This window comes from Pinus tabuliformis, chromosome 6 (genome assembly GCF_031772625.1).
Source record: "Pinus tabuliformis cultivar Carrire ecotype Pingquan chromosome 6, CPIR1, whole genome shotgun sequence".
Classification (NCBI taxonomy): Eukaryota; Viridiplantae; Streptophyta; class Pinopsida; order Pinales; family Pinaceae; genus Pinus; species Pinus tabuliformis.
The window spans coordinates 455,658,624-455,730,712 of NC_142292.1; the positions used below are offsets into that span (position 1 = coordinate 455,658,624).

At 36.8% G+C, this 72,089-nt stretch overlaps 2 protein-coding genes across 2 annotated transcripts; both read left to right on the forward strand.

The window, feature by feature from the left end:
* The first annotated feature begins 19,959 nt into the window (after positions 1-19,959).
* Positions 19,960-25,432, forward strand: LOC149259268 (uncharacterized). Its single transcript, XM_089453753.1, has 4 exons — positions 19,960-20,465; positions 20,595-21,190; positions 21,367-22,944; positions 23,277-25,432. Exons 1-4 carry the CDS (start codon positions 19,960-19,962, stop codon positions 25,430-25,432), a joined length of 4,836 nt encoding a protein of 1,611 aa, XP_089309879.1.
* Positions 25,433-26,857: 1,425 nt separating this feature from the next.
* LOC149259269 (pentatricopeptide repeat-containing protein At1g11290, chloroplastic-like) lies at positions 26,858-47,431 on the forward strand. Its single transcript, XM_089417957.1, has 3 exons — positions 26,858-28,622; positions 32,647-32,655; positions 44,444-47,431. Exons 1-3 carry the CDS (start codon positions 26,961-26,963, stop codon positions 46,607-46,609), a joined length of 3,837 nt encoding a protein of 1,278 aa, XP_089274083.1. The 5' UTR covers positions 26,858-26,960; the 3' UTR covers positions 46,610-47,431.
* The last annotated feature ends 24,658 nt before the right edge of the window (positions 47,432-72,089 follow it).

The window sequence follows — 72,089 nt, forward strand, 5'->3', positions numbered from 1 at the left end:
TGGGATCTCTGTCACTTACAATAATCTTTGGGTTTCCATGTAGCTTTTGAATTGTTTCCATAAATGCAGTAGAAACTGTACTGGCTTTAAATGGATGTGATAATGCACAAAAGTGTGCATACTTGGTAAGTCTGTCAACTACCACCATGATGACACTCTTTCCCTCAGACTTGGGTAAACCTGTGATAAAATCCATTGAAACCTCCTCCCAACGTTGGCTTGGAATGGATAAAGGTTGTAATAGACCTGGTGTCTTAATTGTTTCAACTTTATTTTTTGGCAAACCAAACATTCCGCCACAAACTTTTGAATATCTGATTTAAGGCCATCCCAAAAAAATTCCTTCTTAACCCTGTGGTAAGTTTTTAAAAATCCTGAGTGCCCTCCTAAGGGAGAAGTGTGCAATTCCATAAGAATCTTTTGTTTTAGCTGGGAATTCTTACAGAGGTATAAGCGATCTTTGTACCATAACGAATCATTTTGCCAGCTAAATGTATCAGACGTACTGGAATCTTGTTGTAACTTTCGAATAAGTGCCCACACTTCTTCGTCATTCTTCCATTCCTCCCTTGCTTCGTTTATCCAATCTGGTTGGATAATAGAAATGGCACACAACAATGCTTCCACATCCTCATCCTTTCTTGAGAGTGCATCTGCCACCACATTTTGCTTCCCTTTTTTGTAGATGATTTCAAAGTCATAACCCAACATCTTTGTGACCCACTTTTGTTGCTCTTCAGAGGATAATCTTTGTTCTAAAAAGTATTTAAGGCTATCATGATCCGTTTTTACCTTGAAGTGTCTTCCCATTAGGTAGGGTCGCCATTTCTTAAGTGCATGGAGTATTGCCAACATTTCCTTCTCATAAATAGCTTTGCTTAAAAACTTTCCCTTGATTGGACGACTTTCAAAAGCAATGGGTCTTTCATCTTGCATTAGAACAACACCAATTCCATTTCCTGAAGCATCACATTCCACAATAAAGGTTTTTGTGAAGTCTGGTGTAGCTAAGACCGGTGCTTGGCACATTGCCTCTTTAAGATGTTCAAAGGCCTTTGTTGCTTCCGGAGTCCATGAAAATGCATCTTTCTTCAATAATGTTGTTAGAGGTGCTGCTATTCTCCCATAATTCTTAACAAACTTGCGATAATACCCTGTCAACCCGAGAAATCCTCGCAGATGCTTTATGGATGTGGGGATTTTCCATTCCTTAATGGCTTTAATTTTGCTAGGGTCTACCTTAACTCCTTCATGAGATACAATATGACCCAAATATTCCACCTCCTGGACTCCAAAGAAACATTTGGATCTTTTTGCATATAATTGTTTCTCCTTCAATAGTTGTAGCACCCTGTCAACATGTTCAACATGATCCTTCCAAGACTTGCTGTAGATTAGTATATCATCAAAAAATACTAACACAAATTTTCTAAGGAATGGTTTGAAAATTGAATTCATCAAACCTTGAAATGTTGAAGGTGCATTGGTAAGGCCAAAAGGCATGACCAAAAATTCATAATGACCCTCATGAGTTCTAAATGTTGTTTTCGGAATGTCTTCAATCTTCATTCTGATTTGATGATATCCTGAACGAAGATCCAACTTGGTGAAGTAAATTGATCCATGCAATTCATCCAGTAATTCATCAATGACAGGAATGGGGAACTTATCTTTAATAGTGAGCTTGTTGAGCTCCCTATAATCCGGACACATGCGCCATGATCCATCCTTCTTGTGCACCAATACTACTGGAGCAGAGAAAGAACTTTGACTCGGTTGAATTATACCAGCCTCTAGCATTTCTGCAACCATACGTTCAATTTCACTCTTTTGGACATAGGGATATCTGTACGGCCTGATGTTTGGAGGAACACTTCCTGGAATCAGATGAATAGCATGATCATGATCACGCATAGGTGGGAGACCTTTGGGAGTCTCAAATACCTTGGAATGATTGTCCAGGACTTTTTGGAGATCTGGAGAAATAGATGATTTCGATGTGGAAACATCTAGCGAACATAATTGTGCAATTACACCTCTTTGCTCCTTTTTTAGAAGCTTTGTCATACCATTAGAGCTGATTATCTTTCCTGGTTTCCCTGCAATACCCCTTAATTCAACTTCCTTTCCTTCCGTAGAAAATTTCATGAAAAGTTCTTGAAAATTAAAGGCTATTGTACCCAGGGGTTGTAGCCATTGGACTCCTAGTACAATATCAGCACCTCCCATTGGAATAAAAAGCATTGGGCTATTCAATACATATTCTCCCATGGATAGCTTGATATTATGGCACTTTCCAAAGCAATTTATTGTTCCTCCATTTGCAATCATCACTTGACACTCTGGTGCTAGATATAGGAAGCAATTCAATTCTTTTGCAACCTTACAATGAATAAAATTGTGGGTGCTTCCTGAATCAATCAAAACTATTACCTTTTTCTTCTTGATTTGTCCTTCTATCTTGATGGTTTGAGGAGTGGTAATTCCCGCCAATGCATTACAAGATATGGTCGGATTTATTTGTTCTTCATCTAGGCTTTGTTCTTGGAGTATATCCACTTCTTTTGACCTTTCTTGCTCCTTTTCTTCTTCCTTTTCACAATCTATGTAGAATAATTTCTTCTCAGCACACTTATGACCTTTAGTGTATTTGCTATCACAACTGTAACAAAGCCCTTTTGCTCCTTTTTCTTCCAATTGTTGTGGTGTCAACCTTATAGGTTGTGGAAGACTAGGGGCAACAAAACTTCCATCTTTATAGCTGTGAGAGGTATGCTTCCTGGTTGCCATAATTTTGCTTTCCATTTTTCTTGCTAACCTGAATGCCTTCTCTAATGAATCAGGTTCCCAAAGGCGAACATCATGTTGGATACCGACCCCCAGAGAGAAAGTTATGACGATTTTCCCAAGGTCACCTGTTTGGAATTTAATTCAGGAGTCTGCAAAAAGACCAACTTCCTCAGATCATATCTCCGCAAATATAGCGCGAAAAGCTTTGAAATTCGGACCCAAGGTTCAGCGCGATTTCTTCTCAAATGGGTTTTTTTTGCGACTTCTGAAACATCACAGAAAAAAGTTATAGCGAAAATTCCACGATGACCTATTTGGAGCAGCGAAACCCTAGAATCCAAAGCTCTGATACCAAATGTTATGAAACCAACTCAAGAAAAGATAGAAAAGATAGATCAACGCCTTAGAATTCAGCCTCTTCGACTGGGCAACCTCCTTTACATTACATAAATGAACAATTCTTGGATGATTCAAATGACAAAACCTCCTTTCTATATATAGGAGTCTAAGGAGTCACAATATAATCCACCCGACCTAACAATAATAATATAAAGCCACAAAAATAACAATAGAGGGATTCTATGGGGCACAGTAATAACAATATGGGGGTAATAGGGGCACAGTAATAACAATATGGGGGTAATAGGGGCACAACAATATTAATAAGGGGTATAACTACAATAGTAATGGGGTAATCACTAGTATTATAGGGACCCAACATCAACTTTGGTGATTCAATTCCTTATTCTCATGATCAGTGAAGAGATCTCAGTAAGGTGTCAATGTGTTGAAGTTTGACTTTGTGACATATCATTAAAGCATCGTCATTGATTCAATTGTCTAAAAGGATGTAGAAAATGTTGGTTTACATTGAATAATTACTTCGTAAGTCGTTTCCCTCCAGGAAGATCTCCCTTAGCTTCCACTCTGCACTATTGTTCACCGTCAGATCCATTGTTTGACGATTGAACAATTGTCTGTCGTTAGATTACAATATGTTTTCTTGAAATGGGTTAGGAGTTCTAGTCCCAAGTCCTGACAGACTAGGAGTTGGAAGAATGTAAGGAATGTTGTGGTTAGGGAACTGAAGTTCCCATGTGACCCAAAATGTTGGTCTATGTACCATTTTGATGTTGGCCTTGTTCTGTGACACTATTGGATGAACACCAAAGGTGAAATTCCATGACATGGTTCCCTGGGTCTTCTCCTTGTTTCCCTTTGAATTTGGAACATCTAAGGGGAGCTTGGTGGGTATGGGTGGTCAATTATGGCCATGTGAAATAGGGTCATTAGTTAGCTTTCTTAAATCGAGAATATTTAAGGAAGCTAAAAACGGGACTTGAAATTTTTCTGCCATCACAAAACGATTTCGAACAACTATATGTAAAGGGATTCCCTTATTAGGATGGCTACCCTGGTGAGAACCACGTGGACTCCCAGGAGGGGATTTTTGTGGGTTCCCTTAAGGGGTAGCTTGTGGAGTACTGTGAGGGGTAGTGAATGGGGTGCTTTGATGAGGAGGGGTCCCAATAAAAGTTTCACTGATAAAGGAAGATCCTATAATGGTGGTTGTGTGGTTTCTTCTACGCCTAAATGATGAGAGACCTGGCACACCTCTTGGTAATGGAGGGAGGTTTTGAAAACGTCTAGAATGACGAGGAGTCATGGGGTCCCCTATGGTGTCGAGTAGAGTGTGTGTTACTTGGTGTGATGAGGGAAGGAGATAAGTATCAGAGCAAGTAAATCACATACATAAAACAAAGTGAAAATAAAATGATTACTTTCTCGTTAACTTATGTTATGTGATCAATCAAACAAAAAATGGTTTTTGTTTGTTTATGCATATGATAAAAGATCCTATAAAGACCTATTCGTCCTTGCCACTCTAAATGTAACAGGGTCTTATGAATATATCTTCTGATGGGTATTGGGGAAACGTCTTGATAGGACAGGCGATGTTTTCCGACAATCGAAGACTCAACGAACGTAACAGATGAGGCTTTAATGTTGCCAACGCCTCCACCTATAGGGATGGGTTCCCTAGTTTTAGCCACTAAGAACCTTCATCCCATGGGAGAAGTCAAGCATTTATCTTCTTGGTAATTAGTTACCAATACCGAGCACTAGACGGGTTTGGTAGTCTTTTCCATGGGATGATGAAGGATTTTAAGCACCCTAAAAGTCAACTTCTATGTTGCAAATATGTAACGTGACCATGGAGGATTATGGGATGCCTACCGCCAATGGTGCTAACCTGAACTATTAATTATTTTATGGCCCCTGTGGGGAATTTAGTTGGTTCAAATTATGGTTGCTTTTAAGATTCTTGCTTTTCTTAGGGTGTGAGATGTAAGCTAAAACAAGTTAAGTACAAAAAGCTTCGGAAAGTGGATGCCTTCTTATACAAAGTTTATAGAAGCTTAGTGTGTGATGTGTAATGTGTGTGCAAGTGGCATAGTGAACATAAAAAGTGTGATAATATGTGGATATGTGGTGATCCGTTACAATATCCTCTAATTACACTATGTTTGGATTGTTCCTTGCATGAAAAAGAAATAATGTGTGGATAATGGGCCACTTACTCTTTTTCCTATTACACTATGTGTGCCTAAAGGGAGATGGAAACCCAAGTGTTTAAATAAAATTTTCATATGCAAATCCATGTTCGCCTAAAAGACACAAGGGAAGCATAGATTACTTACTTTTTGTAGTGACACTTGCTCCTAGTCCCAAAAACTAATGAAATAAAAAATGCTTTGGTTAGTAATAAGATGTGTGGATAAGGGGCCACATACTTATTACTAATTAAACTATGTGTAATTTTGAAATAAAAACAAATATAATCTAACTAGTCTACTGATAGTGGTTAGTAAAGAAACGAGACAGTCTAAACTAACTGGAAAAAAATTGCATATGTGAAGGAAATTCACTAAAGGTTGCCAATCACTCAAGATAAGAAAATTACAATGGTTTTTTGTGCTCTCTGTAAATTGTGTGGGTTTTCCTGTGCACAGACGCGCATGTGCATTTGTCTTAACAAAAGACACACAGACAAAAAAAAATGTTTGAACAATCAATATTTCCAACCGAAAAAAGGTCCAGAAGGTCTTGCAAAAACTCTAGAGAGATGTTGAACACAACAAATAGTGATAATGCAGAGAAGAGGTCTTGCAAAATAATCGTTAGAGTAAAAGAATCCATTGGAGTCGCCAGATATTTTTGTTTTTTTGTAGCAATGAGGTACCAAATACACCTTCTTAGCAGTTGGTTACTCCTTGCAAAAAAATAACAAATCAAATTGGTTGTTGTTAGTGGACAAACAAGAGAAACAAAGCATTTCAAATGGTAAGAAACAATGCATGCATAACATAAACTAAAAACTAAAAACAAAACACATAAATAATGCTTGATGAAGCAAACAAGTCAATAATATAATGGAAAAGGGCTCCCTTTATTGACTGTTGAAAGTAGAAGATGAATATAATAGATGAATACTAAACACTTGGAGAGAATTCTTTGAGCAATGGTGTCCAAAAAATCCTCAACAAGGAGGTTTCTTTCTTCACCCTCTTTGCAAGCTTATCCTCTCTCACAAAGAAGTATCAAGGCTCTCTCAACGGTGGAATCCTCTCCACACTAGAATGATAGATTGATAAGAAAAAACTTTGCCAACATAATAGTGCTCTACTTCTTCTCAACAATGAAATGCAAGGTTGTTTGAGCACAATTTTTCCATCATAACCTTTCCTTCTTTTTGGTCCTCCAATGGCTTGTTTATATAGAATTTTGAATCCCTCTTCCTTATCTTGATCCATTAATGAGAAAATGACCCATGAGTAGGACAAGAGGATCCCTTTGAGGTTACATATCTCTAGGGCGACTCAAATTCGATTGTCCTTGATTGAAACATGTCAGGGAATCTGATCTTCTGAGTGTGTGAAGTGGCCCCGAGAGTCGTATTTTTCTTCGACCGTGTGGTTATCAAAGAAACCTACGTGCAGTTGTCAAATTTGTCCTTTAGATAGATTTTGCAACTCAATTTTATACATGAGACCTTTGGAGAATTTAAATTTTTTAATTTTCATGATGTTTTTAGCTGGAAAACCTTCACCTGTACGCTCAATTAAATGACTTTGGGTGCCATTTGGAGCATACAAATGTGTGTATGATTTTACAATGTTAACAATGTGGTTGTCACTGATGCCAACCTAAGAGGCACCAAACAATGTCCCACCTTTTTTGACCAAAATGACATGGAAAATAATGGTTTCTCTAGTCAATACCACCTTTATTGGATTCTCCTTGTCAAGTCGATTATGAAAATTTTCCCCATATCACTTGTTTGAGACTAAATTTTCTAGCATGTAGAAACCCCAAATTTATTGGACTATATTTTCAAAAATATAGCAAATCAAGAAATGAAATTTATACAATAAGTTCAACAAGATTTAGAATCCACATGGTAAAATGTTTATCTTCTGAAGCCTCGTAGAAAAAGAAGAAAAAAAAATAAAAAAATTATACCGAAAATACCATGATGGCCTGTTGAAGTAGCAAAGCCCTAAGATCGAAAGCTCTAATACCAATGTTATGTAATTAGATCACAAAAAAAAAATATAGATCAACGACTTGAGAATAAGCCTCTTCAAGGGGACAACCTCCTTTTACATCATATAAATGAGCAATTCTTGGATGATTCAAATGACAAGACCTCATTGGTACATATAAGAATCTAAAGGGTCAAAATATAACTAGGGCCTACATAACAATAATAATGTAAGGGCACAACAATGAAAATACTGGGTTTCTATGGGGCATAACAATAATAATATAGGGGCTACACTAGTATTATAGGGGCCTAACACTCCACTACAAAAGTATTTGGTCTTCATTTTAGAGGTCTATTACATGCACACTATTGATTGAGGAAACACAATATTGATTTGAGTAACACAACCTAAGCCTCCTTTTCACCCTATCAATTATTGAAGATTGTCATAACTTGTATTCATCTCATGAAGCAGTTTCAGCCTGGTAAGACATATAATACTAACACAAACATGAGGTACGTTTGACTAGTTCAAGTGATATCCTTAATGCATATCTAAGGGATACATTATAATGTTGTGTGGATAGAATATATGTCTAAGAACTATGTGTTATTCCTTCTTGTTTATGGTGCGTAAATCTACGACCCTTTTAAATGTTTGAAGTTCTAGTAGCTAGTCCAATTTTATAGAAGTCTAATCTAGTGGGAGATTCAAGCAATTATTCTCAGTAAACATATCTCCCTAAGGTATTAACGTGTTGAAGTTCAACTTTGGTGATTCAATTCCTTATTCTCATGATCAGTGCACAGATCGCAGTAAGGTGTTAATCTGTTGAAGTTTGACTTTGTGACATATCATTAAAGCATCATCATTGATTCAATTTTCTAAAAGGCTATAACAGAGGTTGGTTGGCATTAACCAATTACGTCGTAAGGCGTTTCCCTCTAGGAAGAACCCCCTTAGCTGCCACTCTGCACTATTGTTCATTGTCAGATCCATTGTTTCACAATTGAATGATTTCTTGCCATCAGATTAAAACAATTAGGAACTCCCCCTCCCATCTTAGTAGTCTAAACTAATATCTGCAATATGGGTATTTCATTTCTAATTAATTTTTTTCAATCAGGATTTTGAATGGAATGTTAGACACACAAATAATGGACAACAAATTAGGATAAGCATTGAATGCATTACTATTCACAAGGATACTCATTTATAAAATTCTAGTGACCCTTGGTTTCATATTCCAAGTGGTCTCTTGGACTTCCTTTAACTGTTCAACTTCCACACCAACTGTTAGAGGATTAGGTGTCCAACATTCTCCCCCTAATCCGAAGGGGTATATACGATTCCAAGAAGAGATATCTAACACAAAAATACAACAATGCATGACAACAATAACTTAAATGTGCTCTCTGAGATGATGGCATAAGGTGGTGGTTTAAGTATGACCACCAACATTGGAACGCTTATTGCGGTTCTCGAAAATGTTCCAAATATAGCAAGAGGTTGAAAACTTCTGCTAGAGGAGGTGTCCCTAAGTCTTTGGAGAGGGAGACCTTCAATATGGAAAAGGTAGGTCTACAACTTGTGGTGGTTTAAGGATGACCACCAACTCTAGAATGCTAAATATAATTCCTGCAACTCTTCCAAAACTGGCAAGAAGATGAAGCTTTCTCCTAGAGGAAGTGTTCCCAATTCTTTGAAAATGGAGAAGCTCAAACTGAAAAGGTAGCTCTCAACCCCACATAGATGGTTTAAGGTTGACCACTAACCAAAGACATGCTTAGGGGCATCTCTATCTCTGGCTACAACTCTAAATCTGGTATGGAAAGTTGTGGCTCAAGCATGCTTGATGTGGCTTTGAAGCTTGTATATGACCATCACTTCCCCCTTATCAGATACAAGGTGTGAAGATGGTGGAAAATCAATTGCAAGACTATTCAATAGTCTAGAAAAAGTTCTGACATATGACTGAAATATCTTCTTGGTTGTTGAAGCCCATTTCCAAGAAGCAATCCATCCAAGGTGAATATTTGTTCTTGCAAGAGGCCTATTTTGGCATTTCATATGGCCAACTCAGTCACAATGTTAGCATTTAACAATTTGTTGTGGTTGTTGTGGAAGAGGACCAAAATATGGAACAACTGAAGGTGAACTGTCATGAAGAAACCCAACACTTTGAAATTGAATGGGATTGGAACAGTCCAGAATATGAAAGGACACATCCTTTTCATATCCAAGACCTATTATGTGCTTGTTGTTAACAACATCTTCCCAAGGTATGATGATTGGCTTGGGAAGTGCAAGATGAATTTTTACTTTTGCATGCAAATCTGCTATTGCACTATGCACTGAATGTGAATCAACCTCAACCTTACTAATTTCATCACTTGCTCGTTGTTGATGGGTGTTTATTTTAACCTTGAATAGAAGATTGTTTTGAGCATAAAATAATTTAGAATGACAAATTCGTTGAAGCTCATCTCGCTAGAATTGAGATTCTAGTTGCAAAAAATAAATCTTTTCCTGTACATTATGCACGCATATTTGAATGTCACAAAGCGTGTCTTTATGGAATTTTACCATCCCATCAACAATGGAATGCATCAAGGTATTCAGTAACTCTAATACATTATTGATTCAAGCCATTTATCAATCTCAAGAATTAAAATTTATCAATCTCAAGAATTAAAAGCTTCAACTAGAATTGCACTATTATTTACATAGAAGCATTGTGCAATTCCACAATTTATAAATCCCACCAAAGAACAATGCAAAATCCCAACAACTTCTGCAAATTTTCTTGGATTTAATCTCACATCCTTAGCAATGTGAGCAAGATATACATCCCAAAGGTTTGTCACATCAAAATTTTTCCGAAAACTGTATGAGTTGCTGCTTATATTCTTCAGCGCACAATCCTCATGTTTGAAAAATTGTTGATGCATGAAAGTGGAAGTTATTCGCTTCACACTTTCCACCTCAACATCAAAACCAATTCGTTTTGGTGAAAAATTGGCGCGGTAATGGGTTTGGATTTTGATTTTAAATGCACAGGTTGGCGGAGAGTTAATGCAGTCGCAGTCGACGCAACGTGTAGCCGGAGAGGAGGTGATGGAGAGGGCACTGACGAACGAGGGGCGACGAGAGGTTCCGGGTGACATCACGCCAATCAGAGGCATGCCAGAATAATACACTTTTCGAGTGATTGATTTTTCTAAAAAGTCCCATTATAGACTAATCCTTATCTTTTACCCATAAATTTCCAAATCAAACCAGTGCAGTTGACTTCATGCTTCTAATAAATATAGAGATTTAATATTACAATAAGATAAACTAAAAATCACAAAACCATAACTCATTCTAATTTTTCTTTCCATACGCAATTCACTGACATTTGTAATGGAATTCACTAAGGAATTAGTGAAGAAATGAAGTAAAACCATGTGTAGTAAGAAGGTAATGGTACAGTGGTAAGAGTTTGGACAACATGATGTCAAATGCAAGATATGCACAATTCAAATCTGCTATCGGAATTTAAATGTTTTTCATTGGAGTAGTTTAGAAAGAAAGAAAGAAAGAAATTATTTTAAAGTTTACAAGGTTAAAGATAGTTTATGGGACAGATTGTTTTTTTTGATGAAGCTTCACAATAAATGCTCCTTCTTCTGGACAAACCCCTCGATAAATAAATTATCTCAAAAACTAGCTACCAGCGTATCTGCATATGTAACTTTTCGGAGAAAAAACAATCACCGAAAAAGTACATTATTCTGGCATGCCTCTGACTCACAGGACGTCACTGAAACCTCTCGTCGCCCCTCGTTGGCTGGTGCCCTCTCCGTCACCTCCTCTCCGACTGCACGTTAGATTGATTGTGGCTGCATTAACTCTCCGCCAACCTGTGCATTTCAAATTGCAATCCAAAAATATTACCGCTCCAATTTTTCACCAAAACGAATTTGTTTTGGTTTTGATGCTGAGGTAGAAAGCATGAAAATAGTAGTTTCCACTTTCATGCATCAATAATCTGTCAAACTTGAGGATTGTGAGCTGAAGAATATAGGACAATCTTACGGGGTGGCGGAATAGAATTGATTCCATCAGAAAAACTCGAAAGGATTATACTATTAGTCATATTGACAGAGCAGAAAACAAAGAAGCTGATTCTCTGTCAAAGAAAAGGACTTTCTTTACAAAAACAAAAACTGAAAGATGAGGATAACGGTGGGATGAATTGCACCAAATTCAAGATTTTATACTGCTGGGTACTTAATCCTCTTTGATCCCTCTTCAACTCTGGTATGTATCAAGTATCCCGTTTTTCTTTTCTCTTCCAGTTGCTCTTGAATTTTCTGAGCTTGCATACTTTCGTTGATACTTTCTCTGTCTCCATATTTTCCTGCATATTTTGATGAGGTTTTGAGTTTATGGCAGTGATATCTTATCTCACTCCGTTGGCGTGGTTGCCTATTCTGGCTGCACATATATGTTATCACTATCCACCAGATGATGTACTGTTATCTCTTTTTGATATAAATAGTAATCTAACTTTTTTAGTACTGAACAATTTTTTTTTTTGCTATGGCAAACCTATGGGATGTATATCTTGCTCTTGATTACCCAAGAAAATTCACAGAACTTGTTGGGATTTTGCATTTTCCTCCTCGTTCTAGTCAGATTTTGCATTTTCCTCCTCGTTCTAGTCACGATTTATTGAGATTGTGAGCTGAGAATAGTTTCCACTTTCATGTGTCTTTCTCCTTGCAATAAACATATTCAGTATTGAACCCTGACTGATGAAGAGCTACAGAATCCATAGAATGGAAATCATCTTCTTTATTTGATCTCTTGCTCTTGGCTTGCATGTCTGAAAGCCTGTCTGGCCAAGCTTCTACTTCTAAAGCCCGTGTTTGTGAATTTTTAGGCTGCAAGGAATGGGGATCATCCATATAAAAATCCTCTAACTCAAATAAACATTTACCAAATACAGTGACAACATGCACATATACTTCTTCCATGGATCGAGATCGTGAATGCCTCCTCGATCTCCCTGTGGTACCTTCCATTCAAAAACTCGATTGAAAAAAATAATTAGAAATGAAATGCCCATATTGCAGATACTGGTTCAGACAACATTATATTAAAAGGGCAATTTTTTCCTTTTATTTTTTCTCTTCTTGTATTCTAAATTGAACAAGAGATACTCTAGCCTACCAACAGTTATAAAAAATTCCTAATTCAACAAGTTAAACTTGAATTCTCTCTTTAATACCTCCAAAATCAAGAAATTTCCGAGACATTGCTACACAATACAGATTTGAAAGACTCAGATCAAGTGCTTTAGTTGAAAAAAATAATGAGAAATTTTTATCTGTCTATTAAGTTGTCATTCATTCACTCATTGTGGTTTCAGTTGGCTTCGGAGAAGGAAATCTATTTTTTGGGTGCATATGGATCCTTGTTTCTGTTAACAAATAAGGAAAACATCCTTCTATTGTGGGGTTTCCACTGTTTCTTCAACTAGAGGTTGAGGTTTGCTTGGACCAGACTCCTCGGGCTTTTCAATTCTTCAATTTTTGCTGGAGGTTCCTCGTGCAGTTCATCTACTATTATTGGAATTTCTTCTTCTTTTTGACGAGGTGGCTCTTTCTCTTGCATATTTGTCACGCCCCCAACTGCGGTAGTCTTTCAACTGCTTATGGCGAGGTGCGGCACCACCGAATACTTTCTTTTCACCAATAATTATGTTCATGGACTACACCTAACCATTAGTCTACTTAGTTTGTTTTTCGCAACCAAGTATTATTATTGTTCCTTTATATTAATGAACACCCATACACATTCATTATCCACAGCAATTATACATGAAGAACATAATTACACAGTATAAAGGGAGGGACAACTCTCTGAACAATGAGTCTGCCCAAATTGAATGCGCCCTCACACGGACCGCCAACCACACTCTTCAACCGAACTTCGTGTCATGTGGTTCACCGTTGCATGGCGGGCGAGCGACCTCACCCGAGTCACCCGTCAACCGTTCACCCTTCCACGACGGGCGACCTCACCCAAGACACCCGTTCACCTCTGCATGACGCGTGGGCGACCTCACTCAAGTCACCCGTTCAAATGTTGCGGGCTCAAGTTAAAAATGTGTATTTGCATTCAAATTATGAAGAAAGACCAATGGTAATAGAAGAAGCTCAACAATCAACTTCATTTAAGTGTTCAAAATGATCAACAACTAGCTACTAAAGTTCCTATTTTAGTACAAGAAGAAACGTCTAAACATCATTATAAATCTGCATTTAATTGAAATCAAAGTGTTAATTAATCTGTATAATTGTTTCTCTAATTTATATTGATTCATAAATTTTTAATACATAAATTAAAGTTACACTATTCCAAAAACAATTCAATTCTAATAAATGTTTAAAAATAAATAATTATTTTACTAAACATCTATTTTTTTTAATCATGAAATTTTTCTCGCAAAACCATAAATGTGATTTTTTTTTTTTTTAAACTTTATACTTTTACCAGACAAAAAGCTCTTGAATTGATTCATCATAACTTTTCATGAATATTATTAATATTAATTACATCAAGCATTTATTCCTTGAAATCTTTCTACTCATAATTCCGCAAAGAACAATAAATTTTCTGAAATGTTTTTTTCTTTTTTTACTTTCTACTCATAAAAACATTCTTTTTTACTTTAAAAGTAATTCTTTAACGTTATACTTAAGACAAAAAGTTCTCGAGTTGATTTATTATAACTTCTCATGAGTATGGTTAATATTAATTACATCAAGCTAATGGGCAGTGAATCTATATTTAAAAGTTGCCTTATAAAAGTAGTTTCTTTACTAACGTTATTTTGTGTAAAGTCAACCCAACATGCTCCATATTACATTTCTTAACCATTATTTAAATGGGTATATTTGTGAGTATGTTAAAATGTGACTGGGTTTAATTTCTGGAAGACGAATATTTATCAACATAATATTACTGGACATAGCTCGCAGATTTTTTAATGAATATGGCTGAAGCTAGCAGAATTTTTACGGCATAGCCATTACAAATATCGCCGTAGCCAAGGGGCTTTAATGAACGACTCCACCGCTGGGAGTGCGAAAGCCATCCGCCCCAGCCGTCATATCATGCACATCATGTGCTTCAAAATCCAAGTTATAGTTATTAAATTTCTTTGGGGTTTTTTAAAATGAAATGCAATAAATTCTAAACACCCAAATGATGAGGTATCTATCAGGTAAAGATATCTACTTTCAGAAATATTAATCTAGCCCCTATGACTCAAGAGCTAGCTTATAGCCCTTATGTGATACTCGAGATGCCTATGAGGCAAGAGCTAGCTTAGAGCCCTTATGTGATACACGAGATGTATCCTCTCCACTGTGCCTTATTATTTGGCTATTTTGAAAAGGTGGAACAACTTGATAAGCAACATAATTAAAATTGTTGAATCAAAAATAATATAATAAACATTAACATTAAACTTTAATAGAATTGTGAAAAATTACTAAAATATTTATCCAATTTTAAAGGCATGTTTCATTTTCACTCTATGTCATAAACTTATTATTAGAATCATAGCAATATAAAATAGTATGAAGTTATAAATAGTTGTTATATTATTAATATAGTAGTTGTTTGATATAAAGTCAAGTTTAATAATTTATTGATTGTGTTTTATAATTCTAAAGCATTGATTCTATTTTACTTTGCTTTTCTAATATTAAAGAGATTTAATTGATTAATTTTAAATATAACATCATACAATGATCCACTATTAAATATATTAATGTCAATAACATTACAATTTAAGATGATTTGGTTGTAAAATGTGTTTATATGAATGAATGGATAACCCTCTTCCACCCACGATTATTGTTTTTTCTTACTATTTTCTAAAGGATGGAAATATGATTCAAGAGGCTGCCATTGATGTCCTAAATCAGAATACTAACAATGACGCTGCCAAATTGGTTGGCCTCTACCTCACCTCTACTTTCTTTAGTTTCCAAGGCGGGTTCTTTGAACAAACCTGTGAGATAGAGACAGATTCTCCTCTTTCACCTATAGTTGCTAACTTATTCATGGAAGATTTTAAGAGGAATACTAACAATGACACTGCCAAATTGGTTGGTCTCTACCTCACCTCTATAAGAGCTGTGGCATCAGAGATTTTGTCATATCAACTACAATGATTTGTTGTTACTTCAGAAAAAGGAAATGGTAAGAGATCTTCCTATGTTAAAACAAGTGCATAATGATTGTGATGCCTGTACATTAGGAAATATGCATAGAGAAGAATTCCATGTTCGAATAGAGAAGAAATAGAGAGATATACTTGAATTAGTGCACATAGATCTTTGTGGACCCATGCAAACAAAGTCATTAGGAGGTGCATTATATTTTTTAATGTTTATTGATGACTGCACAAAGTTTTCTTGGGTATATTTCTTGAGTAAGAAGAGTCACACATTTGAATACTTTAAGCAGTTCAGAAATATGATTGAAAAGCAAACAAGGAAGTAGATAAAAATTCTCCACTCCGATCAAGGGGGAGAATACAGGAAGGATGAGCTTATCAAGTATTGTAAAGACCATGGAATATTACAGCAATTCATAGTACCCCATACTCCTAAGCAAAATGGAGTAACAGAAAGAAAGAGCAGAACATTGGTGGAATGCGCCAGAAGCGTGTTGAGAGGTAAGAATTTGTCGAATGGTTTTTGGGCTGAAGCATTGAATACTGTGGTTTATTTGAAAAATAGGAGTCCTACAAAGAGTCTTGAGTTTAAAACTCCTTATGAAGCACTATATGGATTTAAGCCTATAGTAAAACATTTAAGAGTATTTGGGTCTAAAGCATTTGCCCATATTCCAAAGGAAGACAGAAGAAAACTAGATTCAAAAGCCATCATATGTACCTTTATAGGGTGTTGTTCAGAATATAAAGCTTATAGATTATTTAATCCCTCTACTCACAAGATTTTTGTTAGTAGAGATGTCATATTCCATGAGCAGGATCATGAAGAATCTGATAAGCACAATGAGGAATGGGATATTCCGTACTTGGTGGAAGAAGAAAGTGAAGAAATAGGAAACAATCAGGATCAACAGCAGACACAGGCAGAAGATGAACAACAGCAACAACAACAGCAGATACAACAGTAGTGGGAAGAAAAAGAGAATGATGATCAAACAAGGTTTGAAGCTACCCCACCACTTAGGAGATCAGGTAGGAAAGCTCAATTACCTGCAAGATATAGGAAAAATGCTTTTATAACTAGTATGATGAATATTGTTGAACCTTCTAGTTATAAGGAAGAAAATGAATGTAGTGAATGGAAAACAGCGATGGAACAGGAATATGAATCTATAATCAGAAACAACACTTGGGAACTGGTTGAACTTCCTAGAGGGAAACAAACCATAGGTTGTATAAACCAAAGTTTAATGCAGATGGAACTATAGATAAATTAAAAGCTAGATTGGTAGCAAAGGAGTATTCACAAAAAAAATGCATTGACTATGAAGAAACCTTTGCCCACGTAGCTAAACTTAATACCATCAGAATGTTGATTGCTTTTGCTACTAAGAAATATTGGATGATTCACCAACCAGATGTAAAGTCTGCATTTTTAAATGGAGAATTGAAAGAGGAGGTTTATTTAGAGCATCCTGAAGGGTTTTTCCAGAAAGGGAAAGAACATTTAGTCTGTAGATTAAAGAAAGCACTTTATGGACTAAAGCAAGCACCCAGGTCTTGGTATGAAAATATTGATTCATTTCATCTACAATTTGGCTACAACAGAAGCAAAAACGACCCTAATATTTATACCATGCAAGATGAACAAGGGCACATAGTGTTGATTTCTTTGTATGTAGATGATTTGATTATTACAGGTGATGCTACATATCTAATCAAAGAAATCAAGCAATAGATGTCACAGGTGTTCGAAATGAAACACCTTGGTGAATTAAGATACTGTTTGGGTCTTGAGATCTGGAGAGATTCAGGAAAAACATTTTTGTCTTAGGGAAAGTATGTCAAAGGACTACTAGAAAGATTTAGGATGGATCAGTGTAAGCCTACAACAGTACCATTACAACAGAACATCAAACTGCAGAGTGAGGATGGCTCTAAAGAGGTAGATGCGACACTTTACAGACAGCTGGTTGGGAGCCTAATCTACTTGACCACTACTAGACCAGATTTGGCTTATGCAGTCAATGTGCTAAGTCAATACATGTCCAAGCCACTTGAAAGTCATTGGAATGCAGCGAAAAGTGTTTTGAGGTATCTACAAGGTATTGTAGATTATGGTATTATTTATACTGATTCCTCTGATGTTAGATTGACAAGATTTATAGATTCAGACTGGGCTAGAAATGTAGACGATCGTAGATCCATAACAGGCTATGCATTCAACATTGGATCCGGGGTGATTACATGGAGCAACAAGAAACAGAACATAGTTTCCTTGTCTTCAGTGGAAGCAAAGTATCAAGCTATGTGTGTAGCAACATGTGAGGCAGTTTGGTTGCGAAGACTTCTCCAGGATGTTGGGGAAGAACAGAAAGATGCAACAACGATCAAATGCGACAATCAGAGTTCAATCAAACTTTCCAATAATCCGGTGTTTCAAAAGAACACTAAACACATTGATACACAGTTCCATTTTGTCAAGGAGAAAGTGTAATCAAAAGAAATCCATTTGGTATATTGTAATACATGTGATAATGTTGCAGACATTTTCACTAAGCCTCTTGGCAAAATCAAGTTTGAAATGTTTAGGGAGATGTTAGGCATATTTGTGAACCCCTTCTTCATTAAGGGGGAGTGTTAGAGATAATGGAGAATATCTTAGAATAGTGAGTTGTTTCACGAGACCTCAGGATAGGAATTAGTTTCTATTTTTTTGGTTATGGTTCTAACTTCCCTAAATCTGCGATTACTATATATTGTGTGATGTACATGAACAATGTAGAGCGTTCTCCAAAGCCAGACTGTCCTGGTTCAGACTCTCTTTCATAGAACTGACCAGTGAGTTTTATTTTAATTAATACACAACATTGCATTTTTATCATCTTCTTGATTTCCCCCTTGTTATTTCTTTATTTTAATTAATTAATTACCGAGTAAAATTTACCTATATTCTTTAATTATTTTATTTTATTCAATTTTAATTTCATCCTCATTTTTATTTTATTATTCTAAATTCTAAATTTTATTATTCTAAATTCTTAATTTCTTTATATAAAATATAAAATATATTTATTTATTATTAATAATAATATTAATCTTATGATTACTCCTACAATTTGATCCTTATGATTTATTGACTTTATAATTATGATACAACTTGAGTGGGCCTAATGGTTAAGAGCATGTGTTTCCTCCTAAGAGGTCACAGGTTCAAAACCAGAGGGGGGTAGAGTATGTATGCCTTCGTAGACTTAGCAGTCAAATCGCTGCGCGGAGGTGGGTCCCTTGTCCCACAAACAAGGGGGTCTCATACACCAATTTGGTGTCTGGCTTGGCTGTGACCTTAAAAATAGATATTATTAGTACAGCTTGAGTGGGCCTAATGGTTAAGAGCATGTGTTTCCTCCTAAGAGGTCACAGGTTCAAAACCAGAGGGGGGTAGAGTATGTAATGGTTAAGAGCATGTGTTTCCTCCTAAGAGGTCACAGGTTCAAAACCAGAGGGGGGTAGAGTATGTATGCCTTCGTAGACTTAGAGGGGGGTAGAGTATGTATGCCTTCGTAGACTTAGCAGTCAAATCGCTGCGCGGAGGTGGGTCCCTTGTCCCACAAACAAGGGGGTCTCATACACCAATTTGGTGTCTGGCTTGGCTGTGACCTTAAAAATGGATATTATTATTATTATTATTATATTTTAATTTTAATTTAGTTAATTTTTATATATAATTGATAATGACTAATTTACAATACCTAGTTTATAACTAAATATTATTTTAATTAATTCAATAGCTAATTCTTAACGGTTATGATTTTTGCTATTTTTTTTGGATGGATGGATTTTTCACCTTTGTCTTGAGGAGGATGAATCACATTAATTGATTTGAAACATGGACCAAATTCCAATGATGTAATTAATCTGAAAAACATTCTCATTTACAATATAGATTAAAAAAATCTAAAATCTACTATTAATATTATTATTCATAATTTTTTAAAATAATAATAATAATTATTAAATAATTAACAATAATAATTATTAAATAATTAACAATAATAATTATTTAAATAATTTTTTTCATATTTTTTTACTTATTAATATTTAAATTTATTAATAATATTTGTAATTATTATTATTTATTAAAAATATTTAATAAAATTTAAATTTTTTCGCTGCGGCTCTGACCTAGCCGGCGCTGCGCAAAGCTGCTGGCCGTCCGCCCCTGGCTGCTGCAGAGGGCCTGCTCCCTCCTGCTCCGCAGATCTGCGCCTTAGAGGCTGCTGCGAACCTGCGTTCTGATTGAGGTCCTTATCATCGGGGAATATAGACTCCAATGGGGGCGCTTCCCCCCCGGCGGAGGTCCTAGCTTTCAAAGCAATGATCGAAGCCTGCTTGAAGAGAGCCCCATCGGTGGCCCAGCAAAAGTTCATCAAGAGGATGGAGAAGATTCCCACAGTCGCCCTCTCAGAGGAAGAGACGTGTAAAGCAGCACTAAACCTGGCAGAGAGAGGTCTTATTGGACAGTTCACAGGCCTTTGGCCTTCACCAAAGTCAGTAGAAGATTGGGCTCAGAGAAACTGGAGCTCCCTGATCAAGGAGGGTGTGAAAAGCTACTTCGTCGGGAAAGGATACTTCGTCTTTGTGTTCGATAATCCGGAAGACAGAAGCCTAATATTCAGAAATGGGCCATATTTTATGGGACCGCAGGGCCTGTATCTGAATAAATGGTCCCCAGACTTCGACCCTACCCAGGATGTCCCCTCAGCAGTTCCGGTATGGGTGAGACTTCCCCACTTGCCTCTCCACTGCTGGAACCAAAAATCCCTTGAAAATATCGGCAATGCATTGGGTAAATACATCGACAGAGCTGTAAGAAAATATCAGTATTCATGCGCTCGAATATGTGTTGAAGTCGATCTGGAGGAGGGGTTACCGGAAGCAATCAAACTTACAGTAGCAGGCTGGGAGCACATTCAAGAACTGGACTATGAACAGCTTCCGTTCAAATGTAGACACTGCCATGAACATGGACACTTCGCGAAGCACTGTAAGAAGAAGGTAGAAGAGCAAACAGACAGACAAAAAGAGGAACAATGGACCCTAGTTCAGAAAACAACAAATCCAAAAAAGGGCCCTAGCAAAGGAAGGATATCAGGGATGACAAGCAGCTCAAAACCCATCCAGGAAGAGGAAACAGGGATGCCAAGCAGCCCCAAAATCATCCAAGAAGAGGAAGCAAACGTACAAGGGACATCAAGCGCACAGATCAACCCAACAAATCTGGAGCATGAAGACCTAGTGCATGTAGAAAGCCCCCCTCCAAGCAAAGAAAGTGAGAAAGAAAAGCAGGTCGAAGCTACTCAGGGAAGTTCGCCCAACCCTTCATATGCAGATATAACAAGGAGAAAAGCAATGGAAAGTTCAGAAACATCAGAAGATGAAGCCTATGAGCGTCCTACCAAAAGAGCTGGCAGGAAATCTCGGAAAGAAAAGAGAGAAGAAGAGGCCGAGAGGCTTAAAACCCAAGGGAGCCAAGCAACCATAGAAATGTCCATTGGGCGGAACAACAGGCCGAGACCTTCCAAGGGAGGTCCCACCCCCTCAACAGGTAAATAATGAAATTTGTCTCTTGGAACTGTAGAGGGTTGGGGAGCCCTGCAAAACTAGAAGCAGTAAAGGATCTCCTTAAAGCAGAACCCACAGACATCCTCATGCTCCAAGAGACCAAAATTGAAGGGCATTCCCTTCTAGACACAAGTAGACTAAAATGGAACAAAAATACAGGCAAGGCAGTAAGCGCAAGGGGAACCTCCGGAGGACTGGCCACTCTTTGGTCAGATAGCACATTTCAGCTCAATAAACACTATGAAACTCAGCACTGGATCTACACAGATTTGACGCATAAAGTAAGTAAGTTGAATGTCTCTCTCTTCAATTTATATGTTCCGGTAAATTATGCAGAAAAAAGAGAATGCTGGTATTCTTTAACAACTTACCTAGAACAGCAGTCCCCAAACAATATTATCATTGCGGGAGACTTAAATATAGTGCTGAAGCCAAAGGAGAAGAGGGGAGGCTCCAGTTCAAGAGATCCCATGCTGGCCACGGTGGAGGAGATCGTTCAGAGCTGGGATCTCTTAGACTTCCCTCCAGTACATGGGCTCTACACATGGACGAATAACCGGGTCGGGTCAGAACAAATCTCTGCCCGGCTAGACAGATTTATGATCCAAAGCGGACTCTTGATGAACAAAAAGATCGCCAGCACCAAAATTTTGCCCAAATTGACCTCGGACCATAAGCCAATACAGCTGCTTTTAGAGGACGAGGAAGATTTGGGACCCATTCCCTTCCGTTTCAGCCCCCTGTGGATTGAGAAGCCGAGTTTTTTTGAAACAGTGAAAGATGCATGGGACAAGCCCATTATAGGCTCCCCCAGCTACATATGGGAGCAGAAGATGAAGGCAACAAAAAAGGCGTTGAAGGAGTGGATTAAAAAGCCTGCACCCAATCCAACCAACCAAAGGAAAGAAGCAACTCAGAGGCTGCATACAATGCAAATGGAAATGGAGAATAAAGATATAACAGCTGAGATTCTGGATGAGGAAGTCACAACTCAACGCTCTACATTTCAAGCCTTCCGAGTTGAAGAAGAGTATTGGAGATTAAAGTCTAGGAGCTTATGGCTAAAGGCAGGGGACCGGAACACTTCTTATTTCCACAAACAATACAGAGCTAGACTATCCCGGAACCATATAGCGGAAATTAAAACTATGGAGGGACAGGACTGCAAAGGGTTTGACCAGGTGAAAGCTGCAGCTGAGGCACATTTTAGGAATTTATATAATAATGGAACTCAAGCTGAAGAAGGGGAAATCAATGACTTTCTTTCTAATATTCCCCAGCTTGTCAATGATGAAGAAAATACAGTCCTATGCAGACCTATCACAATCGAGGAGGTCATTCAAGTGATCTGGTCAATGGAAGCCGATAAGGCCCCTGGACCCGATGGATTCTCTATCCATTTTTATCAATCTTGCTGGGAAGTTATCAAATCTGACCTCCTCAAAATGATCAAAGGATTTATGAATAAAGCTAAAATAGGAGGAGGTATCAAATCCACCTTCCTAGCTTTAATCCCAAAGGAATCCAATCCTGAAACCTTTGCAAGATTCAGGCCAATATCGTTGTGTAACGCTTCTTACAAAATCATAGCCAAGCTCCTAGCAAATCGACTCAAGCCTTTGCTCAAAAAGCTGATCTCCAGTAGCCAAGGCGGATTTGTGGAAGGCAGATATATTATGGACAACGTCATTCAGGTCCAGGAAACTATTCACTCAAGCAAACAACGGGGCGAGAAAGGTATGTTGATCAAACTCGATATGGCAAATGCATTCGATAGAGTAAATCGTTTGTTTCTATGCAAAGTCCTGCTCTCTTTTGGTTTCTCTCAACACTTTGTCCAGCTTATCAAAGCATGCATAGAAACCCCGTGGATTGCCCCTCTTGTCAACGGACGTCCCACCAACTTCTTCCAAGCTCAAAGGGGCATCAGGCAGGGTTGCCCTCTCTCCCCCTTCTTGTATATTCTCATGGCAGACTCTCTAAGCAGGAAGTTAGCAGTTGAAAAATCCGTTGGTTCCCTCCCGGGACTCAAACCTTCCGAGGCATCATCAATCATGCTCTTTTCGCAGATGATTCTCTGCTCCTCGGAGGTGTTTCTACCAGAATAGCGAAAGCATTTGACAATGTACTGAAAAGTTATTGCAGGGTTACTGGAGCTCTCATCAATGAGAGCAAAAGTGAAATATACAGTTGGAACGCGGAACAGCAAGAGATCTCCAACATCTCGAGGATACTCGGGTTCAAAGGCCAGGCCAAGTGGGACAGCTTCAGATATCTTGGCCTTCCCATTTCCTCTGGAGCAAACAAGAGATGTTTTTGGACTCATATAATCAGCAAAATTAAATCCAAAATCACAAACTGGGGCGGTTATTGGTTAACAAAAGGAGGCAAATCCATACTTATTAAAACGCAGCTGTCAGCTCTTCCCATATATCAATCAGCATTTCTCCTCGCCCCCAAATTTGTCACGGACCAGATAGCATCCCTGATCAGGAACTTCCTATGGCAAGGCGGGAAAGGAAATGAAAGAAAGTTGCATTTAGTTAAATGGGAAACGGTCAAGAGGCCAATAGATGAGGGTGGTCTTCAAATAAGGGACCCCTCCTTTATCAATAAATCGCTGGGCGGCAAACTGCTTTGGAAAATTGTAAGTGAACCCTCACATCCTATCAGCATAATATTACAGTCTAAATACTCAGATAAAGAAGCGATAAGGAAAATGCAAATACAGTCCACAGCGGCCAGCTCGCAGGTATGGAGGCTATGTTGCAAGAGTAGCGAATTCTTCAAAAATCACATGTACAGAATACCCGGAAATGGTAAGTCCACACAACTATGGAAGGATCGAATTATGGGGAAAGATCCGCTGGTGGAAAGAGAGGATATTGCAGAGCTAAGAAATTGGCTGGAAAGAGCAGGAGTTAACAGAGTATACGATCTGGCAAGTTGGGATGAACGTGGAGAATGGCTAAAATGGGACTTCCACGGAGTCCCTGAGCGTCTAAAGGATCAACAGATCCAACTTGAGAACCTGTTAGAAGACGCCATCCCAGTTAGCAGATTTAAAAAGGATCGATGGGGTTGGGGAAAGTCTGGAAATTACACCTCAGCAGAGGGATATAAGTCTCTTCAAGGAAAAAGGATCAGCCATCATACTCCAGCCTTTTGGAAGCAGATTTGGGAGCCATTAGCGCTACCAAAAATAAATTTTTTCTTCTGGACCTTGGTACACAACAAGTTATTGACAGGGGACAATCTGATAAAAAGAAAGTATGAAGGACCCTATAGATGCGCTCTCTGTAGATGTCAATCAGAAACTGCCCAGCATTTGTTTCTTGAATGCGCCTTTGCCAAGAAGGTGTGGGGACTCCTCCTCGACGTGTTCCAGATCATTCTCCCACAGCATACCTCAGTCTCTGAGCTATTCGCGAATTGGTGTGCTAGCTACCCCAAAGGCATCCTCCCAAAGTCATTTTGGCGCAGAATATGGATAGCGTTGCCAAAGTTTGTTTGCTGGCAACTGTGGTTAGCCAGAAATCAGCAGATCTTTAAAGAAACACAGCATTCCCCGCACCAGATCGCAGCAAAAGCTAAGGCCCTTCTGTTGGAAGCGGCTCAGCAGCAATACAATAAAGAAGACCCCCTTCTCAGGCCAGAAGAAAAAAGGTGGCTTGCTATAGAACCGCTGCCCCGAAATTATAGAAACACACCACTGAAAGCAAATCTGGAATGGAGAAAAAGAGAGACTGATGACATCTTTCAAAGATGGTGGAGGGCGCAAAATGTAACTACCATCTTCTTCGATGGAGCGTCCAAAGGGAATCCTGGAGTAGCAGGTGCTGGCGGGGTTATCTACTTTGTGGAAGGGCTCCCCTCTGTTTCCTTTGCTTGGGGTCTTGGAGAGAAAACAAACAACCAAGCGGAGATTCTGGGGCTGCTAAAGGCATGTCACATTGCAAGAGAGAAAAGTGCCAAAGATATTCAAGTCTTCGGAGACTCAGAAATTTTAATCAAAAAACTAATCAGAGAGGAATACTTTAACAATGTAGGGCTCAACAAAATATTGGACAGGCTGAAGGCGGTTCTAAAGAGTTTTGACTCATGCAAATTTTATCATATACTCAGAAACTCCAACAAGGAAGCAGATTGTATGGCGAACTTGGGCAGCACTCTCAACAAAGGAATTTTAAATGTAAATGGGGAAATTCTATATCATCATTTGTGATCAGCTCCTTTCTAAAGGAAGCAAAAGTAGGATTTCAATCATGTAAGCAGGGCTGCCAAGGCAAAGTCCCCATCTATTTCTAACATATCAATAAAATAATCAACCGTTTCAGTTAAAAAAAAAAAAAAAAAAAAAATATTTAATAATATTTATATTTATATTTATTAAAGATGGGTTAGTATTAATATTTTTTATAATAATTATTTTAATAGTATTAATATTTATTATTAAGATAATTATTATTTATATTATTAAATAATAATAATAATAATATTGTTTTTAATAATTAATAACATTTATATTAATTTTTAATATGATATACTTTTGTTGCATATATTAATCATATTAAATATTAATTTTTAATATGATATATTTATATTGCATATATCAATCATATTTATTAATATGACTGCGTTTAAATATGACTGCGTTACTATAGAAGTTGTGCATATGATAAAAAAAATGAAATAGAGGAAAATATTTATATCAACAAAATAAGCAATAAAATAAACAATAGTGAAATTAGACATTGTATTTATGAAATGAAACCAAGGTAAAATAAGTAATTGTGAAGTTAGACATTGTATTTACCAAATGAAAACAATGGTTACATAGTAGCTATTACCTGCTGCTTAGCTTAAATATAGCTTAATTAAACTAAAAGATAATAAAGACAGATTTAATCACAAAAATAAAACAACTAATAAAAACAAAATATTGTATGGTTGAATGTAATCATCATAAATTAAGAAATATGATTCACTAATATTGTTTATATTAACATATATACACTTTAATATATATGTTTATTTTGTATATATGTGTGTTTTATTTTTTAAATGTGGAAACTATAATTCATGAAAATGGAAATAATAGAAAAAAAAAAAAAAAAAAAAAAAAAAAAAACAAAAAAGTAGTAACTAATAAAAATGGAAGTTATTAATCAATCCATAATTAAACTTCAACCAATCACCTTACATATAAATAAATTTAAATAATAATAAAAAAACAAAAAAATGAATTTAAATAATAATAACAAAAAATGAATTTAAATAATAATAAAAAAACAAAAAAAAATCTAATGTTAAATTAAAGATAAACAACAATTTTTAAAACTCTAATGTTAAATTAAGGATAAACAACCATTTATTTTTGGGTAAAAACAAACCATATCTAGTTCCAGGTCTAATAAATGTTAGGAACAATGATGTTTTCAGTTTTTTTATTTGATTTATATATCAACCATACTAATTTGATTGTGTAACTCATTGTTTAAGTTTAAACCATTTAAATTTTAATATAATAAAACTTTTTATATTCAAATTTATAATAAATTAAGCAAAATCTTTCTATAGAAACTTGATCGTATAATCGAAACAGATATATATAACGAGTGAAAAAAATTAGCTAAGCGAATATATTAGAATAGCCCGAACTGGTGGTCAAAGAATTTGCCCATGAAAGGAGGGCGAGGAACCAAAATCGCTGTTCGCCTGATTCTTTCTGAGACAGTAAACAGCAATGGAAAATGGGACACGCTTTAAGCAATCAATCGAAAAAGAAAAGGTCGGTATTGTTTGTTGTGTTCCAGCCTCAGCGTGGATTGTCTACTTCCACTAGTTCTCGTGTGCAGGTCAAAGCCAACAACTCTTCTGTGCAGGATGTGAGAACACTCTGTAAACAAAACCGTTTGAAGGAGGCATTCAACATTTTGCAAATTACAAAGAGCCGTGTAGACTCTCTGACATATGTTTATCTCTTGCAATGTTACATTCACAGGAAAACTTTACCTGAGGGCAAGCAAATTCATGCCCTCATGATCGAAAGGGGAATCCATTTTACTAAAGACAGACTGGTACAGAATAAGCTGATTGATATGTACATTAAGTGTGGAAGTCTGGCGGACGCTCGCAGGGTTTTCGATCAAATGCCCGAACGAGATGTGTGCTCGTGGACTGTCATGATTGCTGCTTGTGCAAGGCATGGGCTTCCTGAGGAGGCATTGACGCTGTTTCATCAACTGGGGCAAACAGGTTTGCAACTCAATCACTTCACCTTTTCGAGTGTACTATCGGCATGTGCAAACTTGGCATCTCTGAAACATGGTATTGATATCCATGAAGAAATTATAAGAAATGGGTTTGAATTTCATGTCTCCGTGGCGACTGCCCTTGTAGACATGTATGCAAAACAAGGCTGCTTAGAGAAGGCACGTGAAGTGTTTCACAAAATGCCTCATCGAAATGTTGTCTCCTGGACTGCCATGATTGCAGGTTACTCAAGGCATGGTTGTGCTGAGGAAGCATTGGAACTGTTTCACCGAATGCAGTTAACGGGCATCCAACCTAATCACTTCACTTTTGTAAGTGTTCTTCCCGCATGTGCCAACTTGGCATCTCTGGAACAGGGTGTGGCAATCCATCAAGAAATAATAAGACGTGGATTTCAATCTAATGTCTTTGTGACGACTGCCCTTGTAGACATGTATGCTCGATGTGGTAGAATAGAAAAAGCCCATGAATTATTTGACAAAATGCATCAGCGTACTGTAGTCTCATGGAATGCAATGATTGCAGGATATGGACAGAATGGACTTATTGAAGAGGCTCGGAAGCTGTTTGAAAAAATGCCTGAAAGAAATGTGTTTTCCTGGACAGCATTAATATCGGGATATGCACAGAGTGGGCTTGTTGATAAGGCTCTGGAGCTCTTTGAAGAAATGCCTCAGAGAACCGTGGTCTCATGGAATGCGATGATTGCAGGACTCGCACAGAATGGGCATGGGGACCGGGCACTGGAACTTTTTCAACAAATGAAATCTGAAGGTGTGAATCCAGACTCAAAAACCTATGGAAGTATACTCCCAGTATGTGCCAAATTGGCGGCTCTGGAACAAGGTGTAGAGATACATGAAAGTATAATCAAAAGTGGATTAGAGTCAAATATTGTACTACTGAATGCTCTGATAGATATGTATGCCAAATGTGGGAGGATAGAGAAGGCACATGAGCTATTTAACAACATGCATCAACGAAATGTTGTATCTTGGACGGCCATGATTGGGGGATATGCTATGCATGGTTATGGTGAGAAGGCACTAAAACTCTTTGAACAAATGCAACAAAATGACATCGTCCCAAACAATGTCACTTTAGTTTCTGTTTTATATTCTTGCAGCCATGCAGCCCTAGTGGATGAAGGCTATAAACACTTTAATTGTATGAATGAATACTATCATATTGAACCTGCAATGGAGCATTACGGCTGCATGGTGGACCTTCTTGGACGTGCCGGGCGTTTGAAAGAAGCAGAAGCATTTATCAGCAAAATGCCAATAGAACCTGATGCAGCCTTGTGGAGTTGTTTGCTTGGTGCATGCCGAGTACATAATAACATAGCATTGGGAGAACGGGTAGCAGAGCGTCTTTTTGAGATGGACTCTCAAAATGCTGATCCGTATGTACTTCTCTCAAATATTTATGCTGCAGCTCACAGGTGGGATGGCATTGAAAAGGTGAGGAAAATGATGAAAGACAGAGGCATAAGAAAGACACCTGGGTGTAGTTGGATTGAGATCAATAAACAGGTGCATGCTTTCTCTATAGGAAACAATTTGCACCCACAAATGCAGGAAATCTATAGAGAGTTGGAGAGGTTATCTTGGGAGATGAAGGCAGCAGGGTATGTTCCTGATGTGAGTTATGTTCTTAATGATGTAATTGAAGAGGAGAAGGAACAAATTCTTTGCCACCATAGTGAGAGGCTGGCAATTGCATTTGGGCTATTAAACACATCCCCTGGGACAACTATTCGAGTTGTTAAAAATCTTCGAGTGTGTGGTGACTGCCACTCTGCAACAAAGTTTGTCTCTAAGATTGTTGCACGAGAAATTGTGCTCAGAGATGCCAACCGTTATCATCATTTCAAGGATGGAGAGTGTTCTTGTAGGGATTATTGGTGATGCTAAGATGTTACAAACAAACACTATGGTGAGATCGTTTCGGAGGCTGAGGAGATGAACCCATCTAGAAATTCTTAATGGTCCTACATTTTCCAAAGAGAAAATTGGATCTATCTTCTTAGGAAAATGCCCTTGCTCTTCAAGAACCCAGGGCTTCCTATTAGCACATCTTCTAGGCCGTGCTTGTGTTCTATTTTGGTATTGAAAAATCATTTGTCTGTATTCTCGAGTGCATCCCATCATGGACAACTCCCTTCAACGCAGAGCCTGCCTGTTCTTCACAACCCAAAGAAGAAACGCTGGACCTTAAAATTTCTTGATCAATCTAGAAAGTAAGTTGATACAAGTTTCTTGGATTTTTTTCAACTTTCATTCCAACACTTCTGATTCGTTTTGAGAAAAGAAATTGCTGGAAAGCTTTTCCAAACCATCAAGAGGGAAGGAATTCCATTTACGTTACTACCTCCTTCCATTTTGTAATTGGGATCTCAAGAGCTCAAAAGCAAGAAAATCCTGAACTTACATTAACTGCGGTGACCATGTCTCACTTCTAATAAACCTTGTTCTTGCGGTTTCCTTTTCATACAGACATCACATTTTCCCAAAAAAAAAAAAAAAAAGTCAGTTTGGATACCCTTCTCCATCTTTACCCCTTCCCATGGCTTGCAAGGACCCTGCTGTAACGCTAGTAGACATGCACCTACAACAGAAACGGCGGGGGTTGGTTTTGAAATTTTTGTTTATAGTGCTTGGTTGTCCCCTTGGCCCTACCTTATCCTCTGTGAATTATAGGGTTTGAGCAGATTTTGAAAGACTAAAGAGGCATAAATAGTTTTGATTTTCCATAAAAATGAAGTTGATTACATTTTGATGTGCTGTTAATAAATTTGATCTTTTTAAGGGAATGCTAGTTAGAAAATTACAGTTGAAATATCTATCATAACTTATATTTTATTTTCCTATTGATGTAGTTTCCATTGAACATTAACAATACCTGTGATGTTCATATACAAGTGTGACTGTCTACTCATTAAAAGAACGAGTGAGTATATAAGATCGAGAATGATGTCATTTAAAAAATAAATTCCCATAAAGGTAAAAATACTAAAAGTAAAAGGCAGGACGAGCCATTAATCCAAACATTTTTTCCTTTTCCTTTTGGTTTTTATACAAATAAAGCCCAATCTTGTTACCCAAAATTCAAAAAAATAACAAGATGGTATTATCCTTATCAGACTACATACAAACCAAAGGCCACTGATGTTAATAATGGTTACCAAACAGCAGAGGATCCATAAAACAAAAACGTCAAAATGGCCACTGTAACGGAAAAAGAGAACGAGGAGAGCCAAAGTAGAAGCGACACTGCAGACGATCAAGTAATCTCTAAAGCCTTATGAGTTTACAATATGAGGAAGGTTGCCACATCCAAAAAGTACTGGTAATGTCTGAGAAACTACCATTAGTTGAGGCTACATTGGAGCAAATAGGAAGGGGGCTTCCAAAGCCGGCTCTGTTAACTGTCCTCTACTGTTAGTAACTGAGATGGATTTGCTAAACGCTCAAGAGGTGATATCTCTGAATTTAAATTTTAATTGCTAAATATTAGAATCAATGTTGAGAAACCACATTTATAAATCCTAGAATCAATGCTAAAATTAAGGTTCATTTTAATTCCTCTATATGATTCTTCATAATGAATACCCGCTACAAGATGGAGGACGATATTTTATTATGCCGTTACAGTGGCCATTTTGACGTTTTTGTTTTATGGATCCTCTGCTGTTTGGTAACCATTATTAACATCAGTGGCCTTTGGTTTGTATGTAGTCTGATGTTTAGAAGAAACATCTAAACATCATTATAAATCTGCATTTAATTGAAATCAAAGTGTTAATTAATCTGTATAATTTTTTCTCTAATTTATATTGATTCATAAATTTTTAATACATAAGTTAAAGTTACACTATTCCAAAAACAATTCAATTCTAATAAATATTTAAAAATAAATAATTACTTTACTAAACATCTATTTTTTTAATCATGAATGAAATTTTTCTATCCATAATTCTAGCAAACCATAATTCTCTTGAAACAAAAAATAGTGATTTTTTTTTAACTTTATAGTTTTACAAGACAAAATGCTCTTGAATTGATTCATCATAACTTTTCATGAATATTATTGATATTAATTACATCCAACATTTATTCCTTGAAATTTTTCTACTCATAATTCCGCAAAGAACCATAAATCTTTTGAAATGTTTTTTTTTTTTAACTTTCTACCCATAAAAACATTTTTTTTTACTTTAAAAGTAATTCTTTAACGTTACACTTGGACAAGACAAAAAGTTCTCGAGTTGATTTATTATAACTTCTCATTAGTATGGTTAATATTAATTACATCAAGCTAATGGGCAGTGAATCTATATTTAAAAGTTGCCTTATAAAAGTAGTTTCTTTACTAACGTTATTTTGTGTAAAGTCAACCCAACATGCTCCATATTAACTTTCTTAACAATTATTTAAATGGGTATATTTGTGAGTATGTTAAATGTGACTGGGTTTAATTTCTGGAAGACGAATATTTATCAACATAATATTACTGGACACATAATATTACTGGACATAGCCCGCGAGATTTTTCAATGAATATGGCCAAAGCCAGCAGAATTTTTTACGGCATAGCCATTACAAATATCGCCGTAGCCAAGGGGCCTTAATGAACGCCTCCGCAGGAATCGAATAAGCCTGGGGTGCGAAAGCCTTCCGCCCCAGCCGTCATATCATGCACATCATGTGCTTCAAAATTTTAAATTTCAAAATTTTAAGTGTTTTAAAAATTTTTGATGGTACTGAATCCATCATTAAAAACAAGATTTAAATACTATTTCTACCAATCAAATTGAACATTTTTTTTAATGAACATTCCAGTGTTTTTGACTCATTTTTCTTTTAATGCCCAAACAGAACTCTAGTTTTAAAAAGGCAAATATATGGCCGGCTATATCCACACAACTGTTACTAAACTGTAGACATGACGAACACTCTTTGGCGCCACCTTGATGTTGTCGATATCCACAACCTGCTCAATGTTGAACGTCCTTTTCTCCCATTCCAAAAAATTCTGCGACGAAACTTTTGTTGCTTTACCTTCCTCACGTTCTGGGAAAACAGGAATCAAGTTGTCCCAGAATGCATCCCACTCCGACTCTTCTTCAATATTCCAACAGTTCTCATCATCTAACTTCAGCTTGAAAATGTTCACTTCACGAATCCCTGCTTCCTCAGAAGCAGTCATGTAATACAAAGTTGCATTACAAGAATTACTGCTTTCTTGTTCGAGACGCCTGTCATTCTCAAACTGCATCAACAAATACTCAGGAGTTTCCAAACCAATGCTGAAAACTGTATTATATTTGTTGGGATCACACGTTACGTAAATACATTTGGGAGTTTTACCATCAAAAGTTAACGGTAGGGTAATTTCAAGATATGTTGGGTGTTCATCCTCTGTAACATAGCCAAATAATTTATTGACTAAATCATCACGAGTGTCACCCAACTCAGGTTGCCACTGGAATTGGAATTGAGATTGTGTTTCAGGTATGTCGTTCCTTGCGTGGAGCGTGCACACAAAAAAATCATCTTCCTGAAGCTCGTGGGGGTCTCTTGGGACCCATAGTATATGATAAGTAGTACAACGGCCGCCATTGTCAGAGGAGGAACAACTCAACACGACTTGAACCGCAGGCAACTGCGGGAGTTTCTTCCACCGAACGTTGCCGTCTCTCAGATCCACCACGCTCACGTCGTGCGCGATTTGGCCGTCACGACGGAGGTGAGTGAAGGAATATATACGTTCGTCATTGTCATCGCGCACAAATTTCGTATGACTTCTTGATTCTTCAGGAACAGCAGGTACCGGAAAATTCCGCAGAGTTCCTTCGTCGTCGTTGTAAAGCCATATGCAGAGGGCGTTATACTCAGGGTATTCCAGGCTTGGAGTGTGGAAGAAAACAAGGGAGTTGGAAAGAATACGAGGATTTTGTAGACGGGCGTAATATGGGAAAGTGTGTGTCATGGCATGGGCCCACCATCGACTGAGCGGCGCAAGGACCGGCCGCTTATACCAGGGAAATTGTGGGACCACTTCGCCCAACACAATGTCATCGCAAAGGCCGCCAAGGACTAAGTAAAAATAAAACCATAAAAGGCACACAAATTAGAAGTAGAACTTAATAAGATCAAAATAAATAAAATTAACTGATATTATACGTACGGTCAGTCCTATTTTCCGACTGGTCACTAAATTCACGTTTCCGCCTTTTCCTGGCTGAATCACTATTTATTTTAGTCCTATTTTCCGACTGGTCACTAAATTCACATTTCGGCCTTTTCCTGCCTGGATTTCCATCCATTTTCTTCTGCTTTTTACTTGCAGAAGCTTTCACTCACCAAATATTTATTGGACTCTACACGATCCACAAATTTATCCTTCCATAAATGCATTTGAGTAAACGTGACTTTTCGTTGTGTCAATTCGTCTTTGACCCGGAACGTTAATTAACGGGTGTCTAGTAGAGTGCGTATGGTAAAGTTTAAAGATTGGAAATATTTATTATTAAAAATTACGTTGATTTAGTGCATTGCATTTCGGGGAAGAAATGCCATTACATTAAGTACAGTTCTTGTCAAATTGGAGAATGCCGATTTTCTCTCCACTGATTTTACAAAGTTGTCTTTGCGAAACTTTATGTGAAAGCACGTTTCATTCCATTTAAGTAAGGTGGTTTACAATATTGAAAATAATTATAATAAATGCATTATTTCTAAAACAAAAAATATAGAAATATTGTAGGCTAGTAATCAGACCGAGAGGTGCAAAAGAATGTCAATAGGACGAATGAGAATGCGGAAAGTAATAATGAAACAAAATATATGAACAATGAAATACAATAGAAATATATGATTTTTTTATTATCTTTTAAACAATGTAGTAAGAGGTTAAATTTGAGAAGAAAGTGACACTTAGGTAAATGTCATAGAACAATGACAATTCTTAAGTAGTAGAGGAGTTCGATTTCTTTGGGCTTTTTTAAAATGAAGTGCAATGATTTAAGAAGAAAGTTACACTAAGGTAAATGTCCTAGAACAATGACAAGTTTAATTTCTTTGGGTTTTTAAAAAATGAAATGCAATAATTTAAGAAGAAAGTTACACTAAGGTAAATGTCCTAGAACAATGACAATCCTTACCTAGTAGAAGAGTTCAATTTCTTTGGGGTTTTTTAAAATGAAATGCAATAAATTCTAAACACCCAAATGATGAGGTATCTATCAGGTAAAGATATCTACTTTCAGAAATATTAATCTAGCCCCTATGACTCAAGAGCTAGCTTAGAGCCCTTATGTGATACACCAGACGTATCCTCTTCACTGTGCCTTATTATTTGGCTATTTTGAAAAGGTGAAACAACTTGATAAGTAACATAATTAAAATTGTTGAATCAAAAATAATATAACAAACATTAACATTAAACTTTAATAGAATTGTGAAAAATTGCTAAAATATTTATCCAGTTTTAAAGGCATGTTTCATTTTCACTCTATGTGACAAACTTATTATTAGAATCATAGCAATATAAAATAGTATGAAGTTATAAATAGTTGTTATATTATTAATACAATGGTTGTTTGATATAAAGTCAAGTTTAATAATTTATTGATTGTGTTTTGCAATTCTAAAGAATTGATTCTATTTTACTTTGCTTTTATAATGTTAAAGAGATGTAATTGATTAATTTTAAATATAACATCATACAATGATCCACTATTAAATATATTAATGTCAATAACATTACAATTTAAGATGATTTGGTTGTAAAATGTGTTTATATGAATGAATGGATAACCCTCTTCCATCCACAATTCTAGTTTTTTCTTGCTATTTTCTAAAGGATGGAAATATGATTCAAGAGGCCATTGATGTCAGTAATCATATTCAAGATGCCATTGATGTCCTAAATCATAATACTAACAATGGCACTGCCAAATTGGTTGGCCTCTACCTCACATCTACTTTCTTCAGTTTCCAAGACGAGTTCTTTAAACAAACCTATGAGATAGAGACAGATTCTCCTCTTTCACCTATAGTTGCTAACTTATTCATGGAAGATTTTGAGAGGATTACTGACAATGACACTACCAAATTGGTTGGTCTCTACCTAACCTCTACTTTCTTCTGTTTCCAAGGCGAGTTCTTTGAACAAATCTATGAGATAGAGACGGATTCTCCTCTTCAACCTATAGTTGCTAACTTATTCATGGAAGATTTTGAGAGGAATACTAACAATGACACTGCCAAATTGGTTGGCCTCTACCTCACCTCTACTTTCTTCAGTTTCCAAGGCGAGTTCTTTGAACAAACCTGTGAGGCAGCGATGGGTTCTCCTCTTTCACCAATAGTTGCTTACTTATTCATGGAATATTTTGAGACTAAGGCCTTCGCCTGTGCTCAATTTCGCCCTAAAAAATGGAAGAGGTTTGTTGATGATAGTTGTGTCATTTGGTCCTATGGTCGCGAGAAATTAGATTTGTTTCTTAACCATCTTAATTCCTAATCAGACTCCATCAAATTCACGATGGAGGTTAAGGTAAATGGGTGTCTTCCTTTCCTTGACATCCTTCTCTCTAGAATGAAAGATGGTTTCGTTTCTCACAAAGTATTTCACAAAAATTTCACATGGAACAATATCTTCATTCCAGTTCTCATCATTTTTCTGGTGCGAAAATTCGGGGTTATGAGCACTCTTGCCACCCGTGCTTTAAGAATTTCTGATGAAAAACTCTTAGAGGAGGAAAAATCTCATCTTCTAATATTTTTTGAAAATAATGGCTATAGCAGATCTCAAGGCCTCAAGGCTTTTGAAAGAGCCAGTAAAGATTCTAGGGTTAAGCCTTCTTGGGATGATCCTCTCTCTAAGGTGCAACTCATGTTTATCTAAGGGACCATTGACAAGATTGCCATATTCTTAAAAAGAATAAAGTTTCTACTTCATTCAAATCCCTTAATACCATTAGAAATACTCTCAGATCTGATAAGGACCCTATAGACCCTAAAGAAATGAAAGGGGTCTGCTCAATCCCCTGTTCTTGTGGGATTCCCTATATTGGACAAACATGCCACTCCATTAACCAGAGAATCCAGGAGCATGCAACAGATATTAGGCACAAGCACTCCTGCTCATCAGCTCTAGTTGAACATGCATAGAAATATAAGCACCATGTCTGCATTGAGGATGCAAGGGTCATTGCAATGGTTGATCGCTTCCACCATAGGAAGCTAAGAGAGACTATTGAGATTAAGAAACATGCAATCAATCTCAACAGGGATGATGGTTGGAAATTAAGTAGGAATTGGATTATGGCCCTCTCTTATGTTAGAGATAATAGAGAATATGTTAGAATAGTGAGTTGGTTCACGAGACCTTAGGATAGGAATTAGTTTCTATTTTTTTGGTTATGGTTCTAACTTCCCTAAATATGTGATTACTATATTGTGTGATGTACATGAACAATGTAGAACGTTCTACAGAGCCATACTCTCCTAGTTCAGACTCTCTTTCGTAGAGTTGACCAGTGGGTTTTATTTTAATTAATACACAACATTGCATATTTATCATGGTATTAGAGCTGCAGGGCTGAGAAAACCTGTTCACTGAGTGAGGAACTTGCCAGTTGTGCCTAACGTGAAATCGTCGCGTGAGGAAAAACCGCATAGATCACACTGTACACCTTCTGCGTGTTTTCATTTTGTTCATCGTCGCAGATATCAAGTGTACATGCGTGAAGATCTTCGCGACTCCATGATGGATAAGTGCGACGATCGTGGTGAGAGAAGCCTAGAGAAGGCTGTGAGGTCGGGGAAACAACAAACAACACAACAAAAAAGAGGGGCTTCGTTTTGGTGGTGGTTGCCGAGAGAAGGCTGCATCCTGGCAGAGGCTGACAACAGAAGGCTGTCTGGAGGCCGTGAAGGAAGCCACGGTGATCTGTGAGTGTGTTGCGAGATCAAACAACATTGGAGATCAACGATCTCTATCTTTGACACAGATCTCGGGTAAATCTAACATTTTTTTTTACCTGTCAATTTTTTTTAAATCGCCAAGATGAATAATCAAATGTTTGAAGCATGCTTGAATGAGCATAACAAGCTCGATGGCTCCAATTATGCGAATTGGAAATTCAAGATGCAGACTCTGCTAGAAGTGCAGAGTGCTTGGATGATTGCAAATGGGGATGAGCAGAAGCCAACAGCTGGATCAGCATCAGTCCCAGATTGGGAGAAGTGTGAGGGTAAAGCAAGGACGCTACTGAAGATGTCAGTGAAAGACTGCATCATACCACATATCAGAGAATGTAAATCAACAAGCGAAATCTAGGGAATTTTGAAGCATCTGTATGCGATTAGAAATACCAATCGTATTTTGTTCCTGAAGAGAAAGATCTTATCCCTGAAGATGGATGAGAATGAAACAGTGGCTGCCTTCACAGCAAGGATCAAAGATATGAAGAAAAAATTGGCAGACATTGGTCATACAGTTGAAGATACAGATCTTGTAACAATTACCATGAATGGTGTGACCGATGACTACCAAATGTTCATCACTGGGATAAATGTGGGAGAGAAAATCTTGAAGTTTGAAGAACTGATAGGAATATTGATGCAAGAAGAAGAAATAAGATCAACTCTGAAGCCCCAGAGTGTTGATCTTGCATTGATGGCGAAAAATAACTTCTACAAAGGAAAAGGAAATCCACGACAGCGGAATGGAGGAAGCTCGCAGAAAAGACCAAATCCGACCCAAGGTATGAATCCGAATAGAAACAAATCTATAATTAAGTGTTTTTATTGCGGAAAACTGGGTCATATAGCTAGAGAGAGAAGGAAGAAGAAATATCATGAAGAACAGCAGAGGCAGAAACGACATGCAGGTCATCTCGCGAATGATAATCATGAGCGAAATTTCAGATTGTTCATGGCAGACCATGATGAGAATTCTGATGCAGACATCTGGTATGTAGATTCGGGAGCATCAACACATATGACAAGGAACAAGCAATGGTTTGAAGATTTTAAAGAAATCAACAACGGGGCACAAATCTACCTAGGTGACGATAGAAGTCATCAGATCAAAGGATGTGGGAATTTTTTTGTCATTTTACCTAATGGTAATGTAAGACTAATTTATAATGTTATGTATATGCTCGGTATAACAAAGAACTTGATTTCTATATCCATGATTACAGATCAAGATCTTAAAGTTGAATTTTTAAATCTAACTGCTCTATTAAAGATCTTCTAGATGGCATGAATACACTTGCTACAGGAATTCAAACAGGAGGTATGTACAAATTGGATGTAAGACCAACACCTATTCGAGCTTTAATAGCAGCATGTTTGACTACAGAAGCATTGTGGCATTAGAGATTTGGTCATATCAACTACAATGATTTGGTGTTACTTTAGAAAAAGGAAATGGTAAGAGATCTTCCTATGTTAAAACAAGTACATAATGATTATGATGCCTGTACATTAGGAAATATGCATAAAGAAGAATTCCCTATTCGAATAGAGAAGAAACAGAGAGATATACTTGAATTAGTGCACACAGATCTTTGTGGACCCATGCAAACAAAGTCATTAGGAGGTGCACTATATTTTTTATTGTTTATTGATGACTGCACAAAGTTTTCTTGGGTATATTTCTTGAGTAAGAAGAGTCACACATTTGAATACTTTAAGCAGTTCAGAAATATGATTGAAAAACAAACAAGGAAGTAGATAAAAATTCTCCACTCCGATCAAGGGGGAGAATACAAGAAGGATGAGCTTATCAAGTATTGTAAAGACCATGGAATATTACAGCAATTCACAGTACCCCATACTCCTCAGCAAAATGGAGTAACAGAAAGAAAGAACAGAACATTGGTGGAATGCGCTAGAAGCATGTTGAGAGGTAAGAATTTGTCGAATGGTTTTTGGGCTGAAGCATTGAATATTGTGGTTTATTTGAAAAATAGGAGTCCTACAAAGAGTCTTAAGTTTAAAACTCCTTATGAAGCACTATATGGATTTAAGCCTATAGTAAAACATTTAAGAGTATTTGGGTCTAAAGCATTTGCCCATATTCCAAAGGAAGACAGAAGAAAACTAGATTCAAAAGCCATCAGATGTACCTTTATAGGGTATTGTTCACAATATAAAGCTTATAGATTATTTAATCCCTCTACTCACAAGATTTTTGTTAGTAGAGATGTCATATTCCATGAGCAGGATCATGAAGAATCTGATAAGCACAATGAGGAATGGGATATTCCGTACTTGGTGGAAGAAGAAAGTGAAGAAATAGGAAACAATCAGGATCAACAGCAGACAAAGGCAGAAGATGAACAACAGCAACAACAACAGCAGATACAACAGTAGCGGGAAGAAAAAGAGAATGATGATCAAACAAGGTTTGAAGCTACCCCACCACTTAGGAGATCAGGTAGGAAAGCTCAATTACCTGCAAGATATAGGGAAAATGCTTTTATAACTAGTATGATGAATATTGTTGAACCTTCTAGTTATAAGGAAGCAAATGAATGTAGTGAATGGAAAACAGCTATGGAACAGGAATATGAATCTATAATCAGAAACAACACTTGGGAACTGGTTGAACTTCCTAGAGGGAAACAAACCATAGGTTGTAAATGGTTGTATAAACCAAAGATTAATGCAGATGGAACTATAGATAAATTAAAAGCTAGATTGGTAGCAAAGGAGTATTCACAAAAAAAATGCATTGGCTATGAAGAAACCTTTGCCCACGTAGCTAAACTTAATACCATCAGAATGTTGATTGCTTTTGCTACTAAGAAATATTGGATGATTCACCAACCAGATGTAAAGTCTGCATTTTTAAATGGAGAATTGAAAGAGGAGGTTTATTTAGAGCAACCTGAAGGGTTTTTCCAGAAAGGGAAAGAACATTTAGTCTGTAGATTAAAGAAAGCACTTTATGGACTAAAGCAAGCACCCAGGTCTTGGTATGAAAATATTGATTCATTTTTTCTACAATTTGGCTACAACAGAAGCAAAAACGACCCTAATCTTTATACCATGCAAGATGAACAAGGGCACATAGTGTTGATTTCTTTGTATATAGATGATTTGATTATTACATGTAATGCTACATATCTAATCAAAGAAAATAAGCAATAGATGTCACAGGTGTTCGAAATGAAACACCTTGGTGAATTAAGATACTGTTTGGGTCTTGAGATCTGGAGAGATTCAGGAAAAACATTTTTGTCTTAGGGAAAGTATGTCAAAGGACTACTAGAAAGATTTAGGATGGATCAGTGTAAGCCTACAACAGTACCATTACAACAGAACATCAAACTGCAGAGTGAGGATGGCTCTAAAGAGGTAGATGCGACACTTTACAGACAGCTGGTTGGGAGCCTAATCTACTTGACCACTACTAGACCAGATTTGGCTTATGCAGTCAGTGTGCTAAGTCAATACATGTCCAAGCCACTTGAAAGTCATTGGAATGCAACGAAAAGTGTTTTGAGGTATCTACAAGGTATTGTAGATTATGGTATTATTTATACTGATTCCTCTGATGTTAGATTGACAAGATTTATAGATTCAGTCTGGGCTATAAATGTAGACGATCGCAGATCCATAACATGCTATGCATTCAACATTGGATCCGGGGTGATTACATGGAGCATCAAGAAACAGAACATAGTTTCCTTGTCTTCAGTGGAAGCAAAGTATCAAGCTATGTGTGTAGCAACATGTGAGGCAATTTGGTTGCGAAGACTTCTCCAGGATGTTGGGGAAGAACAGAAAGATGCAACAACGATCAAATGCGACAATCAGAGTTCAATCAAACTTTCCAATAATCCAGTGTTTCAAAAGAACACTAAACACATTGATACACAGTTCCATTTTGTCAAGGAGAAAGTGTAATCAAAAGAAATCCATTTGGTATATTGTAATACATGTGATAATGTTGCAGACATTTTCACTAAGCCTCTTGGAAAAATCAAGTTTGAAATGTTTAGGGAGATGTTAGGCATATTTGTGAACCCCTTCTCCATTAAGGGGGAGTATTAGAGATAATGGAGAATATCTTAGAATAGTGAGTTGTTTCACGAGACCTCAGGATAGGAATTAGTTTCTATTTTTTTGGTTATGGTTCTAACTTCCCTAAATCTGCTATTACTATATATTGTGTGATGTACATGAACAATGTAGAGCGTTCTCCAGAGCCAGACTGTCCTGGTTCAGACTCTCTTTCATAGAACTGACCAGTGAGTTTTATTTTAATTAATACACAACATTGCATTTTTATCATCTTCTTGATTTCCCCCTTGTTATTTCTTTATTTTAATTAATTAATTACCGAGTAAAATTTACCTATATTCTTTAATTATTTTATTTTATTCAATTTTAATTTCATCCTCATTTTTATTTTATTATTCTAAATTCTAAATTTTATTATTCTAAATTCTTAATTTCTTTATATAAAATATAAAATATATTTATTTATTATTAATAATAATATTAATCTTATGATTACTCCTACAATTTGATCTTTATGATTTATTGACTTTATAATTATATATTTTAATTTTAATTTAGTTAATTTTTATATATAATTGATAATGACTAATTTACAATACCTAGTTTATAACTAAATATTATTTTAATTAATTCAATAGCTAATTCTTAACGGTTATGATTTTTGCTATTTTTTTTGGATGGATGGATTTTTCACCTTTGTCTTGAGGAGGATGAATCACATTAATTGATTTGAAACATGGACCAAATTCCAATGATGTAATTAATCTGAAAAACATTCTCATTTACAATATAGATTAAAAAAATCTAAAATCTACTATTAATATTATTATTCATAATTTTTTAAAATATTAAATAATTAACAATAATAATTATTTAAATAATTTTTTTCATATTTTTTCACTTATTAATAATATTTGTAATTATTATTATTTATTAAAAATATTTAATAATATTTATATTTATATTTATTAAAGATGGGTTAGTATTAATATTTTTTTATAATAATTATTTTAATAGTATTAATATTTATTATTAAGATAATTATTATTTATATTATTAATTAATAATAATATTAATATTGTTTTTTAATAATTAATAACATTTATATTAATTTTTAATATGATATATTTTTATTGAATATATTAATCATATTAAATATTAATTTTTAGTATGATATATTTATATGGCATATATAAATCATATTTATTAATATGATTGCGTTAGTATAGAAGTTGTGAATACGATAAAAAATAATGAAATAGAGGAAAATATTTATATCAACAAAATAAGCAATAAAACAAACAATAGTGAAGTTAGACATTGTATTTATGAAATGAAATCAAAGTAAAATAAGTAATAGTGAAGTTAGACATTGCATTTACGAAATGAAAACAATGGTTTATAGTAGCGAGTACCTGCCGCTTAGGTTAAATATAGCTTAATTAAACTAAAAGATAATAAAGACAGATTTAATCACGAAAATAAAACAACTGATAGAAATAAAATATTGTATGGTTGAATGTAATCATGAAAAGTTAAGAAATATGATTCACTAATATTGTTTATAGTAACATATATACACTTTAATATTTCTGTTTATTTTGTATATATATGTGTTTTATTTTTTAAATGTGGAAACTATAATTCATGAAAATGGAAATAATAGAAAAATAAAAAAAATAAAATAAAAAATAAAAAAATGAAATAAAAAACAAAAACGTAGTAACTAATAAAAATGGAAATTATTAATCAATCCATAATTAAACTTCAATCAATCACCTTACATATAAATAAATTTAAATAATAATAAAAAATAACAAAAACTGAATTTAAATAATAATAACAAAAAATGAATTTAAATAATAATAAAAAATAACAAAAAAAATCTAATGTTAAATTAAAAATAAACCAGAATTTTAAAAACCTAATGTTAAATTAAGCAGTTGTCTATAATGCGACTTTTTGGAGGCTTTTCAGGTGGGTTTTTCGGGTCAAAATCTGGCAGCAATTTATTGGAATCGCAAGTTTGATAGCTAGTTTCTGCACAATCAAAGCGTCCCAGGGGTTTTTCAAGGTGCCAAATCCAAATATACAGTTAAAAAACCATTTTAACGGCAACAAATCAAGATTTAACCTCAATTTCTTCCACCGGATTCCGTCACCAGAATCTCCAAAAAGTCGCATTATAGACAACTCCTTAAATTAAAGATAAACGGTTTTTAAAAATCTAATGTTAAATTAAAGATAAACAACCATTTATTTTTGGGTAAAAATAAACTATATCTGTTTCCGGGTCTCATAAATGTTAGGAACAATGATGTTTTTAGTTTTTTTATTTGATCTATATATCAACCATACTAATGTGATTGTGTAACTCATTGTTTAAGTTTAAACAGTTTAAATTTTAATATGATGAAACTTTTTATATTCAGATTTATAATAAATTAAGCAAAATCTTTGCATAGAAACTTTGACCGTATAATGGAAACAGATATATATAACTAGTGAAAAAAATTAGCTAAGCGAATATATTAGAATAGCGGGAACTGTTGGTCAAAGAATATGCCCATGAAAGGAGGGCGAGGAACTAAAATCGCTGTTCGCCTGATTCTTTCTGAGACAGTAAACAGCAATGGAAAATGGGACACGCTTTAAGCAATCAATCGAAAAAGAAAATGTCGGTATTGTTTGTTGTGTTCCAGCCTCAGCGTGGATTGTCTACTTCCACTAGTTCTCGTGTGCAGGTCAAAGCCAACAACTCTTCTGTGCAGGATGTGAGAACACTCTGTAAACAAAACCGTTTGAAGGAGGCATTCAACATTTTGCAAATTACAAAGAGCCGTGTAGACTCTCTGACATATGTTTATCTCTTGCAATGTTACATTCACAGGAAAACTTTACCTGAGGGCAAGCAAATTCATGCCCTCATGATCGAAAGGGGAATCCATTTTACTAAAGACAGACTGGTACAGAATAAGCTGATTGATATGTACATTAAGTGTGGAAGTCTGGCGGACGCTCGCAGAGTTTTCGATCAAATGCCCGAACGAGATGTGTGCTCGTGGACTGTCATGATTGCTGCTTGTGCAAGGCATGGGCTTCCTGAGGAGGCATTGACGCTGTTTCATCAACTGGGGCAAACAGGTTTGCAACTCAATCACTTCACCTTTTCGAGTGTACTATCGGCATGTGCAAACTTGGCATCTCTGAAACATGGTATTGATATCCATGAAGAAATTATAAGAAATGGGTTTGAATTTCATGTCTCCGTGGCGACTGCCCTTGTAGACATGTATGCAAAACAAGGCTGCTTAGAGATGGCACGTGAAGTGTTTGACAAAATGCCTCATCGAAATGTTGTCTCCTGGACTGCCATGATTGCAGGTTACTCAAGGCATGGTTGTGCTGAGGAAGCATTGGAACTGTTTCACCGAATGCAGTTAACGGGCATCCAACCTAATCACTTCACTTTTGTAAGTGTTCTTCCCGCATGTGCCAACTTGGCATCTCTGGAACAGGGTGTGGCAATCCATCAAGAAATAATAAGACGTGGATTTCAATCTAATGTCTTTGTGACGACTGCCCTTGTAGACATGTATGCTCGATGTGGTAGAATAGAAAAAGCCCATGAATTATTTGACAAAATGCATCAGCGTACTGTAGTCTCATGGAATGCAATGATTGCAGGATATGGACAGAATGGACTTACTGAAGAGGCTCGGAAGCTGTTTGAAAAAATGCCTGAAAGAAATGTGTTTTCCTGGACAGCATTAATTTCGGGATATGCACAGAGTGGGCTTGTTGATAAGGCTCTGGAGCTCTTTGAAGAAATGCCTCAGAGAACCGTGGTCTCATGGAATGCGATGATTGCAGGACTCGCACAGAATGGGCATGGGGAGCGGGCACTGGAACTTTTTCAACAAATGAAATCTGAAGGTGTGAATCCAGACTCAAAAACCTATGGAAGTATACTCCCAGTATGTGCCAAATTGGCGGCTCTGGAACAAGGTGTAGAGATACATGAAAGTATAATCAAAAGTGGATTAGAGTCAAATATTGTACTACTGAATGCTCTGATAGATATGTATGCCAAATGTGGGAGGATAGAGAAGGCAGATGAGCTATTTAACAACATGCATCAACGAAATGTTGTATCTTGGACGGCCATGATTGGGGGATATGCTATGCATGGTTATGGTGAGAAGGCACTAAAACTCTTTGAACAAATGCAACAAAATGACATCATCCCAAACAATGTCACTTTAGTTTCTGTTTTATATGCTTGCAGCCATGCAGCCCTAGTGGATGAAGGCTATAAACACTTTAATTGTATGAATGAATACTATCATATTGAACCTGCAATGGAGCATTACGGCTGCATGGTGGACCTTCTTGGACGTGCCGGGTGTTTGAAAGAAGCAGAAGCATTTATCAGCAAAATGCCAATAGAACCTGATGCAGCCTTGTGGAGTTGTTTGCTTGGTGCATGCCGAGTACATAATAACATAGCATTGGGAGAACGGGTAGCAGAGCGTCTTTTTGAGATGGACTCTCAAAATGCTGCTCCGTATGTACTTCTCTCAAATATTTATGCTGCAGCTCACAGGTGGGATGGCATTGAAAAGGTGAGGAAAATGATGAAAGACAGAGGCATAAGAAAGACACCTGGGTGTAGTTGGATTGAGATCAATAAACAGGTGCATGCTTTCTCTATAGGAAACAATTTGCACCCACAAATGCAGGAAATCTATAGAGAGTTGGAGAGGTTATCTTGGGAGATGAAGGCAGCAGGGTATGTTCCTGATGTGAGTTATGTTCTTAATGATGTAATTGAAGAGGAGAAGGAACAAATTCTTTGCCACCATAGTGAGAGGCTGGCAATTGCATTTGGGCTATTAAACACATCCCCTGGGACAACTATTCGAGTTGTTAAAAATCTTCGAGTGTGTGGTGACTGCCACTGTGCAACAAAGTTTGTCTCCAAGATTGTTGCACGAGAAATTGTGCTCAGAGATGCCAACCGTTATCATCATTTCAAGGATGGAGAGTGTTCTTGTAGGGATTATTGGTGATGCTAAGATGTTACAAACAAACACTACGGTGAGTTCGTTTGGGAGGCTGAGGAGATGAACCCATCTAGAAATTCTTAATGGTCCTACATTTTCCAAAGAGAAAATTGGATCTATCTTCTTAGGAAAATGCCCTTGCTCTTCAAGAACCCAGGGCTTCCTATTAGCACATCTTCTAGGCCGTACTTGTGTTCTATTTTGATATTGAAAAATCATTTGCCTGTATTCTCGAGTGCATCCCATCATGGACAACTCCCTTCAACGCAGAGTCTGCCTGTTCTTCACAACCCAAAGAAGAAACGCTGGACCATTAAATTTCTTGATCAATCTAGAAAGTAAGTTGATACAAGTTTCTTGGACTTTTTTCAACTCTCATTCCAACACTTCTGATTCGTTTTGAGAAAAAAAATTGCTGGAAAGCTTTTCCAAAACCATCAAGAGGGAAGGAATTTCATTTACGTTACTACCTCCTTTCATTTTGTAATTTGGATCTCAAGAGCTCAAAAGCAAGAGAATCCTGAACTTACATTAACTGTGGTGACCATGTCGCACTTCTAATAAACTTTGTTCTTGCGGTTTCCTTTTCATACAGTCCTGCTAAGTTCACATTTTCCCAAAAAAAAAAAAGTCAGTTTGGATACCCTTCTCCATCTTTCCCCCTTCCCATGGCTTGCAAGGACCCTGCTGTAACCCTAGTAGACATGCACCTACAACAGAAACGGCGGTGGTTGGTTTTGAAATTTTTGTTTATAGTGCTTGGTTGTCCCCTTGGCCCTACCTTATGCTCTGTGAATTACAGGGTTTGAGCAGATTTTGAAAGACTAAAGAGGCATAAGTAGTTTTGATTTTCCAATAAAACTGAAGTTGATTACATTTTGATGTGCTGTTAATAGATTTGATCTTTTTAAGGGAATGCTAGTTAGAAAATTACAGTTGAAATATCTATCATAACTTAAATTTTATTTTCCTATTGATGTAGTTTCCATTGAACATTAACAATACCTGTGATGTTCATATACAGTGTGACTGTCTACTCATTTAAAGGAGTGAGTATATAAGATCGAGAATGATGTCATTTAAAAAATAAATTCCCATAAAGGTAAAAATACTAAAAGTAAAAGGCAGGACGAGCCATTAATCCAAACATTTTTTCCTTTTCCTTTTGGTTTTTATACAAATAAAGCCCAATCTTGTTACCCAAAATTCAAAAAAATAACAAGATGGGATTATCCTTATCAGACTACATACAAACCAAATGCCACTAATGTTAATAATGGTTACCAAACAGCACAGGATCCATAAAACAAAAACGTCAAAATGGCCACTGTAACGGAAAAAGAGAACGAGGAAAGCCAAAGTAGGAGCCACACTGTAGATGATCCAGTAATCTATAAAGCCTTATGAGTTTACAATATGAGGAAGGTTGCCACATCCAAAAAGTACTGGTAATGTCTGAGAAACTACCATTAGTTGAGGCTACATTGGAGCAAATAGGAAGGGGGCTTCCATAGCCGGCTCTGTTAACTGTCCTCTACCGTTAGTAACTGAGATGGATTTGCTAAATGCTCTGTAGGTTGTTGAAAGAGGTGATATCTCTGAATTTAAAATTTAACTGCTAAATATTAGAATCAATGTTCAGAAACAACATTATTAGAATCAATGCTAAAATTAACGTTCATTTTAATTCCTCTATATATTATTCTTCATAATGAATTGCTGCTACAAGATGGAGGACGATATTTTATTATCCGTTAAATTCTCCCTATTGTAAAATCTGTGAACCTTATTCCATGGCCATGATTGAAAAATAACGGTGACAGTGAAACAAAAGAGCTGGATTTTTTTAGCACCTTTTAAACCAAAAAAATCTTCAAACATTAATCTAAATGCAATGCAAGTATAGTAATAATTTGTTATAAATTAATAAATAAATTTTATGGTGGATACCTTAACTTAACTTAACTTAACCTACCCTAGCTTACCTTACCCTACCATTTTCCACAAACTATACATACTGGCATATTTGTCTTTTACCTGGTCAATGAATATCAAACCTACTTACATATGTGATTAATTTATATTTCTTGTTGGACATCTAATCCTAAAGGGTTAGTGTGGAAGCCGAAAAGACTAAGCAGTCCAAGAGACCTTGGGATCTGAAACCCAAGAGTCACATATTTGTACTATAAATGTACATCTCCTGTTAATAAGAAAAATGAACTCACATGATTTATCTTTCCTAGTCTTTGCTGTCCATGTGTGTTTAACATGGTATCAGAGCCACTTGTTTTTCTGTGGCCTGTTATGTGCATGGCAGTCCTGGCCCTCTGCCATATTCTTTTCAAGCGCTGCCTTATAACGCCTTTGTCTGCATAAACGCATCTGTCCACAATATTCTCTGCGCATATGCCTGACATAGCGCTGCCACTGCTGAGTCTATCGCCCTCTGTCCTGAGCGCCTCTGACATTATCTGCGCATCAGTTTTTCCTGAGCGTTCTCCTACTGTCCCTCTGAGCATGAATCTTTGAATGTATCGCTGCCCCTTTGGAAAGAATACCTCCAGCAAGTAATACCTGCCATTGGTCAGCGCCATTCTGGCTGCCATTCTGCTGAGCATAGTAACGCATCCCATATGTAACGCCTAGTCTCTGGCTTTGTTCCAAACAGCTGTGAAGACAATTGATGAAGAGCTGCCATGCTTGTTTGCTAATTTCATTTCCCTCTCTTGGTATCGACTCAATCTTCTCAAACGAGGACCTGTCCTTCTCTTGAGCCATCCACATCTTTTTCGGCTCATAAATCGACAAGCTTACTGTGCTTACAGCTCACCCCGCATAAATGAAACGAACAGTCATTTCTATTCCTCCATTGTAGTCACTCAGACTCTTCATAAATGAAACGAACAGTCATTTCTATTCCTCCACCTTAGTCGTTTCACTCGTTCCATATAACCGAGAGGGATTGATTTATTAAATTATAATTCATTCAATTTTTCTGTGTGAATGTTTTACACTGTCAGACACTAATTTCGATCTTAGAACCTCCCGTTTCTAGCTTTTACGAGGATGGTATTATCTTCCCAAAGTTCTGCGCGGTTTCTACAATGTATGAATAAATCAATCCTGCATCTGTTGTTATAAACACCTATCGTGGCCTCAACTTTGCTCAAATAGGCCGCTATACCTTTCAAACCTGTTTGGACGGGTGGAGGCAGCATCTCTGATGAAATTTTGTCCACTTGGTTTATTATTACTTCCAGTCTCTTCGCATATCCAGAAAAACGCGGCGCGCAATCCCGTGGGATTCCACTCGATCCCCTGACGACCTCATTCAGCAGTTCGCAACGCCGTCGAGACATGACCCTGCGACCTGTCTCCTGACATCACTTATTTCTCTCTGTTAGATTACCGCGAATCGCCTCAGATTTCAGGATCTTTTTCTCATTTAAAGGCGACGAGCTTCGAACCCGAAACGTAGCCATACAAGGCGACAACAACAGAAGCTGCATTAGAAGTAGTAAGTTTTCAAACTTAAGGCAAAAGCTTCTGAATGCTATCAGTTTTTGTCTTCATCGAATCGGGTGTCCGAGCCTCTGAAGGATCACTGTCACATTAATTCGAGCTTTGCAGAACAGAGTCGACGTTGCCGGCACGGCCTTGACACTGTCGTACTGTTTAGCCCTTCCCGGAAAAGGGAGACAAAATAATAAAAGAAATTGCAGCCAGAACCCGTGAAAAGAGCATGGAAATCCAGTAACATGGTTGGTAAAGCTGAGATTTTGTGGAAATGGGTAGATAGATAAGGGTTCTGCAGATGGGTTCTCACCCTCACCGCTAAAGGTTTTGACCCACGACAGTACGTCGGTGAAAGCTAAATTTTTGTGTGCGTGTTTTGTTTCTAGGTCGAGGCGGAAGTCTGTCCAAGAATGGTTAATGAGCTGTAAGTGTCTAGGCAAAACTCTTTTCCAAAACGACAAAATTCATGGAGAGTGGAGGAGAAGTGGAAGCGGTAGATCCATGTCCGTAGCCACTTTTTATATAAATTCTTTTTAATGTGGTGCGTTGTTGCAGAGAGGATGAGGGGGCATCATGTCCCATCGAGATAACAGGCGGGCCCTGTTTGAACCTGTTGGTGTTACACAATTTTTTAATGCGTTTCTCTGCACTGCAATTGGCATTGAATGTGTGGGATGAGTTTGGGATTCTTTTAAGAAGGCAATTGATATGCGCGGTAAGCTCATTCATGTTGTTTGGCAGAACATAAAATGAAATGTTTGATATAGAAAGCATGGTGAACGAATTGAGATAGAGATTCAGAACAGTTTGAGTGAATGAATGCCCACACTTTTAAAACTTCAATCCTGCTGTTGTATTATTTTCTTTTCAGATCCATCTCTATTTCCACTCCACTCATTGCTGCGCGATCTTATCTTTATCTCTAGTGACCCATTCGTGTATTGTGGTCTGGGTTAAACTTTGGCTGCCATGTGAAGAGTTTTGCTGTTGACAGAGAAAACCTATTGATTTTGTAAATTTGAAGGGAAGGAAGAAGCTTTTGTTCTGCTTGGGCTAATTTTCAGAGAGAGATTTGCTGAACTTTTGCATCCAGATATATTTTTTCCGTTTAGTAAAGATATCAAGAAATGACTCAAATTATTGAAATATTAGAGTTCTTAAAAACTCTCATACATTCCTCAGATCATGATACAGTGAGAATAAGCAAAGTTTCTTTGGTTGATATTAGAACCTGTTTGTATAATGTACAAGAAGATATTGAGTTTTTGCAGCTTGAGACAAAGCTACAGCGAGAAGAATTACAGCAGTTGAGTCATCATTCTGAACCTGTTTCTGTTCAGAACAATGAAGCAGACTCCCATAAACAGCAAGTCAATATTGTTCAAGTTCATTCAGATTCAGTACCCAATAAAGCAGTAGCTGTACATGCAGATGCAGAAACTCAGTCTGCACTTCCCAAGCCCATCATCAGACCTTGGGAACAGCTTGTCCACAACAAGCACAGAACTGGTCTTGGATATGACAAGGACTTGTCCTCTCATATTCCAGACTATGCCAAGCCCATTCAGTTTCAGAGTGCTGGATTCATTTATGACAGTTCACCTGCTCCTCATGACAGTTCAGCTTCAGCTATTCCAGACTCTGCCCCTCTTCTACAACAACAACAAAAACAACAGATCGTGAAATGCCAACACTGTGATCGAGTTGGCCATCTGAAAGATCACTGTTTTGATCTTCATCCATGTAAGCACTGTCATAAAACCAACCATTCTTCACACAGATGCTTCAAAAACAAACGTCCTGCAAGAACAAAGATTCATCTTGGATGGATCGCTTCTTGGCAATGGGCATCAACAGCCAAGAAGATATTCCAAACGCATGTTAGAACTTGTTCCAGAGTATTAAACAGTCTTGCAGTTGAGTCTTCTCCATTTTCTCACCTTGTACCTGACAGGGGGGGAAATGATGGTCATCTACAAGCTTCAAAGCCACATCAAGCGAGCCTGAGCCACAACCTGCCACACCAGTTTCAGAGTTGTAGCCAGAGACAAAGATGCCTGAACATGCCTTCAGTTGGCAATCTCGGACACTTCCTCTATCAGAAGACTCCAGCTTCTTGCCAGTTTTGGAAGAGTTCCAGGAATTACAGAGTTATGATTTGGTAAGGGTTTCATTGAGCTCATTTGCAGGTGGTTTTAAGGTAATATGTATGTTCATAAAGGATCAAATACATCTGCAAGTCTGAAACAATCAAGGGATTTACTCCATCTTTAGCTTTTCGCCCTCTATAGGGAAAATACCTTAGCACTTTGTAGACAGTTGAAACTCAATTTTGAAGTAAGCATGAGGTTTAAATCTACTTAGGGTTCTTACAATACCTATGGACTTGAATTTCATTTGAATAATGGCACCTAAACTCATTGAGAAGTAATATCGGCACACATTCTAAGGAGGAAAAAATGGTTATCTCAATCCAACACATGTTTTATATTCTCCGATGCTCGAAGAGAAAGTTATGAAAATTTTCCCCATATCACCTGTTTGAGACTAAATTTTCTAGCATGTAGAAACCCCAAATTTATTGGACTATATTTTCGAAAATATAGCAAATCAAGATATGAAATTTATACAATAAGTTCAACAAGATTTAGAATCCACATGGTAAAATGTTTATCTTCTGAAGCCTCGTAGAAAAAGAAGAAAGGAAATAATAAATTAATAAATAAATTAAAAAAATTATACCGAAAATACCATGATGGCCTGTTGAAGTAGCAAAGGCCTAAGATCCAAAGTTCTGATACCAATGTTATGTAATTAGATCACAAAAAAAAATATAGACCAACGGCTTGAGAATAAGCCTCTTCAAGGGGACAACCTCCTTTTACATCATATAAATGAGCAATTCTTGGATGATTCAAATGACAAGACCTCATTGGTACATATAAGAGTCTGAAGGGTCAAAATATAACTAGGGCCTACATAACAATAATAATGTAAGGGCACAACAATGAAAATATTGGGTTTCTATGGGGCACAACAATAACAATACAGGGGCTACACTAGTATTATAGGGACCTAACACTCCACTACAAAAGTATTTGGTCTTCATTTTAGAGGTCTATTACATGCACACTATTGATTTAAGAAACACAATATTGATTTGAGTAACACAACCTAAGCCTCCTTTTCACCCTATCAATCATTGAAGATTGTCATAACTTGTATTCATCTCAATGAAGCAGTTTCAGCCTCGTAAGACATATAATACTAACACAAACATGAGGTACGTTTGACTAGTTCAAGTGATATCCTTAATGCATATCTAAGGGATACATTATAATGTTGTGTGGATAGAATATATGTCTAAGAACTATGTGTTATTCCTTCTTGTTTATGGTGCGTAAATCTACAACCCTTTTAAATGTTTGAAGTTCTAGTAGCTAGTCCAATTTTATAGAAGTCTAATCTAGTGGGAGATTCAAGCAATTATTCTCAGTAAACATATCTCCGTAAGGTATTAACGTGTTGAAGTTCAACTTTGGTGATTCAATTCCTTATTCTCATGATCAGTGCACAGATCGCAGTAAGGTGTTAATGTGTTGAAGTTTGACTTTGTGACATATCATTAAAGCATCATCACTGATTCAATTTTCTAAAAGGCTATAACAGAGGTTGGTTGGCATTAACTAATTACGTCGTAAGGCGTTTCCCTCTAGGAAGAACCCCCTTAGCTGCCACTCTGCGCTATTGTTCATTGTCAGATCCATTATTTCACAATTGAATGATTTCCTGCCATCAGATTAAAACAATTAGGAACTCCCCCTCCCATCTTAGTAGTCTAAACTAATATATGCAATATGGGTATTTCATTTCTAATTAATTTTTTTCAATCAGGATTTTGAATGGAATGTTAGACACACAAATAATGGACAACAAATTAGGATAAGCATTGAATGCATCACTATTCACAAGGATACTCATTTATAAAATTCTAGTGACCCTTGGTTTCATATTCCAAGTGGTCTCTTGGACTTCCTTTAACTGTTCAACTTCCACACCAACTATTAGAGGATTAGGTGTCCAACATTCTCCCCCTAATCCGAAGGGGTATATACGATTCCAAGAAGAGATATCTAACACAAAAATACAACAATGCATGACAACAATAACTTGAATGTGCTCTTTGAGATGATGGCATAAGGTGGTGGTTTAAGTATGACCACCAACATTGGAATGCTTATTGCGGTTCTCGAAAATGTTCCAAATATAGCAAGAGGGTGAAAACTTCTGTTAGAGGAGGTGTCCCTAAGACTTTGGAGAGGGAGACCTTCAATATGGAAAAGGGAGGTCTACAACTTGTGGTGGTTTAAGGATGACCACCAACTCTAGAATGCTAAATATAATTCCTGCAACTCTTCGAAAACTGGCAAGAAGATGAAGCATTCTCCTAGAGGAAGTGTTCCCAATTCTTTGAAGATGGAGAAGCTCAAACTGAAAAGGGAGGTCTCAACCCCGCATAGATGGTTTAAGGCTGACCACTAACCAAAGACATGCTTAGGGGCATCTCTATCTCTGGCTACAACTCTAAATCTGGTATGGAAAGTTGTGGCTCAAGCATGCTTGATGTGGCTTTGAAGCTTGTATATGACCATCACTTCCCCCCTATCAGATACAAGGTGTGAAGATGGTGGAAAATCAATTGCAAGACAATACAATAGTCTAGAAAAAGTTCTGACATATGACTGAAATATATTCTTGGTTGTTGAAGCCCATTGCCAAGAAACAATCCATCCAAGGTGAATATTTGTTCTTGCGGGAGGCCTGTTTTGGCATTTCATATGGCCAACTCAGTCACAATGTTAGCATTTAACAATTTTTTGTGGTTGTTGTGGAAGAGGACCAAAATATGGAACAATTGTAGGTGAACTGTCATGAAGAAACCCAACACTTTGAAATTGAATGGGATTGGAATAGTCCAGAATATGAAAGGACACATCCTTTTCATATCCAAGACCTATTATGTGCTTGTTGTTAACAACATCTTCCCAAGGTATGATGATTGGCTTGGGAAGTGCAAGATGAATTTTTACTTTTGCATGCAAATCTGCTATTGCACTATGCACTGAATGTGAATCAACCTCAACCTTACTAATTTCATCACTTGCTCGTTGTTGATGGGTGTTTATTTTAACCTTGAATAGAGGATTGTTTTGAGCAGAAAATAATTTAGAATGACAAATTCGTTGAAGCTCATCTCGCTAGAATTGAGATTCTAGTTGCAAAAAATAAATCTTTTCCTGTACATTATGCACGCATATTTGAATGTCAGCAATTTTGCTCTTTGGAAACTGAAGGTTAAGGATCTGCTTGTGCAACAAGGGTTGCACAAGGCATTGGATGGGGTTACTAAGAAACCTACAACCATGACTACTTCAGACTGGGAGGACTTGGATGCCCGAGCTCTCAGTACCATCCGGTTATGTCTAGTGGATGAAGTTGTTGAAGAGACTACGGCGTCAGGTTTGTGGGAAAAACTTGAAAACCTTTATATGACAAAATCATTAACCAACAGAATTTATCTGAAACGACAGTTATACAGTCTTCGAATGAAAGAAGGTTCAAGCGTTGCAGAATATTTGAATGTTTTTAATACACTAATTTGTCAATTAACAGATATGGAAGTCAAAATACAGGAAGAAGATAAAGCCATAACCTTGTTGTGTTCTCTGCCTGAATCATGGGATCACTTCGTAACCTCAATCAGCTTCAGCTCTGCTGATTCTTTGAAGTTTGAATCAGTCGTGGGAGCTCTTCTTTCTGAAGAAGTACGAAGGAAATCCAGCACTGATACAACTGCATCAGAAGCCATGGTCGCTAGAGGACGCTCAAAGGAAAGAGGAGACAAACCAAGGGGGTCTTCCAGGTCGAAATCGAAGGGCAAGAAGTGTAAGGCAAAATGTTGGAACTGCGGTAAAGTTGGACACTTGAAGAAGGACTGTTGGAAACGGAAGGAATCCGAAAACCTGAAGAACGAAGCGAATCAGGCTAATTCAGGTATGGTAGACGAAGTTTTATCTGCTGAAGAATTGTGTATGATAGATGAAACTTCACCTGAATGTAATTTCTCTCAAAGTTTTGATAGCTGGCTGTTAGACTCTGGTGCTTCGCATCATATGTGCCCACATAGAAATTGGTTTACTTCGTATGAAAATGTAAACAGTAGTTCTGTGTTTATGGGTAACAATATGTCATGTCAGACTGTTGGGATGGGAGATATCAGGATTAAGATGTATGATAACACAGTTAGAACATTAACTAGTGTTAGACATGTACCTGATTTGAAGAAAAATTTAATCTCTTTGGTAGTGTTGGATTCATATGGTTATAAGTTTACAGGTCAGGATGGCGTCTTGAAAGTCTTCAAAGGTGCCCTTGTGGTTATGAAGGCAGAAAAGGTCGGGAATCTTTACAGGTTAAAAGGAAGTACTCAGGTCGGTGAAGCAGCGGTTGCGTCAGAAAAGGAAGAAGCAGGTACTCGTCTGTGGCATCAGCGTTTGGGTCATATGAGCAAGAAAGGTCTTCACATACTGATGAAACGTAAATCTCTTCCCGGTCTGAAATCCTTGAATTTAGATTTCTGTAAACATTGTATGTATGGAAAACAGTGTAAACAGAGATTTAAAGTTGGCAATCATAATAGTAAAGATGTTTTAGACTACATTCATTCTGATCTGTGGGGGCCTTCCCCTGTTATGTCATATGGAGGTGCATTGTATTTTTTAACGTTCATTGATGATTACTCTCGTAGAGTTTGGGTCTATATGCTAAAAAGGAAAGCTGATGTATTCAATGTCTTTAAACAATTTAAAGTAATGGTAGAGAAAAGAACAGGCAAATCTATTAAATGTCTAAGAACTGACAATGGTGGTGAGTTCACTTCTGTTGAATTTGAACAATATTGTAAGGATGAGGGCATTGTTAGACACAAAACTGCTGTTTATACTCCTCAGCAAAATGGTGTTGTTGAGCGTATGAATCGGACTCTTATGGAAAGAGCCAGAAGCATGATCAGCAATGCTAACTTGCAAAAGGAGTTGTGGGCAGAAGCAGTATCTACTGCTTGTTATTTAGTTAACAGATCACCTTCAGTAGCAATTGATTGTAAAATTCCTGAAGAAGTTTGGACAGGTCAGTCTTGTGACTATTCTCATTTGAGGATATTTGGTTGTGATGCTTATTCTCTTATTCCGAAAAATCAGCGTTCAAAATTAGATCCAAAGTCAAAATGTTATGTCTTTGTTGGGTATGACTATGCAGTGAAAGGATATAGGTTGTGGGATCCTACATTGCGGAAGATAGTCATTAGTAGAGATGTAACATTTGATGAATCCTCTTTGTTAAAATCAAATGTTGAAAGAATTGAACAGGAACAGGTATCGCCGAGTCAATAAGTTCAGTTGGAGGCTAGATCTTTCGGTGACAGTCGAAAGGAAGGAGAGACTTCTGGAGACAAAGGTGTTGAAGACACAAAGGAAGCCGTTGAAGCTTCTGAACCAGTGCAAGTTTCTGAACCAGTTCAGCAACCAGTCGCTCTGAGAAGGTCTACAAGGGAAAGGAAAACTCCCAAAAGGTATGAAGATTCTGCTTCATCTGTTGCTTTGGTTACTGAAGATGAGGAACCTTCTTGTTATCAAGAAGCAGTAGATGATATAGATAGCGAGAAATGGAAAATGGCTATGGAAGAAGAAATGGATTCCTTAGCCAAGAACAATACCTGGGATCTTGTAGAGCTTCCTGAAGGGAGAAGTGTTGTTGGATGTAAATGGGTCTTCAAGGTGAAACGGAAAGTTGATGGTAGTATTGAAAAGTATAAGGCGCGACTGGTAGCGAAAGGGTATTCTCAGGTTGAAGGTATAGACTTTCATGAGATTTTTTCTCCAGTTGTAAAACTTGTTTCTATACGTACTGTGTTGGCACTAACTGCATTGCTTAATCTTGAGTTAGAACAGTTAGATGTTAAAACAAATTTTCTACACGGTGATTTGAATGAAGAGATATATATGGAACAACGAGAAGGTTTTGTACGAGGTCGCAACAAAAGATTAGTTTGCAAGCTCAGGAAATCATTGTATGGTCTGAGGCAGTCTCCTAGACAATGGTACAAGAAGTTTGATTCCTTCATGGTGAGCCAGAACTTTATAAGAAGTGAGTATGATCATTGTGTGTACTTCAAAAGTTTCAATGACATGTTCATTATCTTAGCTTTGTATGTTGATGATATGCTTATTGCAAGCAAAAGCATGGAAGAGATCAACAGGTTAAAGGCTCAACTCTCTAGGACGTTTGATATGAAAGATCTTGGAGCAGCAAAACATATCTTGGGCATGGAGATACACAGAGACAGGAAAAATGGTAAGCTTTGGTTGTCACAGCAGAAGTATGTGGAGAAGGTACTTGAAAAGTTCTCTATGAATAATGTGAAACCTGTTAATGTTCCTTTAGCTTCCCATTTTAAGCTTTCTTCGGTTTTGAGTCCTAGAGCTGATGAAGAAAAGCAGTATATGTCTCATGTACCATATGCAAACGTTATAGGCAACTTAATGTATGCGATGGTATCTACAAGACTTGACATTTCACATGCAGTTGGAGTTGTCAGCAGGTTCATGGCAAATCCAGGTAAAGAACATTGGCAAGCAGTGAAATGGGTGCTTCGATATCTAAGAGACACAAGTGACCATTGCATCGTCTTTAATGGTAGTGAAGGATCAGTTTGCGGATATGTAGATGCTGACTATGCAGGTGATTTGGACAAAAGAAGATCTACTACAGGTTATATCTTTACTCTTGCAGGTGGAGCAATTAGTTGGATGTCAAAGCTTCAAGAAACAGTTGCGTTGTCCACTACCGAAGCTGAATATATACCTGCTTCAGATGCCAGTAAAGAAGCAATCTGGTTAAAGGGTTTGCTCGATGAGATTGGAAGGACGCAAGAGAAAGTGAATGTACTTTGTAACAGCCAAAGAGCTATTCACTTGGCTACAAACTCTGCCTATCATAGCAGGACCAAGCACATTGATGTAAGGTATCATTTTCTGAGACATGTGATCGATGGCAGAAAAGTAGCTCTTAAAAAGGTCCATACACGAGAAAATTGTGCAGACATATTCACAAAGCCAGTTACAGTAGAGAAGTTGCGGTGGTGTTTAGCTTCTCTTGGCTTGCAGGAAAGATGATGAATGGGAAAATTGTTGTCAAGGTGGAGTTTGTTAGTTTGACAACGATTTAGCTGATTTAGTAAATTTAGGTATAGACAGTTTTGTAACGAATAATTTAGTTATGTAACGGTAGTTAGTGACATGAATATATCGAATGCTCATGTAGAGGAAAAATCATTCTTGAATAAAGCAGATACAAATTCAGTTTCATATTTCTTGGTCTTCTCCCATTTTCTTGCTATTCTTTCTACAATCCCTGCTATGCCTTTATGGAATTTTACCATCCCATCAACAATGGAATGCATCAAGGTATTCAGTAACTCTAATACATTATTAATTCGAGCCATTTCTCAATCTCAAGAATTGAAAGCTTCAACTAGAATTGCACTACTATTTACATAGAAGCATTATGCAATTCCACAATTTATAAATCCCACCAAAGAAATTCACCTTAAATTCTGCTTGATTTTTTCCAAACAACCATTAACAATGTTTGGATGCTTACTAATAAAATATGGCTTCCTTACCTGAGACGAAGGCAAAATATCACTCAATCCATCTCATCAAAGTCTCCACATGAATCGAACAAAAGTCGGATTGCTTTAGTTGCTGGAAAATGCTAACTGTGAGATTGACAGGAGAACAAATGGCTCAAAAATCGTCTGGTTAAGAGCATACTTTTGGAGTTGTTGCTTGGATTGTCGTAGAATAAGTGAAGCAAGCTAGCAGATTGAGAGCTTTAGCATATAGAGTGAATAAGGCCAGCACCAAGTGGGAGTGTAGATGTTGTGAACACTTATGTGATTCAACACACATAAAAATAATATGCAAAGTCTCCTTACGCTGCCAATGGATCTTTGAAATTAGATATTTGAGACACTTATATTGAAATCTTCCTCCGTTTTAACAATATGAAAGCTAGCATATTAACATTTCTTCCAAAGCTTAGTATCAACTCTTATGCAGTCCATTTCCCTATCGATTGGGCACCAAGAAGTTAGATCATCGAAAGCCTTTTTTTTTCTTTAATCTGACTATTGTAAGTTTGTATTCTCTAGAAAGTGATCCCTCTAAGGAAAATTAACAAATTGAGTTCAAGTGCTCAAGAGAATATTGAGCTTAGATAACCGGCTCACATTGCAAATTCACATATTACAGTATGTTAGAGCCTTCAATTCTTCGTTGGAATAAATTTCACAATCGGAGTAGGTGACTCGAACTTGCTTGCACTTTTTACAGGTCCATACGATTCCAATGCAGATTGGCGAAATGGTGTCCACACTTCCCTTCTTCGAGTCAATCATAGTGGTGCACACTATGTAACCAGAACATCATTACACCATCGTATTTACCAAATCCACACCATAAGAACGCATCACAACCCTCAACAACGTTGGGCTCGACTCCTCTTATAGAAATAGAGAAATCTATTTCAGCTTTCCACTTCGTGGCTTCCTTCAATAGATAGTGGAAGCTACATTCAGTTGCATGCATGGCTTCCTTCTACTGAGATGGACAAGGTGATTCCCATGGAAATCTCCATTATTGCTTCCCCTTCGTGGCTTCTCTGGGATTGAAAACTTTTTGAGATTGACAGAGCGTTGGACGAGGCCAAGCCAACTTTCCTTGTCATCAACTAAGTCAATAACATAATGAATGACGTATTATGGAGTACAGGTTCAAACAACTACCATCATTGTAACTGCCAGTGAAATTTTACTCCTCAGACAAGTTAAAGGACCATTTTCATCTTTGTATTTTCGAGCAGAGGATCGCCTGGGATTCTCATTACTTGATCGATCATCCTCCTTGGTTTGCTCGTCAAGTGACATTTTTTTTATTACAACCTCCACCCAACCATGATTCATGTCTCGAGTCTATGAGCTTAAAATGAAATTTATCTTCCAGGGAGAAGACGTGAGCTTCAAGGAGAGCAAGAAGTTTTTAGAATAACTTAAAACATAAATTATCAGTGCAACATGCTAAACAAGAAATATTTGGTGAAATGAAATTTACGAAATATCTATGAATATGGTTCTTTGAAGAGAGGAAATGTAACACAGAGGCTGGGGAGAAGGCAGATGGGTCAGGTTTCAGACCTGAAGACAAAGAGCATTTCTGTGTGTGAAGAGGAGGCAGAGAAAACATTAACCAGAGTAATGTTATATAATTTTTCTATAACCCACAAGACAAATAGAGAAATGACAAACAATCATCATTCAAACCAATGCAATGCTGGAAGAATCTGAAAATGCCCAGGGCGGGCCTGCGCTTTGATACCATGTTAGACATACACCAATAATGCAAAAAAAAAATTAAGATAAGTATTGAATGCATTAATATTCACAATGATACACATTTATATAAGTCTAGTGACCCTTGGTTTCATATTCCAAATGGTTTTTTGGACTCCCTTTGACTATTCAACTTCCACACCAAACCTACTTTAGAGGATTAGGTGTCCAACATGGAATTTGCTGCAGGGAGATCGAGGAGGTATTCACAATCTCGATCCATGGAAGTAGATGTGCCTGCTTTCACTGTATTTGGTAAAGGTTTATTTGAGTCGGAGGATTTTGATATGGATGATCCCCATTCCTTGCACTGCAGGGAGATCGAGGAGGCATTCACGATCTCGATCCATGGAAGAAGTACATGTGCCTGCTTTCACTGTATTTGGTAAAGGTTTATTTGAGTTGGAGGATTTTGATATGGATGATCCCCATTCCTTGCAACCTAAAAATTCACAGACACAGGCTCTGGAAGTAGAAGCTTGGCCAGACAGGCTTCCAGACATGCAAGCCGAGAGCAAGAGATCAAAGCAAGAAGATGATTGCCATTCTATGGACTCTGTAGCTCTTCATCAGTCATGGTTCAATATTGATTATGTTTATTGCCAGGAGAAAGACGCATGAAAATGGAAACTATCCTCAACTCACAATTTCAATAAATCGTGATAAATCGTGACTGGAACGAGTAGAACAAAGCAAAATCCCAACAAGTTCTGCGAATTTTCTTGGATTTAATCTCGCATCCTTAGCAATCCGAGCAAGATATACATCCCAGAGGTTTGTCACAGTAAAAATTTTCCGAAAACTGTATGAGTTGCTGCTTATATTCTTCATCTCACAATCCTCATGTTTGAAAAATTGTTGATGCATGAAAGTGGAAAATATTTGCTTCACACTTTCCACCTCAACATCAAAACCAATTCGTTTTGGTGAAAAATTGGCGCGGTAATGGGTTTGGATTTTGATTTTAAATGCACAGGTTGGCGGAGAGTTAATGCAGTCGCAGTCGACGCAACGTGTAGCCGGAGAGGAGGTGATGCCGGTGATGGAGAGGGCACTGACGAACGAGGGGCGACGAGAGGTTCCGGGTGACATCACACCAATCAGAGGCATGCCAGAATAATACACTTTTCGAGTGATTGATTTTTCTAAAAAGTCCCATTATAGACTAATCCTTATCTTTTACCCCTAAATTTCCAAATCAAACCAGTGCAGTTGACTTAATGCTTCTAATAAATATGCAGATTTAGTATTACAATAAGATAAACTAAAAATCGCAAAACCATAACTCATTCTAATTTTTCTTTCCATACGCAATTCACTGACATTTGTAATGGAATTCACTAAGGAATTAGTGAAGAAATGAAGTAAAACCATGTGTAGTAAGAAGGTAATGGTACAGTGGTAAGAGCTTGGAGAACATGATGTCAAATGCACGACATGCACAATTCAAATCTGTTACCGGACTTTAAATGCTTTTCATTGGAGTAGTTTATAATGTGACTTTTCGGAGAAAAAAACGGTCACCCGAAAAGTGTATTATTCTGGCATGCCTCTGACTGACAGGACGTCACTGAAACCTCTCGCCGCCCCTAGTTGGCTGGTGCCCTCTCCGTCACCTCCTCTCCGACTGCACGTTAGATTGATTGTGGCTGCATTAACTCTCCGCCAACCTGTGCATTTCAAATTGCAATCCAAAAATATTACCGCTCCAATTTTTCACCAAAACGAATTTGTTTTGGTTTTGATGCTGAGGTAGAAAGCATGAAAATAATAGTTTCCACTTTCATGCATCAATAATCTGTCAAACTTGAGGATTGTGAGCTGAAGAATATAAGACAATCTTACGGGGTGGCTGAATAGAATTGATTCCATCGGAAAAACTCGAAAGGACTATACTATCAGTCATATTGACAGAGCAGAAAACAAAGAAGCTGATTCTCTGTAAAAAAATAACGGTGGGGATGAATTGCACCAAATTCAAGATTTTATACTGCTGGGTACTTAATCCTCTTTGATCCCTCTTCGACTCTGGTATGTATCAAGTATCCCGTTTTTCTCTTCCGGATTGCTCTTTCTCTTCCGGATTGCTCTTGAATTTTCTGAGCTTGCATACTTTGGTTGATACTTTCTCTGTCTCCATATTTTCCTGCATATTTTGATGAGGTTTTGAGTTTATGGTATTGATATTTTATCTCACTCAGTTGGCGTGGTTGCCTATTCTGGCTACACTTATATGTTATCACTATCCACCAGATGATGTACTGTTATCTCTTTTTGATATAAATAGTAATCTAGCTTTTTTAGTATTGAACAATTTTTTTTTTACTATGGCAAACCTATGGGATGTAGCTCTTGATTACTAAGGATGCGAGATTAAATCCAAGAAAATTCACAGAACTTGTTGGGCTTTTGCATTTTCCTACTCGTTCTAGTCACGATTTATTGAGGTTGTGAGCTGAATATAGTTTCCACTTTCATGTGTCTTTCTCCTTGCAATAAACATATTCAGTATTGAACCCTGACTGATGAAGAGCTACAGAATCCATAGAATGGAAATCATCTTCTTTATTTGATCTCTTGCTCTTGGCTTGCATGTCTGAAAGCCTGTCTTCTAAAGCCCGTGTTTGTGAATTTTTAGGCTGCAAGGAATGGGGATCATCCATATAAAAAGTCTCTAACTCAAATAAACATTTACCAAATACAGTGACAACATGCACATATACTTCTTCCATGGATCGAGATCATGAATGCCTCCTCGATCTCCCTACGGTACCTTCCATTCAAAAACTCGATTGAAACAATTAATTAGAAATGAAATTCCCATATTGCAGCTACTGGTTCAGACGACATTATATTAAAAGGGCAATTTTTTCCTTTTATTTTTTCTTTTCTTGTATTCTAAATTGAACAAGAGATACTCTAGCCTACCAACAGTTATAAAAAATTCCTAATTTAACAAATTAAACTTGAATTCTCTCTTTAATACCTCCAAAATCAAGAAATTTCCGAGACATTGCTACACAATACAGATTTGAAAGACTCAGATCAAGTGCTTTAGTTGAAAAAATTAATGAGAAATTTTTATCTGTCTATTAAGTTGTCATTCATTCACTCATTGTGGTTTCAGTTGGCTTGAGAGAAGGAAATCTATTTTTTGGGTGCATATGGATCCTTGTTTCTGTTAACAAATAAGGAAAACATCCTTCTAAAGTGGGGTTTTCAACAAGAGGTTCAGGTTTGCTTGGAACCGACTCCTCGGGCTTTTCAATTCTTCAATTTTTGCTGGAGGTTCCTCGTGCAGTTCATGTACTATTATTGGAATTTCTTCTTCTTTTTGACGAGGTGGCTCCTCCTCTCCAGGAATATTTGTCACGCCCCCACAACTGCGGTAGTCTTTCAACTGCTTATGGCGAGGTGCGGCACTACCGAACACTTTCTTTTCACCAATATTTATGTTCATGGACTACACCTAACCATTAGTCTACTTAGTTTGTTTTTCGCAACCAAGTATTATTATTGTTCCTTTATATTAATGAACACCCATACACATGCATTATCCAGAGCAATTATACATGAAGAACATAATTGCACAGTATAAAAGGAGGGGCAACTTTCTGAACAATGAGTCTGCCCGAATTGGGTGCGCCCTCACACGGACCGCCAACCGCACTCCTCAACCGAACTTCGTGTCATGTCGTTCACCGTTGCATGATGGGCGAGCGACCTCACCCGAGTCACCCGTTCACCCTTCCACGACGGGCAGGCAACCTCACCTGAGTCACCCGTTCACCTCTGCATGACGGGTGGGCGACCTCACTCAAGTCACCCGTTCAAGTGTTGCGGGCTCAAGTTAAAAATGTGTATTTGCATTCAAATTATGAAGAAAGACCAATGGTAATAGAAGAAGCTCAAGAATCAACTTCATTTAAGTGTTCAAAATGATCAACAACTAGCTACTAAAGTTCCTATTTTAGTACAAGAAGAAACATCTAAACATCATTATAAATCTGCAATTAATTGAAATCAAAGTGTTAATTAATCTGTATAATTGTTTCTCTAATTTATTGATTCATAAATTTTTAATACATAAGTTAAAGTTACACTATTCCAAAAACAATTCAATTCTAATAAATGTTTAAAAATAAATAATTACTTTTTTAATCAGTTTTACGCAAAACCATAATTCTCTTGAAACAAAAAATAGTGTTTTTTTTTTTTTTTTTTTAATTTTATACTTTTACAAGACAAAAAGCTCTTGAATTGAGTCATCATAACTTTTCATGAATATTATTAATATTAATTACATCAAGCATTTATTCCTTGAAATCTTTCTACTCATAATTCCGCAAAGAACAATAAATGTTTTGAAATGTTTTTTATTTTACTTTCTACTCATAAAAACATTTTTTTTTTTACTTTAAAAGTAATTCTTTAACGTTATACTTGGACAAGACAAAAAGTTCTCGAGTTGATTTATTATAACTTCTCATGAGCATGGTTGATATTAATTACATCAAGCTAATGGGCAGTGAATCTATATTTAAAAGTTTCCTTATAAAAGTAGTTTCTTTACTAACGTTATTTTGTGTAAAGTCAACCCAACATGCTCCATATTACATTTCTTAACAATTATTTAAATGGGTATATTTGTGAGTATGTTAAATGTGACTGGGTTTAATTTCTGGAAGAAGAATATTTATCAACATAATATTACTGGACATAACAATGTATAAAAACTATTTATCAATGCCTTAGTCTAACGAGCCTGAGCAAGTGTTCTGAAAGTTATTATGCAAATTTGGATTAGAAAATTAGGTGAAGATTTTTCTAAATTCAATTTATAGTTATTAAATTTTAAAATTTTAAGCGTTTTAAAATTTTAAGCGTTTTAGAAATTTTTGATGATACTGAATCTATCGTTAAAAATAAGATTTAAATACTATTTCTACACAACAAATTGAATATTTTTTTACCAAGATTCCAGTGTTTTTGACTCATTTTTCTTTTAATGCCCAAACAGAACTCTAGTTTTAAAAAGGCAAATATATGGCCGGCTATATCCACTGAACTGTTACTAAACTGTAGACATGACGAACACTCTTTGGCGCCACCTTGATCTTGTCGATATCCACAACCTGCTCAATGTTGAACGTCCTTTTCTCCCATTCCAAAAAATGCTGCGACGAAACTTTTGTTGCTTTACCTTCCCCACGTTCTTGGAAAACAGAAATCATGTTGTCCCAGAATGCATCCAACTCCGACTCTTCTTCAATATTCCAACAGTTCTCATCATTTAACTTCAGCTTGAAAATGTTCACTTCACGAATCCCTGCTTCGTCAGAAGCAGTCATGTAATACAAAGTTGCATTACAAGAATTACTGCTTTCTTGTTCGAGACGCCTGTCATTCTCAAACTGCATCAACAAATACTCAGGAGTTTCCATACCATTGCTGAAAACTGTATTATATTTGTTGGGATCACACGATTCGTAAATACATTTGGGAGTTCTACCATCAAAAGTTAACGGTAGGTTAATTTCAAGATATGTTGGGTGTGCATCCTCTGTAACATAGCCAAATAATTTATTGACTAAATCATCACGAGTGTCACCCAACTCAGGTTGCCACTGGAATTGGAATTGAGATTGTGTTTCAGGTATGTCGTTCCTTGCGTGGAGCGTGCACACAAAAAAATCATCTTCCTCAAGCTCGTGGGGGTCTCTTGGGACCCATAGTATATGATAAGTAGTACAACGGCCGCCATTGTCAGAGGAGGAACAACTCAACACGACTTGAACCGCAGGCAACTGCGGGAGTTTCTTCCACCGAACGTTGCCGTCTCTCAGATCCACCACGCTCACGTCGTGCGCGATTTGGCCGTCACGACGGAGGTGAGTGAAGGAATATATACGCTCGTCATTGTCATCGCGCACAAATTTCGTATGACTTCTTGATTCTTCAGGGACCGCAGGTACCGGAAAATTCCGCAGAGTTCCTTCGTCGTCGTTGTAAAGCCATATGCAGAGGGCGTTATACTGAGGGTATTCCAGGCTTGGAGTGTGGAAGAAAACAAGGGAGTTGGAAAGAATACGAGGATTTTGGAGACGGGCGTAACATGGAAAAGAGTGTGTCATGGCATCGGCCCACCATCGACTGAGCGGCGCAAGGGCCGGCCGCTTATACCAGGGAAATTGTGGGACCACTTCGCCCAACACAATGTCATCGCAAAGGCCGCCAAGGACTAAGTAAAAATAAAACCATAAAAGGCACACAAATTAGAAGTAGAATTTAATAAAATCAAAATCTATGAGAGATTTTTAAAGGTAAATCACATAGAATATTATTTGTCGACATGTTTCGAATTAATTAGTGTGGTTTATCCTCAGGACGATGAACTTGTCCTGACGATGAACCACACTAGTTGGTTCAAAACGCGTCGACAAATGATATTCTATGTAATTTCTCATAAATTGATATGGATCACAGAAACCTCAATTCGACAATAAAATTAAAATCAATCTATATTTCTAGAATATTTTGGATTGGAATCTAACTGACAGCTGTCCATTCAATTTTAATATTACCAAAGGTTAAAATAAAATAAAACACAACAGCAATAACAAACAAGAAAAATCAATTAAAATTGACTGATATTATACGTACTGCCAGTCCCATTTTCCGACTGGTCACTAAATTCACGTTTCCGCCTTTTCCTGTCTGAATCACTATTTGTTTTACTACTATTTTCCGACTGGTCACTAAATTCACATTTCGGCCTTTTCCTGCCTGGATTTCCATCCATTTTCTTCTGCTTTTTACTTGCAGAAGCTTTCACTCACCAAATATTTATGGACTGCACAATCCACAAATTTATACTTCCACAAATGCATTTGAGTAAACGTGACTTTTCGTTGTGTCAATTCGTCTTTGACCCGGAACGTTAATTAACGGGTGTCTAGTAGAGTGCGTATGGTAAAGTTACAAGATTGGAAATATTTATTATTAAAAATTACGTTGATCTAGTGCATTGCATATCGGGGAAGAAATGCCATTACATTAAGTACAATTCTTGTCACATTGGAGAATGCTGATTTTCTCTCCACTGATTTTACAAAGTTGTCTTTGCAAAACTTTATGTGAAAGCACGTTTCATTCCATTTAAGGTGGTTTACAATATTGAAAATAATTATAACAAATGTATTATTTCTAAAACAATAAATATAGAAATATTATAGGCTAGTAATCAGACCGAGAGGTGCAAAAGAATGTCAATAGGAGGAATGAGAATGTGGAAGGTAATAATGAAACAAAATATATGAAGAATGAAATACAATAGAAATATATGAGTTTTTATATTATCTTTCAAACAATGTAGCAAGAGGTTAAATAAGAAGAAAGTTACACTCAAGTAAATGTCCTAGAACAATGATAATCTTTAAGTAGTAGAGGAGTTTAATTTCTTTGGGCTTTTTAAAAATAAAATGCAATAATTTAAGAAGAAAGTTACACTAAGGTAAATGTCCTAGAACAATGACAAGTTCAATTTCTTTGGGTTTTTAAAAAATGAAATGCAATAATTTAAGAAGAAAGTTACACTAAGGTAAATGTCCTAGAACAATGACAACCCTTACCTTGTAGAAGAGTTTAATTTCTTTGGGGTTTTTTAAAATGAAATGCAATAAATTCTAAACACCGAAATTATGAAGTATCTATCACGTAAAGATATCTACTTTCCGAAATATTGGTGTAGTCCCTATGTCTCACGAGCTAGCTTAGAGCCCTTATGTGATACACGAGATGCCTATGACTCAAGAGCTAGTTTAGAGCCCTTATGTGATACACTAGATGTATTCTCTGTTGTGCCTTATTATTTGGCTATTTTGAAAAGGTAGAACAACTTGATAAGCAACATAATCCAAATTGTTTCAAACCATCAAAACAAAATTGTTTGTAATATGTATAATAAGCATGTAAATAAAAAACCTTAAAATGTATAGAGATTGATAAAACTTGAACTTAGTGTGTTTTGCAACTCTAAATCAAAAATAGTATAACAAACATTAACATTAAACTTTAATAGAATTGTGAAAATTACTAAATATTTATCCAATTATAAAGGCATGTTTTATTTTTACTCTATGTGATAAACTTATTATTAAAATCATAACAATATAAAATAGTTAGAACTTATAAATAATTGTTATATTATTAATACAGTAGTTGTTTGATATAAAGTCAAGTTTAATAATTATTTGATTGTGTTTTGCAATTCTAAAACATTGATTCTATTTTACTTTGCTTTTATAATGTTAAAGAGATGTAATTGATTAATTTTAAATATAACATCATACAATGATCCACTATTAAATATATTAATGTCAATAACATTACAATTTAAGATGATTTGGTTGTAAAATGTGTTTATATGAATGAATGGATAACCCTCTTCCACCCACGATTCTAGTTTTTTCTTACTATTTTCTAAAGGATGGAAATATGATTCAAGAGGCCATTGATGTCAGTAATCATATTCAATATGCCATTGATGTCCTAAATCGGAATACTAACAATGACACTGCCAAATTGGATGGCCTCTACCTCACCTCTACTTTCTTCAGTTTCCAAGGCGAGTTCTTTGAACAAACCTGTGAGATAAAGACATATTCTCCTCTTTCACCTATAGTTGCTAACTTATTCATGGAATATTTTGAAAGGAATACTAACAATGACACTGCCAAATTGGTTGGTCTCTACCTCACCTCTACTTTCTTCAGTTTCCAAGGCGGGTTCTTTGAATAAACCTGTGAGATAGAGATAGATTCTCCTCTTTCACCTGTAGTTGCTAACTTATTCATGGAAGATTTTGAGAGGAATACTAAAAATGACACTGCCAAATTGGTTGGCCTCTACCTCACCTCTACTTTCTTCAATTTCCAAGGCGAGTTCTTTTAACAAACCTGTGAGGCAGCGATGGGTTCTCCTCTTTCACCAATAGTTGCTAACTTATTCATGGAATATTTTGAGACTAAGGCCTTAGCCCATGCTCAATTTCGCCCTAAAAAATGGAAAAGGTTTGTTGATGATACTTGTGTCATTTGGTCCCATGGTCGCGAGAAATTGGATTTGTTTCTTAACCATCTTAATTCCCAATCAGACTCCATCAAATTCATGATGGAGGTTGAGGTAAATGGGTGTCTTCCTTTCCTTGACATCCTTCTCTCTAGAATGAATGATGGTTTTGTTTCTCACAAAGTATTTCACAAAAATCTCACATGGAACAATATCTTCATTCTAGTTCTCATCATTTTCTGGTGCGAAAATTCAGGGTTATGAGCACTCTTGCCACCCGTGCTTTAAGAATTTCTGATGAAAACTCCTAGAGGATGAAAAATCTCATCTTCTAATATTTTTTGAAAATAATGGCTATAGCAGAACTCAAGGCCTCAAGGCTTTTCAAAGAGCCAATAAAGATTCTAGGGTTAAGCCTTCTTGTGATGATCCTATCTCTAAGGTGCATCTCATGTTTATCTAAGGGACCATTGACAAGATTGCCCATATTCTTAAAAAGAATAAAGTTTCTTCTTCATTCAAACCCCTTAATACCATTAGAAATTCTCTCAGATATGTTAAGGACCCTATAGACCCTAAATACATGAAAGGGGTCTACTCAATCCCATGTTCTCGTGGGATTCCCTATATTGGACAAACATGCGACTACATTAACCAGAGAATCTAGGAACATGCAACAGACATTAGGCACAACCACTTCCGCTCATCAGCTCTAGCTGAACATGCACAAAAGTATAAGCACCATGTCTGCATTGAGGATGCAAGGGTCATTGCAATGGTTGATTGCTTCCACCATAGGAAGCTAAGAGAGACTATTGAGATTGAGAAACATGCAATCAATCTCAACAAGGATGATGGTTGGAAATTAAGTAGGAATTGGATTATGGCCCTCTCTTCTATTAAAGATTATGGAGAATATCTTAGAATAGTGAGTTGGTTCACGAGACCTTATGATAGGAATTAGTTTCTATTTTTTTGGTTATGGTTCTAACTTCCCTAAATCTGTGATTACTATATTATGTGATGTACATGAACAACGTAGAGAGTTCTGCGGAGCCAGACTCTCTTGGTTCAGTTTCTCTTTCGTAGAGCTGACCAATGGGTTTTATTTTAATTAATACACAAAATTGCATTTTTATCATGGTATCAAAGCTGCAAGGCTGAGAAAACTTGTTCGCTAAGTGAGGAACTTGCTAGTTGCGCCTAATGCGAAATCATCGTGTGTCTTTGAGGAAAAACCACAAAGATCACACGGTACACCTTTTGCGCGTTTTCATTTTGTCGATCGCCACAGATATCAAGTGTACATGCGTGAAGATCTCCATGACTCCGTGGTGGATAAGCACGGTGATCGTGGTGAGAGAAGCCTAGAGAAGGTTGTGAGGTTAG

Coding starts and splice junctions, on each gene's coding strand:
- LOC149259268 (XM_089453753.1), top strand. CDS start 19,960: ATGATCGAAGCCTGCTTGAAGAGAGCCCCATCGGTGGCCCAGCAAAAG. Junction 20,466..20,594: donor AGAGCTGTAAGAAAATATCA/GTATTCATGCGC, acceptor GTTCAAATGTAG/ACACTGCCATGAACATGGAC. Junction 22,945..23,276: donor CAAACAACGGGGCGAGAAAG/GTATGTTGATCA, acceptor CTCTTTTCGCAG/ATGATTCTCTGCTCCTCGGA.
- LOC149259269 (XM_089417957.1), top strand. CDS start 26,961: ATGGGACACGCTTTAAGCAATCAATCGAAAAAGAAAAGGTCGGTATTG.